This window comes from Coturnix japonica, chromosome 17 (assembly GCF_054131305.1).
Source record: "Coturnix japonica strain WE chromosome 17, WE-NBRP24, whole genome shotgun sequence".
Lineage (NCBI taxonomy): Eukaryota > Metazoa > Chordata > Aves > Galliformes > Phasianidae > Coturnix > Coturnix japonica.
Window position 1 is genome coordinate 4,169,935 of NC_140679.1, and position 72,089 is coordinate 4,242,023.

General features: G+C 50.7%; 2 protein-coding genes and 1 long non-coding RNA gene across 3 annotated transcripts; all 3 read right to left on the bottom strand.

The window, feature by feature from the left end:
• Nucleotides 1-2,983: 2,983 nt before the first annotated feature.
• On the bottom strand, nt 2,984-4,582 carry LOC146758087 (uncharacterized). Its single transcript, XM_085518322.1, has 2 exons — nt 4,441-4,582; nt 2,984-4,151 (listed from the first exon to the last, which is right to left on the bottom strand). The coding sequence occupies exons 1-2, from the start codon at nt 4,497-4,499 to the stop codon at nt 3,797-3,799; spliced, it is 414 nt and encodes a 137-aa protein (XP_085374448.1). The 5' UTR covers nt 4,500-4,582; the 3' UTR covers nt 2,984-3,796.
• A 19,053-nt stretch (nt 4,583-23,635) lies between these two features.
• Nucleotides 23,636-25,967, bottom strand: LOC146758088 (uncharacterized). The gene is made up of 3 exons (XR_014935387.1): nt 25,009-25,967; nt 24,323-24,451; nt 23,636-23,946 (listed from the first exon to the last, which is right to left on the bottom strand). It is a non-coding gene; the product is annotated as an uncharacterized LOC146758088 (long non-coding RNA).
• A 41,135-nt stretch (nt 25,968-67,102) lies between these two features.
• Nucleotides 67,103-70,960, bottom strand: LOC146758089 (uncharacterized). Its single transcript, XM_085518323.1, has 2 exons — nt 68,590-70,960; nt 67,103-67,231 (listed from the first exon to the last, which is right to left on the bottom strand). The coding sequence occupies exons 1-2, from the start codon at nt 70,209-70,211 to the stop codon at nt 67,228-67,230; spliced, it is 1,626 nt and encodes a 541-aa protein (XP_085374449.1). The 5' UTR covers nt 70,212-70,960; the 3' UTR covers nt 67,103-67,227.
• Between the last annotated feature and the right edge of the window lie 1,129 nt (nt 70,961-72,089).

Genomic DNA, 72,089 nt, shown 5'->3' on the forward strand with positions numbered 1-72,089 from the left:
CCAACATAGGCCCCACAGCAGCTCCTGCCCCATAGATGTGACCCAAATCAGCCCCACACCAGCTCCTGCCCCATAGATCTGACACACAGCACCCCCACAGCAGCTCCTGCTTTATAGATCTGACCCACGTCTTCCCCACAGAAGCTCCTGCCCCATAGATCTGAACCACATGAGCCACACAACAGCTCCTGTCCCACAGATCTGACCCACATAGGCCCCACAGCAGCTCCTGCCCCATAGATCTGACACACAGCACCCCCACAGCAGCTCCTGCTCCATAGATCTGACCCACGTCTTCCCCACAGAAGCTCCTGCCCCATAGATCTCAACCACATGAGCCACACAGCAGCTCCTGTCCCACAGATCTGACCCACATAGGCCCCACAGCAGCTCCTGCCCCATAGATCTAACCAACATCAGCTCCACAGCAGCTCCTTCCCTATAGATCTGACCCACATAAGACCACAGCAGCACCTGTTCCGTAGATCTGACACACATCATCCCCACAACTGCTCCTGCCCCAAAGATCTGATATACATGTGCCCCACAGGAGCTCCTGCCCCATAGATCTGACCCACATCAGCCCCACTGGAGCTCCAGCCCAGTAGATCTGACCCACAGCAGCTCCTGCCCCATAGATCTGACCAACATGTGCCCCAGAGCAGGTCCTGCCCCATAGACCTTACCCACATCAGCCGCACAGCAGCTCCTGGTCTATAGATCTGACCCACATGTGCACCACAGCACCTCCTGTCCCATAGATCTGCCCCACAGCAGCTCCTGCCCCATAGATCTGACCCACATCTGCACTACAGCAGCTCCTGCCCCATAGATCTCACTCACATGTGCCCCAGAGCAGATCCTGCCCCATAGATCTGACCCACAACTACCCCACAGCAGCTCCTGCCCCATAGATCTGACCCACACCAGCCCCACAGCAGCTCCTGCCCCATAGATATGACACACACCTGCCCCACAGCAGCTCCTTCCCTATAGATCTGACCCACATAAGCCCCACAGCAGCACCTGTTACGTAGATGTGACACACATAAGCCCCACAGCAGCTCCTGCCCCATAGATATGACCCACCTCAGCCCCTGCCTCATAGATCTGACCCACATGTGCCCCTTTGCAGGGGGGCTCCTCTGCCTGGTGGTCATGGCGGGCCCCCTCCTCCTTCTCACTCCTAGGGCCCCCAGCTCCATCCTCCCGCCTGAAACAGGGAAAACTTCTACCCTAGCCCTCTTAGCTGCCGACATGGCTGCTAACTGCCACAGCTGTCAGAGGCGAGTGCGTTGCGCGCGGCAGCGGTGACCAAGGTGACGTGGAGAGGGTTCTAAAATGGCGGCCGCACTGCTGGCACTGGTGTTCCACATAGGATGAGGAGGGGGCTGGTAATAGCAGGACAAGGGGAAACTGATTTAAGTTGAAAGAGGGAAGATTTAGGTTGGATGTTAGGGGGAAAGTTGTTTACTAGGAGAGTGGTTAGGCCCTGGAACGGGCTGCCCAGGGAGGTTGTGGATGCCCCGTCCTTGGGGGTGTTCAGGGCCAGGTTGGACAGGGCCCTGGGCAACCTGATCTAGTAAAGGTGTATGTTTGGTGGCCCTGCCAGGCAGGGGGGTTTGTTCTTCATGATCCATGAGGTCCCTTCCAATCTGGGTCATTCTGTGACTCTGTGATACTGGTGTGTGGCTGTTTGTCCCAGCGCGCTGACCTTTTGTCTTCAGGTTCACCAACAAGACTGTAACTGATTGATGGAGGAGGCAAGTGATGGGTGCTACTGTGTGACAATCAACATCACTTTGTGGACATTTGAAAGCACCTTCCTCCAGAGCTGTTCACCTCCAGAAGAGGGTGCTCAGAAGTGTTTACTGGCAGAAGATCTGGCTCCAGCTTGGTATGGGAAAACTGGGGAATGATACCATCGTGTCCGGTGAAGAACAAGAAGCAGGTGGGCGTCCCTGCTCCCTCTTTTCTGCTGGCAAGGTCCAGATGAGATCCCAGAGCCAGAAGCTGAAATTCCAAGGAGAGCTGACTCAACCATTTTGGATTTGAGCTGTCACACCAAGGAGAGCTGACTGAACCACGTTGGACTTATTTGTAAGTTTATACTATCATTGGAAACTGTTGCCGTGGTCACAGTCATCGTCAGCGGAACAACAACTCCTGATGACCCACCACTACTGAAGATCAATGACTGAACTACTAAACACGTCAGATCCATGGTGGTGACTCTCTCTCCCTCTTGCTTCCTATAAAGACTCCTTGATTCTTTTTCCTGTCTTTTCTATTGCCCGCCTTCCCTTCCTAATCACCCTAAATCGTAATAGCGTCCGTCCTCCAACATTTGAACCATGCTCAGGCATACACGTATGGACCTCCTCTCCTTCCTATAAATTGGAGCAGGACAGAGAACCACAAGGATTGTCAGCTCCCAAGTCATACAAGTATTGCACACAACACAGATAACTTCATCTGTTGGCCCCGCTGTCTCTGCATACCACCAAGCGAGGACCTGCAGTGCCCAGGCGAGACGATGTGCCTGGCAGTGCAAAGCCAGCCCACGTGTGTGCAGATGGCAAGGAGCGTGTGGCACTGTGCACCGACAGCCCTTGCCTGCCCAGGACTGCATGTGGAAGGCGTTCTCCACTGCAGCCCTGCCCAACAGTCAGTAGGGGTGTGCGGCCATGATGGCAGTAATGAACAAACTGCTGCTTCACAAAGATCTTGGCCCGATTAGAAATCTTTGAGTAGTGCTGTTACAGCAGACAGAATGTGATAAGCGCAAGTAGTCTCCTGCACTTCACATCCTTGCTACTTCATTCTGGGTGTTGTCACTGAGCAGCATCTAACACAAGTTCTGCCCTGGTCAGCTGGCTGCCTTAGCTTGAGCCCTGATGGCAACGCTGGGACGTGATGTTAGTATTGCTGTTTTCTCCTCGTCAGAATACTCTGCCTTTTGAAGGAAGCAGCTTCTTGGTTATTTTGTTTTGTTGTTGAACTTTATTGAATTAATTTACAATATCTATATTCCATATAGTTATAGATGTTTTGAATATGATCATCTGTGGTGCTGAGAATTTTTGTAGAAAAGGTATACTCAGTTCAGAAGGTGTAATAAGGATGTTAAAGGAAGAAGCCCCTGTTGTGTTGACCAGTGATGATGCTCCCACCACCTGACCAATGGTGGAGAGGAGCATGAAGAGAGAGGTGGTGCTGGGGGGATCTTGGGGCTGCTGGGCCTGTCATACTTTTTCCAGGCAGAGGATTTACAGGTGTTGCCCCATGCCGACCCTGTGGGGGGGGGCCACTCCCACATCCTGAAGGATGGAGGAGAGGAGCGGGAGGGCAGAGTTGGTGCTGTGGGGGGCTGGGAGCTGTGGGGCCTGGTATGCTTTCCCCTGGCTGTGGTTTTCTGGGTGTCGGATGATGCCCTCAAACTGCCACCCTGTGGGGGCTGCTCCAACCTCCTGAAGGATGGTGAAGGAAAGTTGGTGACAGTTCCTGGGGGGGACAGGGGGCTGCTGGGCCAGTTGGCTTCCCCCAGGCAATGGTCGTCCGTCTGTTGGATGATGTCCCCAGGTCTATACTCTGCTGGGGTCGCTTCCATCCCCTGATGGATGGTGGAGGGGAGGGTGAGGGCAGAGATGGTGCTGGAGGCTGACAGGCCTCTCAGGCTTCCCTGAGGCAGTGGCTGCCTGCGGGTGACACTTTGAGGGAGCCACTGCCAACCCCTGAAGGATGGTGGTGGGGGACGGGAGGGTGGTGTTGATGCCAGGGTGCTGCTGTTTGGGTGCTAGCCGATGACTGCAAGCTGCCAAACCAGGTGGGTCCCTCCTGTCCCCTGAAAGAGGTGTTGATGCCCAAGGTGGATAGGGGCCACTGGGCATGATGTACTTCCCAGGGGCCACGGAGCCTGGGCTGGTGGGCTACAGGGGCTGCACTGGGGGCAGCTGAGCCCGACAGCCGTCAGGCCTGGCAGGGGCCGCTCTGGTGGTGCTCTGCGGCTGGTGGGCAGATTGTCACTGCACAGGCACCGGTTGTTTGTGCCACGTCTTTTCTGTCCGGCGCACTGAGGCGAGCAAGCTGTTTGTCCAAGCGTGAGGTTGCTGCGGGCAATATGCTGGACTGCAGCATCTTCAGCAAGGCGCCTGCAGGGAGAGAAACGTGCTGAGGGCACAGGAGAACCCCCTGCTCTCCTTCCTCACAGTGCATGATAGAGTCACTCTCAGCTCCGGGCCTGTCTCAGGCCCAGCAGTAAGAACATGCAGCAGGAATGGCGAGGCCAGTTAAATGTCTGACAGTGTCAATCTCAGACAGTGTTAGGCAACAACTAACTGGCTTCTCTATGCTGCTTTAAGTAGAAATGCCTCCTTGCTCACAGGATCCCTATAGTAAAGAGAGGGGGCAGGATGGGGTTGGGGGTGAACAAGAACTCACTGGTTTATCTGCCTCCGTTGTCGGACAAGACGATAGCACGAAAACATTGCCATCAGCATGGTAACGAAGATAGCCACACCAAATCCCAGGCAGTACTTCTTGATAAAATTATTGTCTGCGGCATTTGCGTGTTCCTCACCATCCGCACCTGGAAAAACAATGTGGATCTGTTTCACCAGCTGCTGCTTTGAGTGACGTGGACAAGAACAACCACAGGAAGGATCCTGCTCCGGGCTGCTGTTGTGCCTGGTGGCTCAGGGGAAGCACAGCAAGCTCTGGAATGCAGGGTCTGTGCACAGGAGGTACTATGGAGGGTCCTGTTTCCTCTCCTTATCTGCTGAATGTGGTTCTGGTGGCCTAGTTCCCAAAAGGACAAAGTTCCTAAGTCCCTGGGAACTGGCTGCAGTGGGAGGGGAGCAACCTCTAACCACGGCCACGGAGCTCTATGAGCGGCCCTTACCTGGAGTGACAGTTGTTGTGTGCATGGCCTCTATTACTCTCAGGGGGACAGTCAGTGTGCGAACTCTGCCGTTCCAAAATGCAAGCCAGCGCATAGGTGCTCCACCTGTCTCTTTAGAAAGGAGGTAAGGGAGTGGGACTGTAAGTAACTGCTTCTCATCAGGAAGATGGTGCAGTTTCTCCACATGTATTTCTAGAAATTCAGTTTCACAAGCCTTTCAGGGAACAGACGGAAATACACCTACCACGTGCTTTGTCCTTCATGATTTTCATTAGCAGAGGGGGCAGTGTCTGCAGATATTTTCCTGTTTCCAGGGCCTCTTTCTGTTTCTCAGGACCTAAACAGAAAGCATTAAGATAACTTTCAGACAAACAAGATATTAAACTGAACGGTCTTTTCAGTGAAGTCAGTTATGACAACAGCCACCCCTGGGATGCCTGTGGGGTTCCAGCACAACTAAGGATTTAGCACGGCCTTCCCTGGAGGCACTTCTGCAACCAAAGAATGAGAACTTTTCACCACACACTGCAGCTTACCTAAACGCATAACGGCATCACTGAATGGGACCAGGGCATTGTGCGAGGGCAGGGCACACACACACAGGTGTGCATTCTCACTCACACCTGCAGATGCGCCTGGCTGACATTAGGACTGTGAGCTGGCATCTCTCAAAGGAAGTAAAATCTCATGACATGGTATGCTGTAATTTCTCTCTTCCTTAGGGACCTGCAGTGACTGGAAGGGGCTCAGGTGATGACATGGCACTCAGACCTGGGTCAAAAGTTGCAAAGCTGCAGAGAAGCCAGGTGGGCAGTTGGCTGGCACTCAGCAGCTTTCCAGATACTCTCTCCAGGCCATGTAAAACAATCTTCAGAGAAGGCATAGAAGAACATTTGGCCCCTCAAGGTTTTTTTAGTGGGGAGATCTCTGATGTATGGAGACAAAGTCAACGGGATGCTGGGAGCATGCAGCACCCAAGAAACAGTGACTACCCAAGCTTCTCATGGAGAAGAAATCACCAGGCAGTGAAAAGATGAACCCCTCCTGAACTTCCACAACCAAATATGAGCAAAGATCATGAGATGAAGACTGGTGACTTACGTCTGGCATCCACCCCAGGCTCAGGGACGCGACTTTGCTTTCGAAATGCACCAAAGGGGCCTGCAGGCACAAGAGTGATCAGACACAGGTGAGGAGAGCTTCCGCTGTGCACTGGGGTCTGCCTTGTTTTTTTTCCTGCAGTGACCTGTGAGGACTGGCTGCAGGTCAGGGAATGACATGGCCCAAACAGCAAAGGAATAGGAGCAAAGACTGGCAAGGGCCGCCTTCCCACTGAAATGTGACAATTCTCCAAGTAAAGAAATACTAATGACTGATCTGTGTACGACCTTCAAAGCACAAAGAGACTTGAAAGACCTTTGGAGAGCCTTACGTACCCAAATAAGCTATTATAGCACTAATTTTTTGACTTCCAAGGAAACAGACACTCACAACTTACCTCGGAGTTTCCCCTGAGGCACAAAAGCAGTCTCCTTCCAGTCATCTGAGGAAGGAGTACCAATGTCATCATCTAGAAGAAAGAACAGAAGAGGGATGTTCCCATTGCATGCTGTGATCTTCCTCTCCCTTAGTGACAGGGAAGGGGACAGGTAACAGGATGGGAGACTCAGGCCTTGATCGCCAAAGCTATAGAGGGGCCAGGGTGACCTGGAGCCTAGCACTCGGCAGCTTTACAAATGCTCCCTCCTGGCCACATGCAGCACCCCTCTGGGACCGCGTGGAAGAGCATACAAAGAAAAGGTGCCTGAAACACACTGGGCTACAGCTGGGGGTCTCTGTTGGGAACCAGGATTTTTCTATGGGGAGCATCAGGCAGCTGGAGCAGAAATGCTCATGCTTTTCCCAGCACACACCTTCCACGTTCTCCCCTGGGACACCCCCAGGATGAAGAGCATGCTCCACCCAGCCAGCGGCAGAGCCGTGGGAGCACAGGGCTTCCTCATGCCCTTGCCCAGCTCCTGTGGTGCTGCCTGTCCCCCTTTTCCAATACCCCCCCGCCCCCATCGAAGGCAGCCTTAGGGCTATAAGGCACAGAGCCACTGGAACCAGAACCTGGGCTTCTCACTCTCATTTCCGCTTATTTTTTACCCCATCTCTGCCCACCCACCTGCTCCTGCTGCTCGCCCTGGAGCAGCACAAGTCTCCTGACAACACATGGCTATCAGTAGGAGGACGGCAAGGCAGGTGGGGGCCGTGGCCCCCAGTACTCGTGCCATGCTGCTACCACCACTGCTACAGCCACAACGAGTGCTGCTATTGGGGCACAGAACACCTAGAGCACGCAGCTGGGCATTGTGATCTTGTGGCACAAGGCAGCAATGTGGCAGGGCATAGTGACCTCACATCCCCAGGCTGCTGGCTGGGCCTCCCCACGGGCTGCTCCTCCTGTGCAGCAGGGCTGCATAGAGTGGGTGCTTGTGGCACCCCTTAGTGGGTGAGTGCTAGGCTGCTGGGGAAGAATTACTGGGAGCGTGTCCCACTGGGTAGATCTGTTCCACCGCAAGGACCAGGCTCCCCCTGGGCTTGTTATGGACGCTGAGGATTCCCAGTCATCTAGAGCAGCAGGAGACCATGGCAGATATTTTCACATTTACATTGTGGAAATATATTATTGTGGAATGGTTTGGGTGGGAAGGGACATTAAAGACCCAGAGACTCTGTCAAAGGATAAAGAAAATCGCTCCAGTGTTGTTTTTACTGCTTTGTGCAAATCAAAAGATTGCATTTTGTCTTTTAATGGCCAAAAAAGCCATTTCTTCAGGGACATTGTATTTGTTGTCACAGACTCTAACAAAAATGCAAACTGAGCTTTATCTGTAGCATCAATACTTTAGTATTTCGTATCTTGTATTTGACAGTTCCCTCCCAGCCAGTTGCCCGTGCCTTTCTCTCAGCCCATGAGAGCACCACTTACTGCCTCTGGGAACTTGGAAACTGGCAGCATGATGGCCAGCACACACACAAGGTGCTCGTGACGCAGCTCCAGACGGCTCTCCTGAGGCCCAGCTTCATTTCACGGCCACTCACGCTCTGCTGCTGGACATTCTGCAACGGAAAAGCCACCGGATGCAAATCCCATCCCTCACAGATGGTATCAGACCCCTGCTCTCATGGCAGTCACCACCGCCCGGCATTGGGCAGCGCTTCCACTGTCCTTGCTCCTGCCACAAGACACCAACGTCTGCTTCTAGTTCGGCTCCACCATGGGATCCTGTTTGCAACAGAAAAACACACGGAGGCTGCCAGCCACTGCAACACGCGCTGTGAAACCCCTGGCACTGCTGAGTCCCATGAGCAGAGGAGAGAAGCGTCTGCCTGCCATGGACGGGCTGCGGCGGGATTGAATCCTGCCTTCCAATCGGGAAACCCCCAGGGAGAGCCTCCCTGGGGACCCAAAGACTTACGGCAGCGCCAACACAGCAGGCAGAAACGCGACGTGCTCCTGACTTCCCACACTGTTCCCTTAATCCCTTAATTCTAATACACATTCTTTATCATGCAGACCCCCTCTTGTTATCGCCCATCTTGTCAGGGAGATGCAAATATCAAAAGAGGAGTTGCAACACCTAATCCCCTTCTCGCCAGGTGTCTCAGGGAGTTCTCACTCCTTAATCTTCATCCTTCCTGCTCTTCCAGACCCACTGTCTCCATTCCTTGTTATTCTAACTAAATCATTTTCTGTAAACTACCTTTAACTATCCCCCTTTTAGCCCCCCTTTATTCTGAATTCCAGCAGAGCATCTGTTTTCTGCTTCCCTGTTCATCCCTCCCTCTCCCTCTCCCTCCCTCCGCCCTATGACGGCAGCCCTTCAAAGCAACCAACACAACCACGCCAAACCGCAGCCCGGACTCGTCCCGCTCACTGCAATCCAGACCCACTCCATCCATACAAACCTTCATCCACGCCGTTTCTTAACCGGGCCTCGGCGCCACCCGGATCTTACAGCCAGCGAGCGGCCGGCAAACGAACGGCCGTCTTCCTCTTGGTGCCGCACAGCCCAGCACGGCCGGAGCCGCACCACACGATCCGGGCCGGGGCCGGCTCAGGCTCTGCCTCCAGGCTTTTGGGGCCAGCCGGGTGACTCCGCAGCACAGCGAGACCGTGGAGCCGCCCGGGAGCCGCCTCTGGGTGCCGGCAGCGCCGCGAGCTCCTCCCCCGACAGCCCCTCCGTGCCCCCGCACCGAGGCCCGACCCCGTTCGCAGCACAGAGCCCGCTCCTCCCAGCCTTGCTCATGGCCGCCATGGCCCAGAAGTGCACTCCGCCGCCTGCAGGAAGCACTTCCAGTCACTGTCACGTGGCTCAGGCCGGGCTGGGGCCTGTTGGGGGGGGGGCAGCTGCCAGATCTTCTGCCAGTAAACACTTCTGAGCACCCTCTTCTGGAGGTGAACAGCTCTGGAGGAAGGTGCTTTCAAATGTCCACAAAGTGATGTTGATTGTCACACAGTAGCACCCATCACTTGCCTCCTCCATAAATCAGTTACAGTCTTGTTGGTGAACCTGAAGACAAAAGGTCAGCGCGCTGGGACAAACAGCCACACACCAGTATCACAGAGTCACAGAATGACCCAGGTTGGAAGGGACCTCATGGATCATGAAGAACAAACCCCCCTGCCTGGCAGGGCCACCAAACATACACCTTTACTAGATCAGGTTGCCCAGGGCCCTGTCCAACCTGGCCCTGAACACCCCCAAGGACGGGGCATCCACAACCTCCCTGGGCAGCCCGTTCCAGGGCCTAACCACTCTCCTAGTAAACAACTTTCCCCCTAACATCCAACCTAAATCTTCCCTCTTTCAACTTAAATCAGTTTCCCCTTGTCCTGCTATTACCAGCCCCCTCCTCATCCTATGTGGAACACCAGTGCCAGCAGTGCGGCCGCCATTTTAGAACCCTCTCCACGTCACCTTGGTCACCGCTGCCGCGCGCAACGCACTCGCCTCTGACAGCTGTGGCAGTTAGCAGCCATGTCGGCAGCTAAGAGGGCTAGGGTAGAAGTTTTCCCTGTTTCAGGCGGGAGGATGGAGCTGGGGGCCCTAGGAGTGAGAAGGAGGAGGGGGCCCGCCATGACCACCAGGCAGAGGAGGGGTAAGAGAGCCATATTCCATCATGCCTGGACCAGCCCCGTGACCACCACCCATGTGGAGCCTATGGAGGTGGATCCACCTCCAGATGAGCGAATGGAGGTGGATCCACCTGCAGAGGAGCCCATGGAGGTGGATCCACCTGCAGAGGAGCCCATGGAGGTGGATCCGCCCGCGGCATAGCTGGCCTGGCACCACACCACCGTGCCAGGCCCCGCACTGGCATGGTCACAGCTCCACCGTGGCTGGTCCAGGCGCTGAGCTCCTTACCCGCTGCACGGCCCCCGCCCCCTGCATTAGCTGGGTGGCATTTTTGTAACATCTGTTCCTCCTTTGGGCCTATTCTGCAGCCACATTCTGTGGGCCCCCAGTCCCATCTTTACCCTGTTTGTTCCAGTCCCTGTTTCTATAGTTGCTTTTTGGGTTTAGTTTAGTTTTAGAGTTAGGTGTAGGTTGTTGTTAGTGTTTTTGAGTTAGGCATAGGTTATTGTTTGTGTTTTTGAGTTAGGCATTGCTTATTGTTCATTTTTTAGTGTTAGGAGTAGGTTAGGAGTAGGTTTAGTGTTAGTAGTTGGTGTTTTCCTGTTAGGAGTTTGTTCCTCTTCATTCTTTAGTGTTAGGAGTAGATTGTTGTTCCCATAGTAGAGTTAGGCATAGGTTACTGTTGGTACTGTAGGGTTAGGCGTGGGTTCCTACCAGCAGCTGGCAGCAAACAGCGCTCGCTCGGTAAGCACACGTCTGCTTTCTCCCCCGGAGCCGTGAGTGCGACTGCCATGAGAGCAGAGGTCTGATACCATCTGCGAGGGATGGGATTTGCATCCGGTGGCTTTTCCGTTGCAGAATGTCCAGCAGCAGAGCGTGAGTGGCCGTGAAATGAAGCTGGGCCTCAGGAGAGCCGTCTGGAGCTGCGTCACGAGCTTCCTGCATGGCCAGCGCAAGGTAGGTGTGCCTTACTTTAAGCGTGCACTGAAGCAGTGTTGGTTAAGCACGGCTCACTCCTCTGTCTGCAACAGATGGGCTTTCTGCGCGCTTTATTGCTGTGGCCGGCGTTGAACAGCACAGCAGCAGCGAGGCCTCGAACATGTCCACAACCAGGTACGTGAATGTGAGTAAATTTAGCTGTGTGAATGATGTTATTGTTCATATTAGTAAGGCAGTATTCACATGTGTGTGATGGAGCTCAGGGATAGGTTTATTCTTGCCTGGTAAATTTTCCCTTCTTTGACACCCACCCGTCCTCTTGCTTCTCTTCCCCTCACCTGTAAGTGCAGCAATACTGAAGGCTGAGGGCTCTTCTCCGAGGCAGGCGCTAAAGGGCAATTGAAATGCAAGTTTGTTGTCCCTCTTTGTTCTTGGGTCGGTAGCCCAAGGTGACCAAGCTTCAGAGCACTTCTCTAAGTCAGCCTGGAAATGTTTCTAGCAGGAAGTAACTCCATCACAGTGCCTGAGAGTAATGATGCCTCTTTTTCCCCCCTCACAGCAGGCAGCCTCCATAAGAGAGCAGTAGAGCAGCAGGCTGTCTGTGCTATGGCTGCTGAACTGCATTTCTGGCCACCTGAGATCCCTGAGCCCATGCTAATGAAGAACATGCTGCGCCACAGACTCTTCTACGGAGCCGTTTTGCAGCTTCTCTGTGCTGGCCATCATGCTGCCAGTTTCCAAGTTCCCAAAGGCAGTAAGTGGTGCTCTCATGGGATAGGAGAAAGGCACGGGCAACTGGGTGGGAGGGAACCATCTGTAACTGTTGCCAGCAGCCTGGAGGTGCCAGCTCAGTCTTATCCTGTGGCTACTGCTGCTCCCTATGAGCTGCCAGGCACAGGGTCCTCCCGCCCGTGCAGGGACCGCCTTGCAGGAAAGGGCTTTAGGCTCTGGTTTGTGTGGGATTTGGGGAACGAGACAGGGGTGGAGTTTCTTGTGTGCCCGACTGTCAGGAAGGCGGTTCCCAGTTCTGGCAGCCCAACGTGCCCAGCAGGGTGACTTGAGCTCCCAAAGCGAGCCGCCAACCAGTTGTTAGCTGAGAAGGTTCCCTGAGCGTTTCCGAATTGATTCTTGTAGGACTCGGAGAGTCTGGGGACTGAGACTTGGGAGAGAGTGAAGAAAGCTGAGGCAAGGCAAGCGCTGCTCAGCTGAGGAAGAAAGCCGAGAAGGAAAGCAGAAAGCAACGATGATGGCCTGAGCAAGAAGCTACAAAGGACAGCAGAACCACCTGCAGCGCTTCCTCGGAGGTGGCACCAAAAGCTGCTGACTGAACAGTCCAGTTTACCGGCACAGCCGTGCTTTCCCTGTCATGGACGGTGGAGATGATGGAAGTGAACTGGACAGGAAGGACTTGTGCTGCGTTAGAAGCAAAGAGGGCTTCACCTGTGCAGTACTTGGTGTACGGCAAGAGCTGGAGACGCTGCGTTCCTTCAGGGTGTGTCTCTTGAGGTCCAGGCCTGGTGTAGGGTTAGGTTGAAATAGGGCTGGCTGGGACTGGAGAGGGAGGAGGTGACGTAGCCCTGGGGTTTGGCTTCTCCTTGGGTCTGACTGGAGGCTGAGTGACTGATTGCTAAGCGGAAATCCTGGGCACTGGGGCTTCATTTTGGGGTGTGGGCGGGGTAATAAATAGAAGCCGAGTCCTTTTGTACGCAATAAAATTGAAGCGAACTTTCTAAACCTGGTGCTGCCTCTTTCAGTAGCTGGTCAGAACGTCCCTCGCTCAGGCTGGCAATCACAGGGCGATGAAGCGGTCGGCTTCACGTCTCTCCCTTGACATGGTGCAGGTTTTCCCCCGTTTCCTTGTTGGTCTTCCCAACCTGTGGCCTTTCAGCCAACCCGTAAGTGCTGGTGACAGGCTGTGAGCATCTCCTTGCTCTCTGAGGACTGACAGAAAGAAACCAGAGGAGGGGAAGCAGCCCGGCAGGAAGAAGGGTGTCCCGTGCTCAGCCCCTTGAGTTGGCCTCTCTTCCCTGAGGGTTCTTTCAGCTTCTGATGCACCGTGTGCTGCTGTTTGCCCTGGGAAGCCCAGCTGCACGCTGGCAGCCGTGGCCTGTGCATCAGCCTCCCCTTGAGGCCCAAGGAGTTGTTTGTTTTTATGTATTCAGTATTGGTGTGGCATTTTGTTGTTTTGTTCAGCTTTGAGATCAAGGGGTAATTTAACACCGTTGGAAGTAATTGGGGTTCAGGAGTAGCACATGCAGAATTTTGATCACGCAGCAAGTTGTGATTTCTACTGTGTTGAAGAACTGGCACACACATATACGCCTGCAGCCGGAGCTTGATTGACTCTCGTCAATACGGCCTTCCAAAGCCCGGCCCTGGGGAGTTGTCCAACCTTTTGTACTACCTAAGTTTATTTTAAACAGCCAAGGAGGAGTAATCTCTTAAAGGCTTTTTTAAAGGCATTGGACTAGGTTTTGATTATCACGTCTCAGGAAGCTTCTGCATTCCACCTAGTGCTAATGGGATAAATCAAGAGCAGATTACACAAGAGATTCAGGCCTTGCTGCCAGTCTTTTATGAATCAGAACTTTGTTTCATGTTGCCAGATATTCTGGTTTCCTTTTCAGGAGATTCCTTTGCTGTATATTAAGAAGGCCAAGGGCATCCTGGCCTGCATCAGAAACAGTGTTGCCAGCAGGAGCAGAGAGGTGATTGTCCCCCTTTTCTCAGCACTGATGAGGCCGCAGCTCGAGTGCTGTGTTCAGTTTTGGGCCCCTCAGTGCAAGGAAGACATGGAGGCCCCGGAACGCGTTCAAAGGAGGGCAACAAAGCTGGCGAGGGGTCTGGAGCACAGGCCGTATGAGTTGAGGCTGAGGGAGCTGGGATTGTTCAGCCTGGAGAAGAGGAGGCTCAGGGGAGACCTCATTGCTCTCTCTAACTTCCTGAAGGGAGGCTGTAGTGAGATCCGGATGTAGTGTGTAGGTCAGATCTATGAGGCAGGAGCTGCTGTGGGGCAGATGTGGGTCAGATCTATGGGGCAGGAGCTGTTGTGGGGATGATGAGGGTCAGATCTATGTGTCAGAAGCTGCTGTGGGACAGATCTAAGGGGCAGGAGCTGCTGTGGGGCACATGTGGGTCAGATCTATAAGGCAGGAGCTGCTGTGGGGCACATGTGGGTCAGATCTATGAGGCAGGAGTTGCTGTGGGGCAGATGTGGGTCTGATCTATGGGGCAGGAGCTGCTGAGGGTCAGAGCTACGGGGCAGGAGTTGCTGTGGAGCACATATGGGTCAGATCTATGGGACATAAGCTGCTGTGGGGCTGCTGTGGGTCATATCTATGGGGCAGGAGCTGCTGTGGGGTAGATGTTGGTCAGATCTATGGGGCAGGAGTAGCTGTGGGGCATATGTGAGTCAGATGTATGGGGCAGGAGCTGCTGTAGTTCAGATGTGGATCAGATCTATAGGGCAGGAGCTTCTGTGGGGCAGATGTGGGTCAGATCTATGAAGCAGCAGCTGCTGTGGGGCACATGTATGTCAGATCTATGGGGCAGGAGCTGCTGTGGAGATGATTTGGGTGAGATCTCTGGGGCAGGAGCTGCAGAGGGGCTTATGTGGGTCAGATCTATGGGGCAGGAGCTGCTGTGAGGCTGATGAGGGTCACATCTATGGGCCAGGAATTGCTGTGGGGTAGATATGGCTCATATCAATGGAGCAGGAGATGCTGTGGGGCAGATCTATGGGGCAGAAGCTGCTGTCGGGTATATTTGAGTCAGATGTATGGGGCAGGAGCTGCTATGGGGAGATGTGTATCTGATCTATGGGGCAGGAGCTGCTGTGGGACAGATCTATGGGACAGGAGCTGATGTGGGGCTGATGAGGGTCAGATCTATGGGGAAGGAGCTGCTGTGGGGCAGATGTGGGTCAGATCTATGGGGCAGGAGCTGCTGTGGGGCTGAAGTGGGTCAGATCTATGGGGCAGGAGCTACTGTGGGGTAGACGTGGGTCTGATCTATGGGGCAGGAGCTGCTGTGTGGCTGATGTGGGTCAGATCTATGGGGCAGGAGCTGCTGTGGCGCTGATGTGTGTCAGATCTATGGGTCAGGAGCTGCTGTGGGGCAGATGAGGGTCAGATCTATGGGTCAGGAGCTGCTGTGGGGCAGATGTGGTTCAGATCTATGGGGCAGGAGCTGCTGTGGAGATGATTTGGTTCAGAACTATGGGTCAGGAACTGCTATGTGACAGATGTGGGTGAGAGATTTTGAGCAGGAGCTGCTGTGGGGCTTCAGTGGGTCAGATCTATAGGGCAGGAGCTCATGTGGGGCAGATGTGGGTCAGATCTATGGAAAGGAGCTACTGTGGGTCTGATGAGGGTCAGATCTATGGGGCAGGAGCTGCTGTGGTGCTGATGTGGTTAAGATCTATGAGAGAGGAGCTGCTGTGGGGCAGATGTGGGTCAGATCTATGGGGCAGGAGCTGCTGTGGGTCATATGTGGGTCAGATCTATGAGTTAGGAGCTGCTGTGGGTCAGATCTATGGGGCAGGAGCTGCTAAGGGGCACATGTGGGTCAGATCTCTGAGGCAGGGGCTGAGGTGGGTCATATCTATGGGGCAGGAGCTGCTGTGGAGCTGATGTTGGTCAGATCTATGGGGCAGGAGCTGCTGTGGGTCAGATCAATGGGGCAGGATCTGCTGTGGGTCATATGTGGGTCAGATCTATGAGTTAGGAGCTGCTGTGGGTCAGATCTATGGGGCAGGAGCTGCTAAGGGGCACATGTGGGTCAGATCTCTGAGGCAGGGGCTGAGGTGGGTCATATCTATGGGGCAGGAGCTGCTGTGGGGCTGATGTGGGTCAGATCTACGGAACAGGTGCTGCTGTGGGGCTTATGTGGGTCAGATCTATAGGGAAGGAGCTGCTGTGGGTCAGGTGTGTGTCATATCTATGGGGCAGGAGCTGCTGTGGGGCTGGTGTGGGTCAGATCAATGGGGCAGGTGCTGGTGTGGGGCTGATGTGGGTCAGATCTATGGGGCAGGAGCTGGTGTGGGGCTGATTTGGGTCATATCTATGGGGCAGGAGCTGCTGTGGGGTAGTTGTGGGTCAGATCTATGGGGCAGGATCTGCTCTGGGGCACATGTGAGTGAGATCTATGGGGCAGGAGCTGCTGTGGGGTAGATGTTGGTCAGATCTATGGGGCCGGAGTAGCTGTGGGGCATATGTGAGTCAGATGTATGGGGCAGGAGCTGCTGTAGTTCAGATGTGGGTCAGATCTATAGGGCAGGAGCTCCTGTGGGGCAGATGTGGGTCAGATCTATGAAGCAGCAGCTGCTGTGGGGCACATGTATTTCAGATCTATGGGGCAGGAGCTGCTGTGGAGATGATTTGGGTGAGATCTCTGGGGCAGGAGCTGCAGAGGGGCTTATGTGGGTCAGATCTATGGGGCAGGAGCTGCTGTGAGGCTGATGAGGGTCACATCTATGGGCCAGGAATTGCTGTGGGGTAGATATGGCTCATATCAATGGAGCAGGAGATGCTGTGGGGCAGATCTATGGGGCAGAAGCTGCTGTCGGGTATATTTGAGTCAGATGTATGGGGCAGGAGCTGCTATGGGGATATGTGTATCTGATCTATGGGGCAGGAGCTGCGGTGGGACAGATCTATGGGACAGGAGCTGATGTGGGGCTGATGAAGGTCAGATCTATGGGGAAGGAGCTGCTGTGGGGCAGATGTGGGTCAGATCTATGGGGCAGGAGCTGCTGTGGGGCTGAAGTGGGTCAGATCTATGGGGCAGGAGCTACTGTGGGGTAGACGTGGGTCTGATCTATGGGGCAGGAGCTGCTGTGTGGCTGATGTGGGTCAGATCTATGGGGCAGGAGCTGCTGTGGCGCTGATGTGTGTCAGATCTATGGGTCAGGAGCTGCTGTGGGGCAGATGAGGGTCAGATCTATGGGTCAGGAGCTGCTGTGGGGCAGATGTGGTTCAGATCTATGGGGCAGGAGCTGCTGTGGAGATGATTTGGTTCAGAACTGCTATGTGACAGATGTGGGTGAGAGATTTTGAGCAGGAGCTGCTGTGGGGCTTCAGTGGGTCAGATCTATAGGGCAGGAGCTCATGTGGGGCAGATGTGGGTCAGATCTATGGAAAGGAGCTACTGTGGTGCTGATGAGGGTCAGATCTATGGGGCAGGAGCTGCTGTGGTGCTGATGTGGTTAAGATCTATGAGACAGGAGATGCTGTGGGGCAGATGTGGGTCAGATCTATTGGGTAGGTGCTGCTGTGGAGCTGATGTTGGTCAGATCTATGGGGCAGGAGCTGCTGTGGGTCAGATCAATGGGGCAGGATCTGCTGTGGGTCATATGTGGGTCAGATCTATGAGTTAGGAGCTGCTGTGGGTCAGATCTATGGGGCAGGAGCTGCTAAGGGGCACATGTGGGTCAGATCTCTGAGGCAGGGGCTGAGGTGGGTCATATCTATGGGGCAGGAGCTGCTGTGGGGCTGATGTGGGTCAGATCTACGGAACAGGTGCTGCTGTGGGGCTTATGTGGGTCAGATCTATAGGGAAGGAGCTGCTGTGGGTCAGGTGTGTGTCATATCTATGGGGCAGGAGCTGCTGTGGGGCTGGTGTGGGTCAGATCAATGGGGCAGGTGCTGGTGTGGGGCTGATGTGGGTCAGATCTATGGGGCAGGAGCTGGTGTGGGGCTGATTTGGGTCATATCTATGGGGCAGGAGCTGCTGTGGGGTAGTTGTGGGTCAGATCTATGGGGCAGGATCTGCTCTGGGGCACATGTGAGTGAGATCTATGGGGCAGGAGCTGCTGTGGGGTAGATGTTGGTCAGATCTATGGGGCAGGAGTAGCTGTGGGGCATATGTGAGTCAGATGTATGCGGCAGGAGCTGCTGTAGTCCAGATGTGGGTCAGATCTATGGGGCAGGAGCTGCTGTGGGGTAGTTGTGGGTCAGATCTATGGGGCAGGATCTGCTCTGGGGCACATGTGAGTGAGATCTATGGGGCAGGAGCTGCTGTAGTGCAGATGTGGGTTAGATCTATGGGGCAGGAGCTGCTGTGGGGCAGATCTATGGGACAGGAGGTTCTGTGGTGCACATGTGGGTCAGATCTATAGACCAGGAGCTGCTGTGCGGCTTATGTGGGTAAGGTCTATGGGGCAGGAGCTGCTATGGGGCACATGTTGGTCAGATCTATGGGGCAGGAGCTGCTGTGGGTCAGATCTACTGGGCAGGAGCTGCTGTGGGGCAGATGTGGGTCAGATCTATGGGGCAGGAGCTCCTGTGGGGCACATGTATATCAGATCTTTGGGGCAGGAGCAGTTGTGGGGATGATGTGTGTCAGATCTACGGAACAGGTGCTGCTGTGGGTTTATGTGGGTCAGATCTATAGGGAAGGAGCTGCTGTGGAGCTGATGTTGGTCAGATCTGTGGGACAGGAGCTGCTGTGTGGCTCATGTGGTTGAGATCTATGGGGCAGGAGCTGCTGTGGGGGTGATGTGTGTCAGATCTATGGGGCAGGAGCTGCTGTGGGGTAGATGTGGGTCAGATCTATGGGACTGGAGCTGCTGTGGGTCTGATGGGGGCTAGATCTATGGGGCAGGAGCTGCTGTGGGGGTGATGTGTGTCAGATCTATGGGGCAGGAGATGCTATGGCGCTGATGTTGGTAAGATATATGGGGCAGGAGCTGCTGTGGGGTAGATGTGGGTCTGATCTATGGGGCAGGAGCTGTTGTGGGTCTGATGTGGGTCAGATCTATGGGGCAGGAGCTGTTCTGGGGCAGATGTGGGTCAGATCTATGTGGCAGGAGCAGCTGTCGGTCAGATCTATGGGGTTGGAGCTCCTAAGGGGCAGATGTGGGTCGGATCTATGGGGCAGGAGATGCTGTGGGGCTGATGTGGGTCATATCTATGGGGCAGGAGCTGTTGTGTGGCTGATGAGGGTCAGATCTATTGGGCAGGAGCTGCTGTGGTGCTGATGTGGTTAAGATCTATGAGACAGGAGCTGCTGTGGGGCAGATGTGGGTCTGATCTATGGGGCAGTTGCTGCTGTGGGGCAGTCGTTGGTCAGATCTATGGGAGAGGTGCTGCTGTCGTGCTGATGTGGGTCAGATCAATTTGGCAGGAGCTGCTGTGTGTCAGATGTGGGTCAGATCTATGGGGCAGGAACAGCTGTGGTGCTGATATGGGTCAGATCTATGGGGCTGGAGCTGCTGTGGGGCAGATCTGTGGGACAGGAGCTGCTCTGGGTTAGATGTGGGTCGGATCTATGGGGCTGGAGCTGCTGTGGTGCTGATATGGGTCAGATCTATGGGGCTGGAGCTGCTGTGTGGCTGATGGGGATTAGATCACAGAATCACAGAATCGCAGAATCACAGAATGACCCAGGTTGGTAGGGACCTCATGGATCATGAAGAACAAACCCCCCTGCCTGGCAGGGCCACCAAACATACACCTTTACTAGATCAGGTTGCCCAGGGCCCTGTCCAACCTGGCCCTGAACACCCCCAAGGACGGGGCATCCACAACCTCACTGGGCAGCCCGTTCCAGGGCCTAACCACTCTCCTAGTAAAATAATTTCCCCCTAACATCCAACCTAAATCTTCCCTCTTTCAACTTAAATCAGTTTCCCCTAGTCCTGCTATTATCAGCCCTTTCCAAGAGTTTACTCCCCTCCTGGCAGTAAGTTCCCTTCAGGTACTGAAAGGCTGCAATGAGGTCACCCCGCAACCTTCTCTTCTCCAGGCTGAACAAACCCAACTCCCTCAGCCTGTCCTCATAGGGGAGGTGCTCCAGCCCCCTGATCATCTTCGTGACCCTCCTCTGGGCCCCTTCCAACAGCTCCATGTCTTTTTTGTACTGAGGGCTCCACACCTGGACACGGTACAACAGATGGGGCCTCACAAGAGCAGAGTAGAGAGGGACGATCACCTCCCTATCCCTGCTGACCACCCCTCTCCTGATGGAGCCCAGGATCCCATTTGCTTTCCTGGCTGCCAGAGCGCACTGCTGGCTCATGTTAAGTTTCTCATCCATCAGGACCCCCAGGTCCTTCTCTGCTGAGCTGCTCTCAAGGACCACTCCTCCCAGCCTGTACAGGTGCCTGGGGTTCTTCCGGCCCAAGTGCAAAACCTTGCACTTTGCCGTGTTGAACCTCATTAGGTTCACTCAGGCCCACCTTTCAAGCCTGTCAAGGTCCCTCTGAATGGCATTCCTTCAACTGCACCACTCAGCTTAGTGTCATCATGCACACACACCCATGTGGACAAATTCTGTATAATCATCTCCTCACTCTGGTGATAAAATCTCCCCGAAGAAGGATCCTGCAGCTCCACCATGGCACCTTCTAACTGAGGAAGAGGACCTTTGGTGAAGAAAAGAGCACTTGGGCAGTATGAGTCTCCAAGCACATGTGCTTCGTGTCTCCAGGCTGCTGCTGAGACCCAAAGGTGCTGTAAATCCATATAACTACCTTCACTTTTGCAGTATGACTGAATTAGGCACAGAAATATGGATAAAAGAGGCATTAAAATCAGAGCAGTTGGCCTTCAAGGCACACAGCTTTCAAAATGGCTCGGAGAGCAGAGCAAACTCTTTGCAAGTAACTATTACCACACAGTTCCATTTGGCTAAGTCAAAACATGTGCATTCTATTCGAGTATGATGATCTTTACATGCAGTTTATAACTGTAAAAAGGTATGTTTCAACTTGGGGAGAGGGGAGCTGTGGTGAGAGCCATGGTTTGGAATCCTTCAGGGCCAGCATGCTTATCTGAGGGAGACGCCTCCAGGCCAAAGCAGGTGCTACAGAGAGAAAGGTTTGACACAAATGGTTTTATTTGACTGCTAGAGACAAATGAGTAGGAAGAAGCTATGATTTCTTTGCTGACTGCTGGTAAATCAGAACTGCAGACTGTAGGAGAGCTTAAAGGAGCAGTAGTAGGAGTGTGAATGAATGCTCTCTGTTCTGCACTAGGATGGATGTGTGACCAGCAGGACATACCAATCTTCCACTCCCAAATCATGCTTTCCTGGAGGGCCTTCAAAACACTCTCACTGAGCCAAAAAAGACACTTTCTGGGCAGGGAAGGTCCCCAGAATGCCCATAGCCCCACCTGAGCACCTGACACTGGCACTCTGTACCTGCCTCACTGAGCCTCTTTGTATTTTCACCTCTGCCCAGCATCATGTAGAAGGGCTGCCAAGGGCTGTGTGCCTGCGTGCTCCCCTTGTGACAGCATTGTGTTGTAGGTGCCAACAAAGGGAAAGCACGGACAGTGCAAAGTAGCTGATAATTGCATTAAATGGGACTGTTTAGGCAGCACTTTGATTGTGTGCTGAACATACTTACACGGATCTTCATTAATTTAGGGGCTGAAGAGAGGCTGCAGCTCATTGCACAACATTCAGAGGTTCCCTCCCACATGCAAACGCATCTTTTGAAAAGCCAAGCCTTGATCTCGTTTGAGGTACCTTAGAAAATGTAACTGCAGTGGATCTGCTGAAGCTGAATTATTTGTGGAGAGAACATATTACATGTCTTCCCTTAGATCTAGTCACTAGTTATCTCACATGTGCTGTTGTATTAGACAGAAAAAGCACAAAATGGCGTACTTCCTCTTGTTCCAAAGGAAGTGACAGTCGTTATTCTTTCCAGCAAATGTAATTGCATCAATTGTTTCTCACACAATACTCACAATTAAGGTTTCCAAAAGAACAGCTAAACTATAAAGCAGAGGGGAGCTGTTATTCACAGGTGTTGGATTAGATCTAATTTATGAGTGTAGCAGAAGCTACTTAGATGCGGGTGCTTAAAGCACATTCCTTCCTCCTATATTCTGAAAGAATACTTAGACCACTCAAGGATATTTCAATACCCTGAGCTTTTCCTGGAAATGCTTGAATATGGCGTAGGCAAACGAGAGATAAAGGAGATCTTATAGCACAGGCAGATGACTAATGATGGTGCAAGCCATAAAAAAACACAGGACTACTAACAAGGGAATGGAGATCAGCTGAGTAACCAAAAGAACAGAGTTTCAAATATTCATTTTTACACACATGCTATTGTGATAGAGTAGGTGCATTATTCCGAGGGAAGGCAGAAAGTGAGATAGAGTAAAAGCTCTGCACTGTGCTGGTCACAGCACATTCAGCATTTTGCAAGCAGCTCCCAGCTGCATAGAATTGAGCAACACACCCATGAGCAGCCCACAGCACTGGAGGTGCTGCTGCCCTGCTGTCACCTACAGGTTGTGCTTAACAGTACTACTATATGTGAATACTTATGCTGCAGCTCTCTCCAGCTCCTCCAGATCTGAGCAAGACTGGATCAAAGAAGGGTAAGGTGCCCTGTTTTTTGAGGCAGCAAGGTTTTTTATTCATAGGGGAAAAGAGGTGTAGTCCAACATGAACATGTGCCTCTAAAATCTTTGTCAGTCTTCAAGGGAGGGAGCTGGAATTTCATCTGATTAATTTTTCCCCACTCTCAGTTCTCAGGAGGGTCACCGGCTGAGGAACTGGCAAAACTCTTTTCCCATTTTGTTTTCAACCTTTACCTTTTGTCAGCTCACTCTGCATCTTCTAGATCCCAGCCACCCCCAGTTTCCAAACACACCACCTTCTCACCCATCCTCTGCTCATACATGAGGTACCGCCAGCTGATGTTTATTCAGCTCAGAGAACAGCAGCGTATCTAACGGTCTTTAGTTATTAACACAAAAATCTTACCATGTGCTCACACCAAGACAATCTGGTACCATCACCCTTTCAGGTCATGCAGCAAAGCACTTGTTTGACTGCTTTTGAAAGATTCTTTTTCTTGCACTATCCCCTCAATACTCTTCATGTTATCTAGATGAGAACAAGCCACATCTGCTTACATCTCCTTCCAGATGTAACAGCCCTGGCAATCCTAAGGCATACTTCCTGATTGCACTGCTGCAACCAGCATTACACATACAGTATTGCATAATGTAGCCAAGTGTGGGAACAACCACACAGCCACAGGCAAGCTGTCACCTCAAAAGGAAAGTTCGTTCATGTTTTTCATGGTGCTGGGACTGCAGAGTGCATAAGTGAATTCAACATTCTCTGTATTATTACCAGAATTCAACAGGGATGGAACCTTTACAGCACAAATAATTTTGTTTGAGCACAGGCTTTGAAGACTATAAACTATTTGACCATTGCACGAGTTAGAAAATAAATTCTAAGTCTTGAAATATTCTCTACATACTTAGGAGTAAAATGCCCTACATTTTGAGCAGTTCTGTTGGCAACACTGTGAGGTTGCTACCTCTGGCTTTGCACGTGCTCTTGAACCAGGAGGAGGATCTGTGCTCTTGTCTCCTTAGAGAGCATTTGTGCTTTTTCTCATGAGTTTCCATTCTTTCCATGCTAAAGAGGGAAGGTGATGTGCCTGTAAACATGTTGTAGTTTAAACCTTCTGGTGCTGCACGCAGGTGCTGTGGGAGGGATTACCTTGTTTGTGGCAGTCTGGGCTGGGGGTGTGTTTGTGTGAAGATCTGCAAGGTGATATTTGCTCCTCCCAGACTACTTATGGGACATGCACGCATGCAAGCAAATATGTAAAAGAAAACCCACTTCAGGTGTGTTGCATTGCTCCAAAGGAGTGTAAGAAAGGAAAACACCAGTTACATAATAGAAGTATTCTCAAGAAGGAATTGTTTAATCACAAACACCTTTCAGTCTTAATAAAACTAAATTAGATCTTCTCTAACAGATCAGCATTTTATCCACAGTTGTTATACACACAAAAAAAGAGAAAAAAGTAGATTATCGTTTTAAAATGTAGCATTGCTATTATAAAAGAAAGGCTGGATGTTCTGCTGCTACAGCTTCTCCCTCACAGTTTAGCATTAAACTGTGTCAGCACCTTCTCTAGCTTCAATGCTAGTGCCATGTTACCTTTAATCCTTAATTTTCCTGACATGAAGGCCATGGTTGGCTTTAGTTTACCTAAAAAGAAGACACAGAATCATCAGGAAAAGGAAAGGAACTGGAGATTGCGATATCATATAGTAGTTACTTTGCTACCAAGTTCTACTGTAAAAGCATCAGAAAAGAGGTTCAACAGATTGACTGGATGCTTTCTGAAGCTACGCTCTGAAAAGTTCAATAGCTACTGAACAAAGCAGTAGATATTTTTATTATAAAATCATGGACTCACAGAGTGACTTACGTTGGAAGGGAATTTAAAGGCCATGCACTTCCAGCTACAGCTCATCCAATTCCAAGACCACAAAGAGAGGTGAGCCTGTCAGCTCATCCATCAGCAAGATGTTTCCTGCCACCAGTAGCTGCCTCAGTTCTGCCAAACCCGTTTGTTACTCACCAGTGAACATCTTCACAAAGTCGCCACTCGACATGCTCATCACAACATCAGCTGCTGCAGGAGGCTTCCCAAACCCAGCACTCCCACTGCTGGTTTTCAGGTCAAGGTACCAAGTGCCTCCTTCATCACCTGAGTGGAACAGGGAGAACCTGTGGCAGCACCACAAGGACTGATGTGCCCTGCCCTTTGCTACCCCCGCCTGCTTTTCTCTCCCATCTTCGTGCTAGACGTGCTCGAGGTGCTGTGCCAGAAGCTGCCCCGCGCTCTCTGTGCAGACAAGGTCAGCCCCAGCAGATGCCCCACAGTGCCACAGTGTCAGGGGACAAGGCAGTGGCTGCTGGTGGAGCTGGAGGCAGCAGGGGTTTGGAACAGAACTACCATGCTGACCCTGTGCAGCACGGCCAGCAGGGTGACACAGCAGAAATGAAACACCAGGAAAACACACCACAGTCCCCAAAAGAGCAGCACATGCTGCTGATGCAGAAAGCATCTCCCTGTGACAACAGCAGCAGGGTAAATCCCACATGTGCTGAAGTTGGCTCTGAAAGGCAGCATCTTATAGAGCACACCCAAAGATGTCCCTGTTCCTAGACCAGTTATAAAAGACAAGTATTTACATGTGAAAATACAGACTGACTCTTGCTAGAAAAGTGAGCATTTGAGAATTTTACAAGTGATGGTCTTACCTGACAATTCAAACTGAAAGACGCCCTGCGTGGATTTCGCTATTTCTTTATTGAGTTCTCCCTGAATAACTCTGAATGTTTCTGCAACAGGCCCCGCTGAAGCTGATTCTTTATTAAGCTTGGCTCCACCTGATGCCTGTGAAGCACCTAAAAGAAACAGATGGATTCTCTGTAAAATGCTGGAACGCTCTATCTCACTTATCTTTCTAAGAATATATATGTTTTCAGCAGTTCTTCTGCAAAAGCTTCTAAGGTGTGAATCAATTCACTACTTTAATCAGCAACTTTGTACACTGCAGTGAATGTGCTCATTTAACATTAAGAAAGAGCATTTGCAATTTATAAGGCATGTAATGCTTAGCAGCCCCTAAAAGCCATGCAGAAGGTCAGTGTATCAGGAAATAATTATTCTACTCAGTGAATTGCTACTGTGTTGGAGATCTGGGCAGTTGGCAGTATCAGTTCCTGGCAGAAAAGTCTAAGTGCGCACTCACAAATAGTATTTTCAAGGGAACTGGGCTCTTTTCAAACTTAGCCTCTTTCTTTCCTATATTTGTTTTGGCACTCCTATAAAACATATTCAGTATTCCTATCTGCCCTCCAATAGAAACATCACTATTCTGAAAAAGTGAACCTGATGCTTTTGTAAAAAAACAACTTCTCTATTTCATCTTGTAGACATTCACATCATGTACGACTGTGAGAACTTCATGTAGGAATAGAAGCTTCTCAAGTTCTCACACTGCAAGAAAGATGTAACACTCCTGCAAAATATGCTGATTGCTTGTGATTTTTTTACAGCAATATTTACTCATAATCTTCATACCACTTAACTCTGGTGGTAAAAAGCAAAAAGGTTGTTCAAAACAAGGTGCTGATTATGAACTGTGAAAGTTGCAGACACTAAAGTCACTTCCATAAATCAAACAGCCCAAATACAAGAGATTTTGCCACATAGCTTGAATGTAGTCCAAAAGTAACTTGAAATAGAGGAGGCATTCATTATCATCACAAATAATCGACATGTACATGCAGAGGTTGCCCTTCCACGGCCTTCTGATTATGTGGCTGTCATGTCAGTTTCAGCATCCAAGAAGAAGTCAGGCATCAGGGGGTGACCTAAAGGGGAGTTGAACAATAACAGTAAGCCCAAGTAAGGGTGAACAGCACAAACAGGAATCCATTCTGAAGGCAACAGCACCTCAATTTACCAGTAAATGAACTACAGGTTGAAAGAAGACGAGGTGACATGTTTAGGTTCTGGTACATTTAAAATCAGACCCAGAAGCCTCTTACAAATCCAGTCAGAAACATCTGAAGATGAAGAAACACTATCTCACTATTTGGTAAATAGTAATACATGCGCTTGTGGTGCAGGTCTATTTTCTTTTTGCTAATGGGTTTAAAATGTATATATATTTATATATATTTATATAGGCATTGATTATTAGAGCCTCAGTGGACTATTATGTGCTTTCCCAGAATCCACATTCTCAAACGTGAGGCAAAGCATCTTTTGACTGAGTCAAAGGAATATATCCATATTCCCCATATGGCCTTCCTTCCTTCGCAAACTTCTCATTTTAAAGATCTCTTTTACCTGGTGCAATTGCATAGACATCAAAATCCTTAACGCCTTCTTCTCTCAGTAGAACTTCATCAATAATGAAGTTTCCAGTGAAAGTTTTCGGCTTTGTTAAAATGCAATATGCAGCATCTGCAATTATGTCAGTTTTTCTGCGCTGCTTCTATATTCCGGATCCTCCCAGCATATCCATAGCAGCTGTATGTATGGCTGGAAAATTCAGAGGACAGGAAATTACAAGTTTAACACTAATGACATCACATACTCATCTCTTTGGCAAATGCATAAACTTTATTCTCCTCTCACATGAAAGTAAATCATGAGAAGACTAAACTGTGAAATACCATCAACCAGCGAAGAATGGTCAACCAGCAAACAATCCTCAAAGCGTAAAGATTCCCTTACTTGAAAAGTATTAAAGGAACCAAAAGAGGAATAAAGGGAAGAACTCCTTGTAATATTCATATTATTCAATGCTTCTATCAATACTTTCCACACAAAGACTTCCTCTGGCTTTATTCAGGACATGAAAAACTAACAGGACAACTATCTTTCTCAAAGTGAATGTGCATCAGCAATTAACATTTTCTGCAGCCATTACCATACTGAAAATCTCAATTTTAGCCCCACAATAACTTGTGAGATAACAAAGTGACTCTAAGTTAAAGATGAGAAACCCAATAGCACAAACTCAAACTTTTCCTGGCTTATGCTCCTCTACTTTCACATTACAGCCAATTATTATTGTTCTAAATATAGCAAAACTATGGGCAAAGACTGATATGAAAAACCATCTACTGTCCTGCAATCTGCACATCCTTCCATCTATTTCATACAAAGTGCTGCTGGTTTTCCATTAATTCATACATACAGCATCTTCCACTTTGACCCTGCAGTACCTCTACTACTCATTCACACTCTTACATCCTTTTGGCAGGCTACCTCTTTCACTTTTAGTTAAATCGAGAGCTCATAACATCTCACTATCAGCATATTTTCTTGTTTCAAGGAGCTGGATGAACCAATAGAACCATACTAGCACAGTGTTAATCTCCAGCATTGAAGCTGATCACATATATATGATGTTCTTTAAATTAAAAACTTTGTAATTGTAATGTAGATTCTACAGAAGTCACCTCTCTCACTCTCTAAAGTAGTTAACTTTTGTTTTGGCAGATAAACCTTTCAAAACAACATTTTTCTTCCTAGACTGAACATTACAAACTTTTATACTTCAGAACATGAACAGTTTTCATCAAGGAAACACTGATACATACAAATTTTGAAAGCTCACTTGCTGCTTCTAATGCTTTCAAGACACTGGTCTCTTTGTTCAGCAGCTACCAAACCTTCAACAGCAGCCCTGGTCCTCACTGACCCATGGACAATAAACTGGAGCTAGTATAAGATGGGCACACCAAGTTATTTTTCTGCTATGCGGCCCTTCAGTGTGCTGTGACTTGCAAGAAGTGTTGGATGGTTGTGTGAAGAAGCAATTGATTTCCCACTCAGCCAAAACTTTTTTTTTTTTTTACATCTACAGAGGTACATATCTTGTCAGCTTCATCTATTTCCTGGCAATCTAACTAGCTGGGGATTCTAAATATTGACATAAATGTCCAATACTACTCAGGGATGGTGTGCAAACCAAAGTTTGAGTCATGTTGAAAGGAGGAGTGACAAGACAGGAGAAAAAGCAGAATGTGCTCAGGCTGAAGGCAAGTTTAAGTGAAAACAGGAAGGCAACAGTGAGAACTAGGAAAGAAAGCCAATACCCACACAACATCTTTGATCACAAAAAAATACACAGAAGTGCTCGGTGTTCTGAATCAGTCCTAAATAAGACCACCTGTATAGGACAAAACACAACAATTCAAAATAATCACCTGTTTTAGGCCATAAAGCATTGACAGCAACTTCTCCTTTAAATTCTTCTGCCATTCCCAAGACACACATGGACATGCCATATTTACAAATTGTGTAGGCTACAAAAAGCACACAAAAATCCCATATTTAGTAGGATACATATTTAGTCTACACATAGAATTTTACTTTTGAAGGATGTAAGTCACGGAAAAATCAACTTTCTGGGGTCAAAGCATCATCTTCCTAGAGTACAGAAACTCTCCCAGCTCCTACCACCCCCTTCAGATACAAACTGACCCTTTTACATGAGTATTGAATTGGGGAGGGAAAAAAAAAGGAAAAAAGCACGTTGTAAATCCTTTTTGTATACTCTGAGAAGGGGATGTTGCAGAGAAGGAACATGGACCTGCAAGAGGAGTTTAACCATGTTCCAAGTGTTGAAGTTTAAAAGATAATCCACAGGTTTAAGATGAGCAACATATGTTCTAGCCCAAAGACGCAATTGGGGCCTCCTTCACTCCTCAAAGATAATTTCTATTTAAAAAGACAGCAATGAGCTTTATTGCTATCAAATCAAATGTGGAAGCATAGAGAAAAAAAGATTTTGCCTTCCTATCTCTATTGGGAATAGAAAACATGGTGTAGTATTAAGAAATCCTATGAAAAACTCTTAACTCTTACCTGCAGAACCTTCTTGGAAATATAAGCCTTTCACCACCACTGAAGACTTTTTGTACAATAATCCAAGGCTGCCCACAACAGAACTGCTGCATTCTCCAAAAGCAGAAAAGGAGTGACTTCTAAAAACAACAAAACCAACCAATACTAACGTTTTGATACTCAGTGCAGCTCTCTGTAATTTAATTCTTTTGGCCCTCTGAACACAGAGGACCAGTAGCTCAACACGCTGTAAAGGCAAAGTCCAGGATCACAATCCCAATGCAGGGTGCCAAAGACAAGAGCCAAAAATCAGATTTTCAAAAATGACCATGATTTTCCTTAAGGCTTTCACAGTAAAACTCAGTTTGCAAGTAACTGCATTTAACCCAATAAATCCCCACAAGTCTGTCCAACCAACCAGCAGGCTGACACAGCTGTGCAAACGACTTGTGACTGAGCCCCTGTGTACAAAGGTGTCACGCAGAGTGGAAGCACCAGTGAGATAAAAAGGAACTGGGAATATTGCATGAGCATATAAGTACAGTGTGAGGAGAACCAAAGTTCACCTGCAGCTGAGACTTGCAAGGGAAGCCAGTGGCAACTTGTTTATCTGCTATAATGTGGGTAGGAAGAGCATGAACAAGGGAAAGGCGTTGCTGAGTGGCATGGGTGATTCAGTGATAGCAGACACTGGTAGTGCCTTGCTTAGGAACATGGTTTACCAGGACATGAGAAACTAGCCATAGATGAGAGGTAATCTTAGAACTTGGAAGGTTGGAAAAGACAATATAGTCCAACCTTCAACCCATCCCCACTATGGCCACTAAACCATGTCCTTCAGTGCCACATCTAAACCCTTCCTGAACATCACCAGGGATGGTGACTTCACCACTTCCCTGGGCAGCATGTTCCAATGCATCATCAATCTCAGTAGGTAAAATCAAGCCTGGTGAACCTGATTGACTTCTGTGATAGAATGAAAGGATTTGAGGCCAAAGTGATAACAGCTGACACCATTCACATTAGCAAGGCTTTCATTACCATCTCTCAAAATACTTTTGTATCCAAGTAAATACATAATAGTCTGGATGGTTGAACAGCCTAAGGGGTAAGAGAAATGTTAACTGGACAGGTTCAGGGAGTTAGAATCATGCAGGTGGGCTCCTTTTGCAGCAGGCACGGCCGCAACCAGGGCAGCCCACAGGCTGCACTGTGGGCGCTTTCTGCACTCGTACAGGATCTCATGACTACTGCTTGCAACACACGGGAACGAATAAGGTCAACGTATGTCCCCGTTCATTAGCAGCGCAGAAATAACACCGCAGCAGTCACTCAATTCAGATTCCACAGCACACCCACAGCCGCACTTTGCCCTCCGGACGTGCACACAGCTCGGCCCGTGAGCAAACAGCACCGAGCGGGACTCCAGGTCCGACCCAGCCACTCCGGGGCCACCGTGCCCGGCCGCGGCCTCCACCCCGCGTCCCATCGCCCTCAAGGGGCTGCGGAGCACGCGTCTGTCCCTCCGCCCGGCCCCGGCCCCGGCCCCGGCCCCGGCCCCGGCCCCAGCTCTGCCCCGGCAGCTCCTGTGGCTCGGAGCTCGCGGCCCCGCCGAAGGAAGGAGGAAAGCCCAGGTCGCCTTACCCAGTGTTGGGCAGCATGGCGGCACGACCGTGGGGCGGCTGTCGGCTCGGCACGGGACGCGCTCCCCGCTCACACCGCCCTCCGCGCAGCCGCGGCCCGGGGAGCCGGGCGGAGCCAGGGCCGAGCGGGGAGGGATGAGGGGCGGGTGATGGAAGTATCGGGATGAGTTCCCTGCGGGAGTACACCTCGTTCAACCAAGCCAAAGCCTTGCACGTTTTCACTGACAAAATTAAAATCGCATCTGAGATCTCGCCCTCAAGGAAAGGAGTGAATGACCAAACTGAAGTGACAACTGAAACGATTTATTATTGAAACAACCTGTCCTTATAACTATCGGTCTATCCACTACCACCTCGGGCCACTATGCGGGCGCCGACATGACCCCACTGCAGGGCGCTCACTCGTCATCTTCATCACTGTCATCTTCATCGGTGCGCAGCCAGCAGCCTTCCTCTACCCAGACAGAGCTGGTGAAAGGTGGGCGCTGCGGGTCCTCCCAAGGCTTCCACTCCTCTGGCATCACCGTGACTTCATGCTGTATGTTCACCGTGAGCGATAAGGAGTGGAAAAGCAGGCCGGCCTCAGGAGCACGCTGCTCTTGCTCTCTTGGGCGCCAGGGAAGTTCCTGCAGTGCTGGGTTGCGTGGCAAGCTGTCTCCCATGTAAGATGAAGCGGTGAACGACAAGGAAGTAGAAATGTCTCCAGGGCTCCAGCCGCTGTTTGGTGGCAGCAGGGACGGGTCCAGAGGCTGGTTCATTCCCCAAGCTGCTGCAGCACGCATTAGCCGGCTGTAAGAGGCTCGAGCTCGGCGTCGGCTGCGGTTTCTCCTTCGGCGCTTGGGAGGCCGGGGTCCCCTGGCTGCAGCCGCCTGGGTGCCGGCTGCCGGACCCGCTGCCTGCAGGCAGCCCCTGCGGGAGCAGGAGCAGCAGCAGCAGCAGGAGCAGCAGCAGGGGCCCGTCTCGGCTCTCCTTCTCCGGGCAGATCTCGGCCTGCGCTGCTCGAGGAGCCGAGAGCTCTCTCCTCCGAAGTCTGGGTTCCAGTTGACGAGAGGCTGCAAAAGGCAAAGGAGAAGAGTCAGTTGTTATCACCTTGCGCTTGAAAGACAGCAAGGTACAGGAGATTTTCAATTGCTAAAGACGGACATGGGAGTGAGCAGCATCACGAGCCGATCCTTGACCACCTCTTGCAGGGTGGGAGCGTCTTTGCTCAGTCCAATTGAAGTTTGTCCTTGCAGACATTTCTGCGACAAAGCAGTTTTCGCTGTGCCACTCGGCAAGTGAAATCCTTCTGAACACCCTGGGGGTTCTGATGGGGTGTCATTGTGATGGCACGTGTTTGTGATGGGGGCTTCGGCCACTCCCAACATGGAGTCACAATGATCACCCCAAGGTGATGCCCAGCCCTTTTCACCAGAGCTGTGCTCTGTCCTTTCATCCCCATCTTGTCTCAATGCAGTGCTGCTTATAAATCAGATTATAAATCAGATATAATTCCATGGGCTTTTCTGAACTCTCATGATCTGCAAACAAGAAGAGAGCAAGAGTTTCTACTGCTTTGTCCAGTATTTAATGAAATGTTCATCTCTGATCTGTGGTTTCATCTCAGTTTAAAGCTGGTTCTTTTTTTGCCTGTTTAAATGTACAAAGTATTTGTTGAGCGAGGGTCAAATCGCAGCTTTTACAATGTTGAGTTCTGGCCATGTTTTGGATCTGTGATATCCACATTTACTGCCATTCAAATCATTCCTCAGTTCCCTTCAGCAAAACTTTGGAACAGAGCAATTAAACATGAGGCAAAGTGACAAAAAGCAAAACATAAAACACATACATAAAAATGTTATTCAACAAGTAAAGTAACTGTTATGGGTTAGCCCTCAGCTGTACCTTCAGAAATGGCCTGGAAAAGCACATTCTTTTTCAGTCAGTCAGCCTCCTTGATGATGATTCTCTTTCTTCTTATTTAGAGACTTAAAGCCATCCCTGTCTTTCCTCACATGGCTTCCTAACATTGCATCTGTGTTAGGAAAGCTGGGATTTAAATGTGATGCAGTATTTGAAATGAGGCTGGAAAAGGTGCTGCCTTCAAACCTTGGGAGGAAAGCATTACTAACAGAATATTGGCCTCTCATACCACGCATCTACAAAATGCCCGTCCTCATTTTGACTTGACATGGTGTAAGCATGAATAAGATGTGGATCTCTAAGAGAAGACGTAACTAAATCCTGCTGCAGTGCCCAGCAAGGAGAACATTTTTTCTGTAATGACTGTGTATAATGACTCAAAGAGAAGACATATAACAGTATTTCTTTATGTTTTGTGAATAATACTTCTTTTGGTTTTCACCTTTTCTGCAGATAGCAAACTGCCCTCTGTTACTGTGAGATGTATGCCACCTAACTGAACGTGATTTTGCTGGAGATGCATCCAGAGCAGAACAAAGCTGTCTCTGGCTGCCCCCTGTGTTTTCCCCTCTCCATTAAAGCAGTAGTTCATCCTGTGGGATGAAAGCTTACTGTGCTGCCCTGGGGGATAGTGATTGTGAATGGCAACTGTGTCAGGGCTGTGTCTGGCTGCTTGTGTGGTTGTACACATGTTTAGAGGGGAGAGAGGACAGGACTGTCATATCCATATATAAGCCATTATGGATTCGAGCCCAATGGAACAAGAAATTCAGTAGCAATAGACAAGGAAAAACAGAAAGATGGAATCTTTGTTTTCTGATGATGTGTTTATGCTATACTGCTTATCCAGGGATGAGCATGTGTCCTAGAGGCAGCATCATGGGAACATAGACAGGTATCCCACCACCTTCCACTCAGGTCCTCAGTGCTGTGCTGTGGGATATTGTGGGAGCTGATGGTGCTGACTATGAGGGGTACTTGATCCTTGCATTACAAATTTTCATGTGGTGCCATTCTTCGACTTTATGCTCTAAACAGACAAGGCTGAACAATGTGCCAGTCTGCTCTGCACTGGAAGGACAAACCCCACAGTGGGTGCTAAAATTCTTCTGGACATTTGCATTCCACAGGATTTTTACATGAGTGTAGAAATGCTCTGCTTATAAATCCGTTCCTCAGGTCACAGCTTTTGTAAAAAAGAAGTGACTAAACAAACTTGTTGCCCTGTTATCAGAAACTGAAGAAAAACTTCAGATTCTTTTAGTGGCCGTTCCAGTTAATAAGTGAAAGAAAACCAGCTCTAAGGCCTGTGTAAAATACAGGCGCTATCTGCATGGTGCTGAAGGTAATGAACGACGCTGATCGCTAACTGTACCAAGAAGAAAAGGTAAGCTCAGCCTTCAGGTCCCCACGGGCTCTGTTTCGATGACCTCTTTCATTTCATCAGCTCCACTGGCACGTTTTTTTCCTAGCCTGAGTAGGGAAAAATCCAGCTATGTGTGTGTGCCAGCAGAGGGAGCGCTCAGCACACGAGATTGAATCACGGAATATCCCGATTTGGAAGGGGCTCTCAAGGATCATAGAACCACAGAATAGTTGGGTTGGAAGGGACCTCAGGGCCCACCCAACCCCTGCCATGGGAGCGCTGCTACCCAGCAGGTCAGGTTAGAACAGGGCCATCCAACCTGGCTGACCCCTTTACTTTAACCCTTTGAGGCTGATCTGTCAGCCCATGGTTCACCCATATTTTGCCTGGATTTTATTTATTGTGGTGGTGGCCCAAATGTGGTTTGACTCCCCACCCCCAGTTTCTTTTAAGGCTAGGGCCCCTACTTGTTCTTAGGCTCGTGGCTGGATTCTCTGACACATGCTGAGAGAGCTTGACATGCATTTACTACATATTTCCTACATTTAAAGTCAATGATTGACGGGATTAACAGACTAAAAGCTGTGAAAGCTGAAAGGAATGAGGGTTTATTTAAAGCAATCAGTAGATAAAGCTTATCTTTGTTATATGTAACATTCCTTTTCCATCAGTAACTCAGTGGTGCAAATGTAAGCTGAAAAGTAGAGAAACAAAATCTGTCCCTCTCAAAGAACTAGCATAGATTTCTCACAACTTATAAGCCAATATGATAAACTGAAAAGGCTAGATTTTTTATTTCTCTACTCATTGGTGTTTCTGCACATCTCATTATTTAAAGGGACTCTTCCTTGCTCAAGTATGATGGTCTTCTGAGTTCCCAACCTGAAGTCATGGCTGTGTGGTACCCTCCTGCACCAGCTCTGCTTTGGGGTCTGGCAGTTCCTTCTGTAACTGCCTCCTGCCATTCCCACCTGGAGATTATGCTAAAGAATGGAGAGGGAACTTTGCAAATGTGTGAGGACAGTAGCACAGCACCTCCTGAGAAAGGCTTACTTCCACAGACTTTTATTGGTGGGCTGCACACATCAGCTTGATGTTACCTTAAGGAAATGAGAAAGTGAAGAGAAGGGACAACTGCACAGTAGACAGCCAAGAAACAAAGCCATGTAGTCCCCAGAGGATTTTCTTCTCCAGTGTCAGCAAGTAGTAAGGATGAGGAAGGTGACAATAACTCTTCTTGTCAGACTTTTCCCTCTGTTAGCAAGGGAAAATGAGGAAGAAAAGTGTATGCATTTCCTCCATAGCAGAATAAAGCTTAAGCAAGGCAACCTCTGTGCAGGAAAACAAAAAAAATCTTCTCTTGTATTTCCTTAATGTGAACAGTACCTTCTAGCTTTCCCCCTTACTTTCTCCCACTGATAGGAACCACATGGCATGAGCACTAGTTTGTGGAACACACCTTTTTCATCAATGGATGAAGTTTTATCAGGGTGGAGGATAACTGCCACATCATTATTTCCAGTTGTAATCTTTGTCCTAAGGGTGTGTTAGCATGTGTGGGATGTGGTACTGGGAGACTACAGAGCACAAAGTTCTGGATCTTTTTTCCCTATAAATATGAACTGTACTCCATAAAAACGCTTTGTCCAGAAGGTTGTTGTCAGCTATTTCTTCATAAGCTGAGAGCTTGCTTTTTTATTATTATTAATTTTTGTTTTTATTTATTTATTTATTTATTGGGAGGGGGGAGGGGGAAAGAAAGCATTAATGTGATATGGGGGAATGCAGAGATTCAGACTTTGGAGTAAAAGGAGAATACTGAAGGCCACATCTATTCACCAAAAACCACATCTCTCAGAACTCCAAGTTTACCAGGCCCAAAATGGAGGGAATAAAAGATTAATGCTGTTGCCTCATTCAAAACTGGGAAGAGACAAGCCCAGATGGCTCGTTTTCTTCTTTTCTTTGCCTGAGGAATAAGTGTTACACTGCTGTTGACTGTTAAACACATCCTAACTAAGCAATGTCCTATGTTTGTGTTTATCATTTTGTTTGCTGTCATTTTCCTTTCTTTGTAGAAAGGGAGAGACCCAAACAGAGTGAGGTTTTCTCCATAGGAAATGAACCCTGCTCCAAGACTTCTGCAGCCTGAACAGATGTGACGCACAAGACAAGTTTGTCAGCCTATTACAAATGGGCAGTTGCCTGAAGGACTGCAAATGGCCCTGGGATTTCTGTGACAGAACTGAAAATCAGCCCCTCAGCAGCCCAGCTTTGTCACCACAGACTTTCAGCCCTTCCCTCTGCCTTTCTGTGGGTGCAGCAACTGGCTAAGCCTGAGCTCTCTAAAGCATCTTATAGAACAGTACATCTGCGCTCACAGGTCAGCAGTAGGAGGGCAGAAGTGGAAGGACTGTGGGTCTGCCATAGCATCTGTGCATCACTCATTGATAGCTAATCCAATTCTGAACAGAGGATCTCACACTTAGCAACGCAAGAGGGCTAAGAGAATGATCCAGTTCCACATTCTTAGTGTTGTGAAGCACACTAGGGAATAACTTGGGGAGACAGCCTGGAGACCCAAGTGTCAGGGTTTCTTAAACATAGAAAACAGCCTATTGTACTTATCTGACACATAAAAATTACACATTGCACATTCTTACTGACGTCAGCCAAATATCCATTCTATAATTAGCATATATTCACACTGCCAGATCCCCTGCTTTCTTTCAAGTGGTTTTCTTGTTGAGCTGTTATTACACAGTTTTTAATCATATTCATTGTACAGGCTCTCGTTTAATTTACCCTGCATTACCTGTGTATGTCTGCCTTGTGACAGCTGACACATACCTGCTGTGACCACAGATATTTCATGTCCCACCAAAACCCAGGGGTCTCTCCCATCATTATTTACCTTCCCAGCACAAAGAGGGAGCTGCCATCAAACTAAGAAGGGAATGATGAACCATACTCCTGCCCTTGTTACCCATTCCTGTAGGGTAATAAAGAAGATGGTTACCCTAAGGAAACTCTGCCATACTCTTCATGTGCAGCTCATCAGGAACTTTTCTGACTCCTATTTCATATTTTCCAGATTAGTATTTTTTGCCTGTAAGACATTCATGTTATTCATCTAAAGCAGAAGTCATTTTCAGTCCTGAAAGGGGCTCGTTCTTCACACTTTAGAACATTTTTCTATGAGCTTTGTCTTCCAGACAAATACTGAAGAAATCAGAAATATTTTCTGTATAGCAGCAGTTTATATTCTGACTTATGGTGCACTGTCAATCTCCTTTGTCCTTCCACAAGAGAAAGCAACTGGAACAGGTTACTTTGTGTGGTAAAAGCGTAAGGAGAGCTGAAAATGAGACTTCTTGGACTTTAAGGAGCCACAAGCAGAGCCTAGAAAGTGAATGACACTCATGTCTCTGAACATTTAGGTGGACACCAGGGGAGCAAAATCCTTCCTACTGTAAGAGACGAGCAAGTCCAAGACCTCCTCATAAGACTGGATATGTCCAAGTCCATGGGGCAGGATGACGTGCTTCCCAGAGTCATGAGGGAGCTGGTTGATACGCTCACCCAGCCATTCTCCACCGTATTTGAAAAGTCATGGCTGTCAGAAGAAGGCAGGAGAAGTCCCTGGGGTCTGGAAAAGGGAAACATCACTCCCAGTTTTTAGAAAGGCAGGAAGGAAATCACATGGGAAACTACAGGCCAGTGAGCCTTACCTCTGTGCCTGGGAAGGTCATGGAGCTGTTCCTCATGGAAGAAATGTGGAGAATGATTTGGAGGTTCTGGTGGACAAAAAGATGGACATGAACCAGCAGTGTGTGCTTGCAGTCTGGAAGACCAACTGTATCCACAGAGAAGTGGCAGCATGGAGAAGTAGGCTCTTGCTCCCCTCCACTCTGCCTTCATGAGTCCCCATCTGCAGTACTGTGTCCAGATCTGGAGCCCACAGCACAAGAAAGGTGCAGAGCTTCTGGATTAGCTCCAGAGGAAGGTCAGAATGATAATTAGAGGTCTAGAGCACATCTCCTGTGAATAAAGAGAGGAGAATTAGGCTACATGTTAGGTTAGATACTAGGGGGAAACTTTTTCAGACAGAGGGTGGTGAGGCAATGGCACAGGCTGCCCAGAGAGGCTGTAGATGTGAGTTACCAACAGTGGAGTCTGGGAAGGACAAGAATCTTCCATTAATCGGTGACTGCTGGAAGGCGACAAAAATAGTGCTCTGCATTACAGTAGTTGAATTCCTGTTCCTCAAATTGTCCCACACTGCCTTCTATTTAGGAAACAAGCTCAGGGCACTCCTTGCCTCATTGCTCCTTTTAATTCAGACCTGCTGCTTCCTACAGGACCAGAAAGACGTCTGCTTAAACACTTGCGTAAGCCTGCCCTGCCCCAGTCAGGCAGAGTAGTATTTGCAACGCCAAACCATAGCAACCTTAATGCAGATGGCTGCACCCTCAAGCTTCTCTGCCTGAATCTGGCTTCTTGTGGTCTTGTGTCCTCCATTGCTGTTCCAGCAGGGAAGATGCCTCAGACCCTTGTGGATCCCTTATACTTTCTGTGCCTTGGTTTCTGGCCTGTGTAGGAGGGATGTAGGACAGAGTGTTGAGCAGGAGACAACCAGATGCTGCGGCGATCGACTGGCAGAGAAGGACCAAAGTACTTCAAAGGTGGGTAGATGTGGATCAGATCTATGGGGCAGGAGGTGCTGTGGTGCTGAGGGGGGTCAGATCTATGGGGCAGGAGCTGCTGTGGGGCAGATGTGGGTCAGATCTATGGTGCTGGAGCTGCTGTGGGGCTGATGGGGGATAGATCAATTGGGCAGGATCTGCTGTGGGGCAGATGTCGGTCTGATCTATGGGGCAAGATCTGTTGTGGGTCAGATGTATGGGGCAGGAGATGCAGTGGGGCACATGTGGATCAGATCTTTGGGGCAGGAGCTGCTCTGGTGCACATGTGAGTCAGATCTATGGGGCAGGAGCTTCTGTGGGGCAGATGTGGGTCTGATCTATGGGGCATGAGCAGCTGTGGGGCAGATGTGGGTCAGATCTATGGGGCATGAGCTGCTGTGGGGCACATGTGGATCAGATCTAATGGGCAGGAGTTGCTGTGGAGCTGCTGTGGGTAAGATATATGGGGTAGGAGCTGCTGTGGGGTAGATGTTGGTCAGATCTATTGTGCAGGACCAGCTCTGGGGTATATGTGTGTCAGATCTATGGGGCAGGAGCTGCTGTAGGGCACATGTGGGTCAGATCGATGGGGCCAGAGTTGCTGTGGGGTAGATGTGGGTCAGGTATATGGGGCAGGAGCTGCTGTGGGGCTGATTGCGGTAAGATCTATAGGGCAGGAGCTGCTGTGAGGCAGATGTGGGTCAGATCTATTGGGAAGGATCTGCTGTGGGGTAGAGGTGGGACTGATCTATTGGGCAGGAACTGCTGTGGGGCTGATGAGGGTCAGATCTATGGAGCAGGAGCAGCTGTGGGGCACATGTGGGCCAGGTCTATGGGACAGGTTCTGCTGTGGGGCTAATTGGGGTATTATCTATCGAGGCAGGAGCTGCTGTGGGTCAGATCTACGGGGCAGGAGCTGCTGTGGGGCACATATGTATCAGATCTATGGGGCAGGAGCTGTTGTGGGGCACATGTGGGTCAGATCGATGGGGCAGGAGCTGCTGTGGTGCACGTGTGGGTCAGATCTATGGGGCAGGAGCTGCTGTGGGGCAGATATGGTTCATATCTATGGGGCGGGAGCTGCTGTGGGTCAGATCTATGTGGCAGGAGCTGCTGTGGGGCTGATGTGGATCAGATCTGTGGGGCAGGAGCTGCTGTGGGGCAGATCTATGGGACAGGAGATGCTCTGGGGCACATATGGGTCAGATTAATGGGGAGACGCTGCTGTGGGGATGATGTTGCTCAGATCTATGGGGCAGGAGCTGCTCTGGGTCAGATGTGGGTCAGATATATGGGGCAGGAGCTGCTGTGGGGCTCATGTATGGGACAGGAGCTGCTCTGGGGCACATGTGGGTCAGATCTGTAGGGCAGGAGCTGCTGTGAAGCAGATGTGGGTCTGATCTATAGGGCAGGAGCTGCAGTTGGGCAGATGTGGTTTAGATCTATGGGGCAGGAGCTGCTGTAGGGCTGATTGGGGTCAGATCTATGGGGCAGAAGGTGCTCTGGGGATGATGTGGTTCAGATCTATGGGGCAGGATCTGCTATGGGGCAGATGTTGGTCATATATATGGGGTAGGAGATGCTGTGTGTCTGATGAGGGTCATATCAATGGGGCAGGAGATGCTGTGGGTTAGATCTTTGGGTCAGGATCAGCTGTAAGGCTGTGGGGGGTCAGATCTATGGGGCAGTAGCTTCTCTGGGGCTGATGTGGGTCAGATCTAAGAGGCAAATCAGCTGTGGGGCAGGCGTGAGTCAGATCTATGGGGCAGGATCTTCTTTGAGGCTCTTGTGGGTCAGATCTATGGGGCAGGAGTTGCTGTGGGGCAGATGTGGGTCTGATCTATGGGGCAGGAGCTGCTGTGGGTCAGATCTATGGGGCAGGAGTTGCTGTGGGGCACATGTGGGTCAGATCTATGGGGCATAACCTGCTGAGGGGTATATGTGGGTCATATCTATTGGGCTGGAGCAGCTGTGGGTCTGATGACCCACATCAGCCGGACAGCAGCACCTGCCCCATAGATCTTACCCACGTCTACCCCACAGCAGCTCCTGCCCTACAGATCTGACCCACATCAGCCCCACAGCAGCTCCTGCCACATAGATCTGACACTCATCTGCAACACAACAGCTTCTGCCCCATAGATCTGACCCACATCAGCTCCTGACACATAGATCTGACCCAGATCAGCTCCAGCCTTAGAGGTCTGACCCTCATCAGTCCCACAAGAGCTCCTGCCCCATAGATCTGACCTACATCTGCCCCACAGCAGCTCCTGCCCCATAGATCTGACCCACATCAGCCCCACACCAGCTCCTGCCCCATTGATCTGAACTATATCAGCCACACAGCAGCTCCTGCCCCATAGATCTGACCCACATGAGCCCCACAGCAGCACCTACCCATAAATCTGAACCACATGTGTCCCCCAGCAGCTCCTGCCCCATAGATCTGACCCACAACATCTCCTGCCCCATAGATCAGACCCACATCTGCCCCACAGCAGCTCCTGCCCTATATATCTGACCCACATCTACCCCACAGCAGCTCCTGCCCCATATATCTGACCCACATCTACCTCACAGCAGATCCTTCTCAATAGATCTGACCCACTACTGCCCCACTGCATCTCCTGCCCCATATATCTGACCCACAGCAGCTCCTACCGAAATGATCTAACCCCCATAAGCCCCAAAGCGGCTCCTGCCCCATAGATCTGACCCACATCTACCCCACAGCAGCTCCTGCCCCATAGATGTGACCCACATCAGCCCCAGAGACTCTCCTGTCCCATAGATCTGTCCGACAGCAGCTCCTTCCCCATAGATCTGACAGACAGCAGCATCTGCCCCATAGATCTTACCCACATAATCACCACAGTAGCTACTGCCGCATTGTTAGGACCCACATCTGCCCCACATCAGCTACTGTCCCATATATCTGACCCACGTCAGCCCCACAGCAGCTCCTGCCCCATAGATCTGACCCACATCAGCCCCACAGCAGCTCCTGCCACATAGATCTGAATGACATTTACCCCACAGCAGCTCCTGCCCCATAGATCTGAACCACAGCATCTCCTGCCCCAAATATCTGACCCACATCTGCCCCACAGCAGCTCCTGCCACATAGATCTGACCCACATCATCTCCACAGCATCTCGTGCCCCATAGTTCTGACCCACATCTGACCCACAGCAGCTCCTGCCCCATAGATCTCACCCACATCATCTCCACAGCATCTCGTGCCCCATAGTTCTGACCCACATCTGACCCACAGCAGCTCCTGCCCCATAGATCTCACCCACATCATCTCCACAGCATCTCGTGCCCCATAGTTCTGACCCACATCTGACCCACGGCAGCTCCTGCCCCATAGATCTGACCCACAGCATCACCTGCCCCATAGATCTGACCCACAGCATCTCCAGCCCCATAGATCTGACCCACATCTGCCCCACAGCAGGTACTGCCCCATAGATCTGACCCACATCTGCACCACAGCAGCTCCTGGCCCATCAAGATGACCCATATCTGCCCCACAGCAGCTCCTGCCCCATAGATCTGACCAACATCAGCCCCACAGCAGCTACTGCCCCATAGATCTGACCCAAATCATCAGCCACACAGCAGCTCCTGCCCCATTGATCTGACCCTCATCAGCCACACAGCAGCTCCTGCCCATAGATCTGACCCACATTGTCTCACACAATCTCCTACAACATAGTTATGACCCACATCATATCCACAGTAGCTCCTGCCCCATAGATCTGACCCATATCAGACACACAGCAGCGCCTGCCCCATAGATCTGATCCACATCTACCCCACTGCATATCCTGCCCCATAGATCTGACCCACAGCAGCTCCTGCCCTAAAGATACGACCCACATCAGCCCCACAGCAGCTCCTGCCGCATAGATGAGACCCCCATCAGCCCGAAACCATCTTCTCCCACATAGATGTGACGAAAATCTGCCCCACAGCAAATCCTGCCCCATTGTTCTGACCCACATCAGCCGCACAGCAGCTCCTGCCCCATAGATCTGACCCACAGCATCACCTGCCCCATAGATCTGACCCACAGCATCTCCAGCCCCATAGATCTGACCCACATCTGCCCCACAGCAGCTCCTGCACCATAGATCTGACCCACATCTGCCCCACAGCAGCTCCTGCCCCATAGAACTGACCCACATCAGTTCCACAGCAGCTCCTGCCCTATATATCTGACCCACATGTGCCCCAGAGCAGCTCCTGAGCAATAGATCTGACCCACATATGCCCCACAGAAGTTCCTGCCCCATAGATCTGTCCCTCATCAGCACCACAGCAACTCCTGCCCCATAGATCTGACCAACATCAGCCCCACAGCAGCTCCTGCCCATAGATCTGACCCACATCAGCCCCACAGCAGCTCCTGCCCCATAGATCTGACAAACATCATCTCCACAGTAGCTAATGCCCCATAGATGTGACCCACATGAGCCCCACAGCAGCTCCTGCCCAATTGATCTAACCCCCATCAGCCCCACTGCAGATTCTACCCAGTAGATCTGACCCACATCTGCGCACAGCATCTCCTGCCCCATAGATCTGACCCACATATGCCCCACAGCAGCTCCTGCCACATAGATCTGACCCACATCAGCTTCACAGCAGCTCCTGTCCCATAGATCTGACCCACATCAGCCCCACAGCAGCTCCTGCCCTATACATCGTACCCACATGTGCCCCACAGCAGCTCCTGCCCCATAGATCTGACCCACAGCATCACCTGCCCCATAGATCTGACCCACAGCATCTCCAGCCCCATAGATCTGACCCACATCTGCCCCACAGCAGCTCCATCCCCATAGATCTGACGCACATGTGACCCACAGCATCTCCTGCCCCATAGAAATGTCCCACATCAGCCGCATAGAAGCTCCTGCCCCATAGATCTGACCCACATGTGCCCCACAGCAGCTCCTGCCTCATAGATCTGACCCACATCAGCCCCACAGCAGCTCCTGCCCAATAGATCAGATCCACATCTCCCCCACAGCAGATCCTGCCCCATAGATCTGGCCCACATCAGCCCCATAGAAGCTCCTGCCCCATTGATCTGATCCACATGTGCCCCACAGCAGATCCTGCCCCATAGATCTGACCCACAGCATCTCCAGCCCCATAGATCTGACCAACATCAGCCCCACAGCAGTTACTACCCCATAGATCTGACCCAAATCATCAGCCACACAGCAGCTCCTGCCCCATAGATCTGACCCACATCTGCCCCACAGCAGCTCCTGCACCATAGATCTGACCCACATCTGCCCCACAGCAGCTCCTGCCCCATAGATCTGACGCACATGTGACCCACAGCATCTCCTGCCCCATAGAAATGTCCCACATCAGCCCCATAGAAGCTCCTGCCCCATAGATCTGACCCACATCAGCCCCACAGAAGCTCCTGCCACATAGGTCTGATCCACATCTCCCCCACAGCAGCTCCTGCCCCATAGATCTGACCAACATCAGCCCCACAGTAGCTCCTGCCCCATAGATCTGCCCCACAGCAGCTCCTGCCACATAGATCTGACGCCAATCAACCTCACAGCAGCTCCAGCCCAATTGATCTGAACCACATCAGCCCCACAGCAGCTCCTGCCCCATAGATCTGACCCACATGTGCCCCAGAGCAGCTCCTGCCCCATAGATCTAACCCACATGTGCCCCACACAGCTCCTGCCACATAGCTCTGACGCCAATCAGCCTCACAGCAGCTCCTGCCCCATACATCTGAACCACATCTTCATCAGAGCATCTCCTGCCCCATAGATCTGACCCTTTTGTGCCCCACAACAGCTCCTACCCCATATATCTGATACACATGTGCCCCATAGCAGCTCCTGCCTCATATATCTGAACCTCAGCAGGCAAACATCAGCTCTTGCCCCATATACCTGAGCCAAATCTGCCCCACAGCAACTCCTGTCCCAAAGATATGACCCACATCTACCCCACAGAAGCTCCTACCCCATAGATCTGACCCACATATGCCCCAGAGCAGCTCCTGCCCAATAGAAGTTACCCCCATCAGCCCCACAGCATCTTCTGCCCCATAGATCTGACCACCATCTTCACCACAGCAGCCTTCTGCCCCATAGATCTGACCCACATGTGCCCCACAGCAGCTCCTGCCCCATTGACCTGACACACATGTGCCCCATAGCAGCACCTGCACCGTAGATCTGACCCACCCCTACCCCACAGCAGCTCCTGCCCCATGGATCTGACCCACAGCAGATCCTGTCCCAGAGATCTGCCCCACAGAATTTCCTGCCCCTAAGATCTGACCCACATCTGACCCACAGAATTTCCTGCCCCTAAGATTTGACCCACAAGTGCCCCACAGCAGTTCCACCCAAATAGATCTGACACACATATGCACCACAGGAGCTCCTGCCCAACAGATCAGAAGCACATCAGCCCCACAGCACCTCCTGCCCCATAGATCTGACCCCCATCAGCCCCACAGCACCTCGTGCCTCATAGATCTGACCCACATCTGCCCCACAGCAGCTACTCCCCATAGATCTGACCCACATCACCCCAACAGCTACTCCTGCCCGTTAAATCTGACCCACTTCTGCCCCACAGCAGCACCTGCCCCATAGATCTGACCCACATCTACCCCACAGCAGCTTCTGCCCCATAGATCTGACCCACCTCTACCCCACAGCAGATCCTTCCCAATAGATCTGACCCACATCTGCCTCACAGCAGCTCCTGCCCTATAGATCTTACCGCAATCAGCCCCACAGCAGCTCCTGCCCCATATACCTGACCCAAATCTGCCCCATAGCAGCTCCTGCCCAATAGATCTGAGCCACATCATCCCCACAGCAGCTCCTGCCCCGTAGATCTGACCCACATATACCCCACAGCAGCGCCTCCCCCTTGGATCTGACCCACATGTGCCCCACAGCAACTCCTGCCCCATAGATCTGACACAAATGTGCCCCACATCATCTCCTGCCCCATAGATCTGACCCCAATCAGCCCTACAGCAGCTCCTGCCCGATAGATCTGACCCACATCAGCTCCACAGCAGCTCCTGCCCCATAGATCTGAACCACATGTGCCCCACAGCAGCTCCTGCCCCATAGATGTGACCCTTAGCAGCCACACAGCAGTTCCTGCCCCATAGATCTGACCCACATTGTCCCACATCATCTCCTACCACATAGTTCTGACCCACATCATCTCCACAGCAGCTCCTGCCCCATAGATCTGACCCACAGCAGCTCCTGCCCCATAGATCTGACCCAAATCATCCCCACAGCAGCTCCTGCCCCATAGATCTGATCCACATCCGCCCCACTACATCTCCTGCCCCATAGATATGAACCATACCTGCCCCACAGCAGCTCCTACCCCATAGATCTGACCCACATATACCACAGAGCAGCTCCTGCCCAATAAATCTGACCCACATGTGCACCACAGCAGCTCCTGTCCCATAGATCTGATGCCAATCAGCCCCACAGCAGGTCCTGCCCCATAGATCTGACCCACATCAGCTCTACAGCAGCTCCTGACCCATATATCTGACCCACATCAGCTCCTGCCCCATAGATCTTACCCCAATTAGCCCCACAGCAGCACCTGCCTTATAGACCTGACCCACATGTTCCCCACAGCAGCTCCTGCCCAATAGATAAGAACCCCCTCTGCCCCACATAGGTCCTGCCCCATTGATCTGACCCACCTCTACCCCACAGCAGCTCCTGCCCTATAGATCTTACCCACATGTGCCCCACAACAGCTACTGCCCCATAGATCTGATACACACGTGCCCCATAGCAGCTTCTAGCCCATAGATCTGACCCACATCAGCCCAGCAGCAGCTCCTGCCCCATATATCTGACCCACATCAGCTCCTGCCCCATAGATCTTACCCCAATTAGCCCCACAGCAGCACCTGCCTTATAGACCTGACCCACATGTTCCCCACAGCAGCTCCTGCCCAATAGATAAGAACCCCCTCTGCCCCACATAGGTCCTGCCCCATTGATCTGACCCACCTCTACCCCACAGCAGCTCCTGCCCTATAGATCTTACCGCAATCATTCCCAGATCAGATCCTGCCCCATATATCTCACCCACATCTGCCCCATAGCAGCTCCTGCCCCATATATCTTAGCCACATCATCCCCAAAGCTGCTTCTGTACCATAGATCTGACCCACATCTACCCCACAGCAGCTCCTGACCCATAGATCCGACCCACATGTGCCCCACAGCAACTCCTGCCCCATAGATCTGACCCACAGCACCTTCTGCCCCATAGATCAGACCCACATCTGCCCACAGCAGCTCGTTCCTCATTGATGTGACCCACCTCTACCCCACAGCAGATCCTTCCCAATAGATCTGACCCACATCTGCCTCACAGCAGCTCCTGCCCTTTAGATCTTACCGCAATCATCCCCACTGCAGCTCCTGCCCCATAGATCTGACCCACATCTGCCCCATAGCAGCTCCTGCCCCATAGATCTGAGCCACATCATCCACACAGCAATTCCTGCCCCATAGATCTGACCCATATATACCCCACAGCAGCGCATGCCACAAAGATCTGACCCATATCAGCCACACAGCAGCTCCTGCCCCATAGATCTGACCCACATGTGCACCAAAGCAGCTCCTGTCCATAGATCTGACGCCAAGCAGCACCACAGCAGCTCCTGCCCCATAGATCTGACCCACAGCAGCTTCTGCCCCATAGATCAGACCCACATCTGCCCCACAGCAACTTCTGCCCCATTGATCTGACCCATCTCTACCCCACAGCAGATCCTTCCCAATAAATCTGACCCACATCTGCCTCACAGCAGCTCCTGCCCTATTGATCTTAGCGCAATCATCCCCGTAGCAGCTCCTGCCCCATATATCTCACACATATATGCCCCACAGCAGCTCCTGCCCCATAGATCTGAGCCACAACATCCCCACAGGAGCACCTGCCCCATAGATCTGACCCACATCTACCCCACAGCAACTCCTGCCCCGTATATCTGACCCACATGTGCCCCACAGCAGCTCCTGCCCCATAGATCTGACACACATATGCCCCAGAGCACCTCCTGCCCAATAGATCTGACCACAGTCAGCCCTACAGCAGCTGATGCCCCATAGATCGGACCCGCATCAGCTCCACAGCAGCTCCTGCCACATAGATCTGACCCACATTGTCTCACATCATCTCCTACCACATAGTTCTGACCCACATCATCTCCACAGTTGCTCCTGCCCCATAGATCTGACCCACAGCAGCTACTGCCTCATAGATCTGACTCTCATCTGCACCAAAGCTGCTCCTGCTCCGTAGATCTGACCCATATCAGCCCCACATGAGCTCCTGCCCCACAGATCTGAACCACATCAGCCACACAGCAGCTCCTGCCCCATAGATCTGATGCACATCTGCCCCACTGCATCTTCTGCCCCATAGATCTGTGCCACAGCAGCTCCTTGCCCATAGATATGAACCATATCTGCCCCACAGCAGCTCCTGCCCCATAGATCTGACCCACATATGCCGCAGAGCAGCTCCTGCCCCATAGATCTGACGCCAATCAGCCCCACAGCAGCTCCTGCCCCATAGATCTGACCTACATCTGTCCCACTGCAGCTCCTGCCCCATAGATCTGACCCACATGTGCACCACAACAGCTCCTGCCCCATAAATCTGATACACATGTGCCCCACAGCAGCTCCTGCCCCATAGATCTGACCAACATCAGCCCCAAAGCAGCTCCTCCTCCGTAGATCTGACCCACAAGAGCTCCTGCCCCATAGATCTTACCCCAATTAGCCCCACAGATGCAACTGCCCCATAGATCTGACCCACATTGTCCCACATCATCTCCTACCACATAGTTCTGACCCTCATCATCTCCACAGCTGCTCCTGCTCCATAGATCTGACCCATATCATCCCCACAGCATCTCCTGCCCCATAGATCTGATGCACATCTGCCCCACAGTAGCTCCTGCCCCATAGATCTGACAGGTCTCCCTGGCCATTACACACATGCAAAACACGTATGGCGTGTAGTATTCAATAAAAGTTCATGTTTGTCTCTGATAGATGGACGTGATGATCTTAGTGGTGATTTAACACGCCATGGACTTTGAGTGTCCTCTGTTTTCACGCACGTCAAGTTCTTTTGTGATTAGTAATTTCTGTCTTTTGTCGCATCCATTTCATTTGTCAAAAGAGTTATTAATCCCATCGGTTCTTCCAGTGGTTATCTTTGATGTCTATGGCGCTCCTTGTGTCATTAGCCCCGTTCTCTCATGAAATTCTTTCATTCCTACGAGCCAACTTCTAATGTTTTGCATGCCATCTGACACTCCAGTTCTTCAGGCATTGTTGCCTGTAGGTAATATGAGAAGTAGTGGTTGTTGGTTGTTGAATTGTTTCATTTTTGAATGAATTCTGATGGCAAACAAGCAGCGTTCCCTTTGATGAGACTGTACACCAGGCTGTGACAGCTTGTGTTGTGATGTGAGGTGGAATTAGATGGAAGAACATTAGCAGGGGGAAGATTGAGTGAGGGACTGAGTGAGTGTTGGAGCTCAGTATGCTTCATAGGGAGCATGGGAATGACGGTGGAGTTCTTTATTCCGTAGTGAGGCTGGAGAACTTTCTGTTCACCAGATGTGCAGTAAACCAAGGGTACGTACTACCGTGTTTAAGAACCAGCTGTGTTGTCTTAGGAACGTGGTGTGGATAGGCACGGAAAGATTTTTGTCTGGTTTTGTCTTCTGTAGAGACATTTCAAATGCCTGCAAAGAAGGAAGTGTATAGGTCCCTACTTAAGAGCGGTTGTACAGGGATGGGCTGCGGATCTGGAGTGGAAGAAGCGAATGGTCCACTCGTAATGGGAAGAAGTGTGTTGTTATCCCCTGTGCTGGGTAGCCCAGCTGCGGTCCCAGCGCTCCAGCTGTGACCTCCTCAGGGCTGAGCAGAGGGCGGGATAACCGCCCTTCACCCACGGGTGGCACCTGGCCTCACGCAGCCCAGGACAGCGTTCGGCAAGGCAGCCCGGGTGGGTTCCTTGCAGGTTCAGCCTGGTGTCCAGCAGGACTGGTGGTTCTGCTCCAGCTGGCTGACCCCAGCTGTAGCACGGCCTGTGGATGTTGGTCCCCAGGAGCAGAGATTTGCCATTGCCCTCTCTGAAGCCCGTGGGGTTCGTGTCTGGAATGCAACAGTGGCAGCAGTTGCACGGCAGTAGGAAAAGGGGAGAGAGAGTCAAGGATGGGGAAGCGTCAACAGCTGTGCTGTTATCAATACCAACACTCAATACCAACACTTTGTTTTTCAGTTTTTTTCAATGTTAATTTATTGTTTGCAGTCTTTCTGTTTTCTATTTGAGGTTGAATTGGACGGTGATGACAAGGGTCCGTTTGGGCCAGTGTGTGTCCCAGGTGCTGCCTGGCCCCAGCCTCCTCAGCTGCCCCATGGGCTCTTCTATTGCTGCCGGCGGGGTGGCCTCTTCTTTGATGGTGCTGAGGCCTGTGAGTCGCCGGCCTTCCTCTTCGGGGCTCGCCGGGTCCCCTCAGGTGGGCTGGTGCCGGAGGGCCCTGCCACAGGCTCTCCTGGCTCCTCCTGAGGCGCTGCCTGCTCTGTGGTGACAGTTGCAGGGTTGCCGTGTGGGCGGCTGGGATGCCCACGAACCTCTTGTGTTGCCCTGCCCAGCATTTCGTCCCTGTTGGAGCTGGCAGGGCTGCTGGAGGGTGCTGAGCCAGGGACAGGTGGCTCCTCTGGTGTGGCAGCTCTGGGCTCTGCTGCTGTGGCCTCCTGTGCCCCAGGAGCAGGGGGGATGTTGAGGCCCAGGAAGCGGCCTGCCACCCGGCTGCACCTCCGCACCGCAAAGGCGATGAAGTGCCTCACAAAGGTCACCGTGTGGCCGTGCAGGTCAGGATCCAGCATTTCTATCAGGATCCCCTCTGCCAAGCCTACGAGGAGCAGGGCCCAGATGACACTGTCAACCAGGATATTTGCCTGTGGCCCCTCGGTGCCCAGGATGCGGTGCAGGTTCTGGCGCAGCCAGGACCGCAGGGGCCGCAGCAGGGCCGGCTGCCCAGGTGGCAGGGGAGAGGCCGCCCAGAGGATGCGTGGGCACTGCAGGCCATGGCCGGGCTGCGTGGTGGAGTGCGGGTCTCCGTGTAGCAACGGATGCCTGTGCAGCTGGTCTGACCTCCACCTCCTTGTAGTTGTCGTCCGCTTGCACGGAGTGAATGATGGTCTTCACGTCCCGTTTGCACAGCGGACACTGGGGCCTGGTGCTTGTCCACCGCTGGATGCAGCGGAAGCAGAACTGGTGGCAGCAAGGCATGGCGTATGCTGCGCTGTCCCAGTTCTCCAGGCACACGGGGCAGCGGGTCTCAAACTCTGCCTCCATCCTTCCACCAGTTGCGGTGGGCCAGTGGGAGCGGGAGATGGTAACGTGCTCCCCAGCACTAACGCTGCAGCAGCAGCAGCAGGTGACACGCTGGAAGAGGACAAGAGACATTAGTCAGACTCCGGCCTGGGAAGGGTCCCTCAAGTTGTGCCCCCCCGCTGCCAGTCTCTGTGCCGCCTACCTGTGCTGCTGCACACGCTTTTTTCTCTAGGATGTCCTGTCTGCCTGCTCCCGGCAGGCTCGGGGAAAGAACAAATGGCTCTGAGAAGGCCGCTGGGAGCTGTGCTAACAGCACCCAGAGCACTTTCCAGCACCAAAGCTCGCCCTGTCCACACTCCAGTCCTCGCACACACGCTCGGTCGGAGGCCAGGCACGAACTGCTGGGCTGAGCTGCTGCGCCCGCGTCAAAGCCGGCGTGGCCTATGGGGTCACAATCCGTTGTTGCCTGGTGATGTCTCCAACCATGGCTTGGCCAAGCTGCTGGGCGTCACCTTCGCTTGACCTTCACTTGGGTACATCACTGCCCGTCTCACAGCGATGCCGCAGTCCACTGCTGGCTCATCACAGTGAGCCGTCCTCACCCGCAGCACGTGCTCCAGCCCCAGCTCAAGTTTCTGGGCTTTTCCCAGTGCCGCTGCCCTCTCCCTTCCCCACATCTCATGTGCTTGGCATGGGTGTTTCCTACAAGAGTGGGGCCTCAGCCATGTGATCCCATGATCCCCCTCAGGTCTCCCTGGCCATTACACACATGCAAAACACGTATGGCGTGTAGTATTCAATAAAAGTTCATGTTTGTCTCTGATAGATGGATGTGATGATCTTAGTGGTGATTTAACACGTCATGGACTTTGAGTGTCCTCTGTTTTCACGCACGTAATGTTCTTGTGTGATCAGTACTTTCTGTCTTTTGTCGCATCCATTTCATTTGTCAAAAGAATTATTAATCCCTCTGAGCAATCTAAGTGTTGCATGGATATGCTATTTGAATTTTTTGGGTGCAATCATTATATTCCTTGTAGAAGGACCATGTATTGAAAAATTTAACTTGAAAGCCGTTTTTGCAATTACTGTTAATATACACTGTACCAAGTTCTGATTAGATTGAAATGGAACCAATAGTATATGTGGATATTATTTATGAATACTTTAGATATCACATCAATTGACGCTGTGAAGTAGAGCTCATGTATTTGTTGCCCAAAGCATGCATTTGCTGGGTAGTGTTAATATCCATCTTGTACTTTTGAAGAGCTCACTGTTTACAAATGGCACCTGTTCTACTGCTCTTCTGATGGTCTAGAAATGGAATTCAGCTAACTGTAAAGACTGCAAGTACTGCAGTGTTGCAAGGATCGAGTTGCAATGCTTTAATGTAGTAGGTGCCTTCTCTCTGACAGCCTTAAAGTATTTTCTTGTATGTATGTGTCATCTTCTTTCCTGAGAGTTTAAGCTCTACGGTACAATGTTTTGGAGGTCTTGATGCTCTTTGATACAGATTTGAGAGGGTTTTTGACATTTATTGTTTCTGAAATGGTTTGATCTTGTCTTAGAGAGTCGAATGCCACAAATATGTAAATACTATCTCCTGTTGCAGTGCAACATTTATGGCATCCTGCTGGTTTTTTATTTGTTTTTTAATTTCCTGATTGATCTATACATTATTGCTGCATATGAGCTCGCAGATGAGTTAACAGGTGATGAGAACTCTAATGCCGGGCAGGGCATGACTGCTCTTCATCTTGTGTAACAAAACAGGGGCTGCTACTGTGACCTGATTTTTAAAGGATATGTTGAGTGAATAAAAAGATGCCTGAAGTTGAACCCAATAATTGTGAGGAAATAGAATGTATTTTTTTTGTTAATCATCTCTTCCTCTTTTTATGAAGGGTATTGGTTTGCCAGATATTTTCAGATTCATTTCAGATAAATGATTTTGTGCTTCTGTCATTTGGTAGGTTGATCGCACAGTTTGTTTTGGGGCAGTGCCTTTGCTGAGGGATGGTGAGAGAAAGCACCTCTGGTACTATGTGTTCGTGCCACCTGGTGGCTTTGCTGGGCAGCCTGGGCTTCAGATACACAGTTAAAAACACAGGTGTAAAGTGTCTGTAAAATCCTCTACATTCCAGTACTGTAGTTTTTTTCTACTAACCCAGTGAGAGTTAAACTTTTAGTATATGCAGATCGACTTAAGCTGGTTCTTATCTTTGTTAGCAGTTTTTAGCTTGTGGTTCTTTTGATCTGATATCAATGACATAAGTCAGAGCATTTGTAAATACAGATTCTGAGTGGAATGCACAGATGGTTTGTCTCCAGAACAAAACAAGCCTTCAGTAAAAGGATTTTGTAGGTATTTATAGATAACTATTATCCTGTTGCTAATTACATACTGTGAATTTAAAGTGGAAAATATTCTTTCTTGTCTCACTTAGAATACAAAGAGGTGCCTAATGTTGTGCTGTTTCCCAGCTTCATTAATTGACTTTTTTTTTTTTTTTTTTTCCCCAGGCGTCAGTATAGGGGTAGGTCCTGTTTAATATCTTTATTGATGATCTGGATGGGGGGATTGAGTGTATCCTCAGTGAGTTTGCAGATGACTCCTCACTGGAAGGAAGTGTTGATTTGCCTGAGAGTAGGAAGGCCTTACAGAGGGATCTGAATTGGCTGGATCAATGAGCTGAAGGCAATTGTATAAGCTTCAACAAAGTCAAGTGCCAGCTACTGCACTTTGATCACAATATCATGCCACTCCATTTTGCAGGCTTGTGGCTAGAATCTAGATTCTGGTGGTGTTCGTTGACAGCCAGATGAATGTGAGCCAGCAGTGTGCCTGGTAGCCTAGAAGGCCTGGCTTGTATCAGAAATAGTGTTGCCAGCAGGACCAGGGAGGTGATAATCTCTCAGTACTTGGCACTGGTGAAGCTGTGACTTGAGCACTGTGTTCATTTTTGGGCCCCCTCACTACAAGAAAGACCCTGGCACATGTTCATAGAATGGTAATGAGGCTGGTGTGGGGTCTGGAGCATAAGTCTTGTGAGGAGCAGCTGAGGAAGCTGGGGGTATTTAGTCCGGCGAAGAGGAGGCTTGGGGGGAGACCTCATTGCTCTCTACAACTTCCTGAAGGGGGGTTGTGGTGAGGTGAGGTTCAACCTCTTTTTGTGTGTAACTAGTGACAGGACAAGAGGGAGTGGCTTAGAGTTGTGCCAGGAGAGGTTCTACTGGATGTTCGGAGAAAAAACTTCTCAAAAATAGTCATTAGGTATTGGAAAGGTTTGCCCAGGGTGATGGTGGAATCACCATCCCTGCAGACGTCCAAGAAACGTGTAGATGTGGCTCTGAGGGACATAGTGGGCATGCTGGGAGTGGGTTGATGGTTGAACTAGATGACCTTCAGTGGTCTTTTCCAACCTTAAGTCACAGAATCATAGAACCATAGAGTCATTCGTTCTTCTAAGAACCAGCTACACTCTGAAATGCTATACAGCTTGGTTGGTCCTTCTGATCCTTCTCATTTATGGCTCTGTATTATCTTATCCTCAGTGATCCTGCCGTCCTTCAAGAAAGGTGCTTTAGATATACTTCTGTTATACTTCAGCTTGATTGCTTTAAGTGTATCTCTCAATACCACAGTCCAAGGAAATGTGTGTGTACATTCTTCCGGCTAGATAAATAAATAAAAACACAAAGCATCTGTGAAGCTCGGACTCACTGTGTTTATTAAATGTTTTATTAACTTCATAATGACTCACAAAGAAACATTTTAATTTTGATTGTGTGTTTCTGTCTATGCTCTGATTTCTGTTAAAATCAGCTTTTGGATATGTAGAGGGAGAATTTTTTCGGTGAATAACTGTGTGTTTAGGGCAGGAATGGATGATCCTTGATTTCACATGGTAGATGTTCTTTACCTGCTCTGTACTCATTTTACGAATCATTTCATGCTGTAACAGTAAACAAATGGTGAATTCTTCATCAGATACGTCTGCTACTGTAAGGTCTTTGTCTGATTTCAAAGTTAAAGTCAGGAGTCAAACTAAAAGAAGAAAAAACTAGTTTGATAAGGACATATAGAAATTCTGCCTTTCTGTAACACAGCTTTGTTGGAAGTAACCGCGGGAGACAAGTCTCATGCTATCATGGTCAACAAGTCTCGTTTATTAGGTGTTACAGCATCTCATTTATACAATCAGTAATAAGTTCATGCATATTGCAAAAGTAAAGCTCAGGATTGGTGGGTTACACATTACTTTATCTGAGCTTTGTGGTTAGTCTTATGGATACTTTTTCTTTGCAGCTCTGTCTACACCTTGCTACACATCTTGCTTTTCCCTCAGGCCGTCCTTGCCTCTAGATACATATTTCGTCTTTAGCTACACACCCTGTCTTTTCACATCCTGATTTCTCCATAGCTGCTTAGCCCGTGATCGACCCTAGGATAGACCGTCTTTGTCTTTAATCACGTTCATTCTTTTACAATTTAACTAGTGGAATCTCTTCATGTCCTTTCTCATGAAGCCATTCTGCATAAACATTCTCCACATAGATCTGACCCACATCAGACGCACAGCAGCTCCCGCCCCATAGATCTGACCCACATCAGCCCCAAAGAAGCTCCTGCCCCATAGATCAGACCCACATCAGCCAAACAGCAGCTCCTGTCCCATAGATCGGACCCACATCACCCCCACAGCAGCTCCAGCCCCATAGATCTAGCCCCATCAGACCCACAGCAGCTCCAGTCCCATAGATCTGACCCACATCTACACCACAGCAGCTCCTGCCCCATAGATCTGACCAAAATGTGCCCCAGAGCAGCTCCTGTCCAAGAGATCTGCCCCACAGCAGCTCCTGCCACATAGATCTGACCCACATCTGCCCCACAGCAGCTCCTACACCATAGATCTGACCCACATTAGCCCCACAGCATCTTCTGCCCCATAGATCTGACGCCCATTAGCCCCACAGCATCTTCTGCCCCATCGATCTGACCCACATCTGCCCCACAGAGCCTTCTGCCCTAAAAATCTGACCCACATCTGCCCCACACCAGCTCCTCTCTCATAGATCAGAACAACATCAGCACCACAGCAGCTCCTGCCCCATAGATCTGACCCACATCAGCCACACAGCAGCTCCTACCCCATACATCTGACCCACATGTGCCCCACAGCAGCTCCTGCCCCATACATCTGACCCAAATGCGCCCCACAAAAGCTCCTGCCTTATAGATCAGACCATCATCAGCCTCACAACAGCTCCTGCCCCAGAGATCTGACCCTCATCATCCCCACAGCAGCTACTGCCCCATAGATCTGACGCCCATCATCCCCACAGCATCTTCTGCCCCATCGATCTGACCCACATCTGCCCCACAGAGCCTTCTGCCCTAAAAATCTGACCCACATCAGCCACAGAACAGCTCGTGCCCCATAGATCTGATCCCAATCAGCACCACAGCAGCTCCTGCCCCATAGATCTGACCCTCATCAGCCCCACAGCAGCTCCTGCCCCATAGATCAGACCCACATCTGCCCCACAGCAGCTCCTGCCCCAATAGATCTGACCCACTTCAGCCCCACAGCAGCTCCTGCCCCATAGATCTTACCCACATCTGCCCCACAGCAGCTCCTGCCCCATAGATCTGACCCACATGCACCCTACAGCAGCTCCTGCCCCATAGATCTTACCAACATCAGCTCCACAGCAGCACCTACCTGATAGATCTGACCCACATCTGCCCCAAAGCAGCTCCTGCACATAGATCTGACCCACATCTGCCCCACAGCAGCTCCTGCCCCATAGATCTGACCCACATCAGCCACACAGCAGCTCCTGCCCCATACATCTGACCCACTTGCGCCCCACAGCAGCTTCTGCCTTATAGATCAGACCATCATCAACCTCACAGCAGCTCCTGCCCCATAGATCTACTCCACAGCAGCTCCTGCCCCAGAGATCTGACCCTCATCACCCCCACAGCAGCTCCTGCCCCATAGATCTAGCCCCCATCAGACCCACAGCAGCTCCAGTCCCATAGATCTGACCCACATCTACCCCAAAGCAGATCCTGCCCCATAGATCTGACACACAGCCCCTCCACAGCAGCTCCTGCCCCATAGATCTGACCCACATAGGCCCCACAGCAGCTCCTGCCCCACAGATCTAACCAACATCAGCTCCACAGCAGCTCCTTCCCTATAGATCTGACCCACATAAGAACACAGCAGCACCTGTTCCGTAGATCTGACACACATCATCCCCACAACTGCTCCTGCCCCAAAGATCTGATATACATGTGCCCCACAGGAGCTCCTGCCCCATAGATCTGACCCACATCTGCCCCACAGCAGCTCCTGCCCAGTAGATCTGAACCACAGCAGCTCCTGCCCCATAGATCTGACCAACATGTGCCCCAGTGCAGATACTGCCCGATAGATCTGACCCACAACTACCCCACAGCAGCTCCTGCCCCATAGATCTGACCCACATCTGCACTACAGCAGCTCCTGCCCCATAGATCCCACTCACATGTGCCCCAGAGCAGATACTGCCCGATAGATCTGACCAACATCTACCCCACAGCAGCTCCTGCCCCATAGATCTCACTCACATGTGCCCCAGAGCAGATCCTGCCACATAGATCTGACACACAACTACCCCACAGCAGCTCCTGCCCCATAGATCTGACCCTCATCAGCCCCACAGCAGCCCCTGCCCCATAGATCAGACCCACATTTGCCCCACAGCAGCTCCTGCCCCAATAGATCTGACCCACTTCAGCCCCACAGCAGCTCCTGCCCCATAGATCTTACCCACATCTGCCCCACAGCAGCTCCTGCCCCATAGATCTGACCCACATGCGCCCTACAGCAGCTCCTGCCCAATAAATCTGACACACATATGCCCCACTGCAGCTCCTGCCTTACAGATCAGACCCTCATCAGCCTCACAACAGCTCCTGCCCCATAGATCTGACCAACATGTACCCGACAGCAGCTCCTGTCTCATAGATCTTACCCACATCAGCAACCGCAGCTCCTGCCCAATAGATCTGACCCTCATCAGCCACAGAACAGCTCCTGCCCCATAGATCTGACCCACATCAGCCCCACAGCATCTCCTGTCCCATAGATCCGACCCACATCTGCCCCTTAGGAGCACCAACCCCATAGATCTGACCAACAGCTTCTCCTGCCACATAGATCTGACCCACATCTGCCCCAGAACAGCTCCCGACCCATAGATCTGACCCACATCAGCCACACAGCAGCTCCTTACCCATAGATCTGATCCCAATCAGCCCCACAGCAGCTCCTGCCCCATAGATCTGACCCTCATCAGCCCCACAGCAGCTCCTGCCCCATAGATCTGACCCACATCTGCCCCATAGCAGCTCCTGCCCAATTGATCTAACCCACATTATCCCCACAGCAGCTCCTGCCCCATAGATCTGACCCACATCAGCCCCAAAGAAGCTCCTGCCCCATAGATCAGACCCACGTCAGCCACACAGCAGCTCCCGCCCATAGATCTGACACACATCGGACCAACAACAGCTCCTGCCCCATAGATCAGACCCACATCTACCCCACTGCAGCTCCTGCCCCATAGATCTGACCCAAGTCTTCCCCACAGCAGCTCCTGCCCCATAGATCTCAACCACATGAGCCACACAGCAGCTCCTGTCCCACAGATCTGACCCACATAGGCCCCACAGCAGCTCCTGCCCCATAGATCTAACCAACATCAGCTCCACAGCAGCTCCTTCCCTATAGATCTGACCCACATAAGACCCACAGCAGCACCTGTTCCGTAGATCTGACATACATCATCCCCACAACTGCTCCTGCCCCAAAGATCTGATATACATGTGCCCCACAGGAGCTCCTGCCCCATAGATCTGACCCACATCAGCCCCACAGCAGCTCCAGCCCAGTAGATCTGACCCACAGCGGCTCCTGCCCCATAGATCTGACCCACATGCACCCCACTGCAGCTCCTGCCTTAAAGATCAGTCCCTCATCAACCTCACAACAGCTCCTGCCCCATAGATCTACCCCACAGCATCTTCTGCCCCATAGATCTGACCCTCAGCAGCAACACAGCAGCACCTGCCCCACAGATATGACCCACATATACCCCACAGCAGCTCCTGCCCCATAGATCTTACCAACATCAGCTCCACAGCAGTACCTACCCCATAGATCTGACCCACATCTGCCCCACAGCAGCTCCTGCCCCATATATCTGACCCATATCAGCACCACAGCAACGCCTGCCCCAAAGATCTCAACCACATGAGCCCCACAGCAGCTCCTGTCCCACAGATCTGACCCACATAGGCCCCACAGCAGCTCCTGCCCCATAGATCTGACCCTCAGCAGCTCCTGCCCCATTGATCTGACTCACATCTGCCCCACTGCAGCTCCTGCCCCATAGATCTGACCCACATCTGCCCCGTAGCAGCTCCTGCCCCATATATCTGACCCATATCAGCACCACAGCAACGCCTGCCCCATTGATCTCAACCACATGAGCCCCTCAGCAGCTCCTGTCCCACAGATCTGACCCACATAGGCCCCACAGCAGCTCCTGCCCCATAGATCTGACCCTCAGCAGCAACACAGCAGCTCCTGCCCCATAGATCTGACCAACACCAGCACCACAGCAGCTCCTGCCCCATAGATCTGACCAACATCAGCTCCACAGCAGCTCCTGCCACATAGATCTACCGACATGTGCCCCACAACAGCTCCTGCCCCAAAGATCTGATACCCATGTGCCCCACAACAGCTCCTGCCCCATAGATCTGACCAACATGTACCCCACAGCAGCTCCTGTCTCATGGATCTTACCCACATCAGCACCACAGCAGCTCCTGCCCAATAGATCTGACCCTCATCAGCCACAGAACAGCTCCTGCCCCATAGATCTGACCCACATCAGCCCCACAGCATCTCCTGCCCCATAGATCCGACCCACATCTGCCCCTTAGGAGCACCAACCCCATAGATCTGACCAACAGCTTCTCCTGCCACATAGATCTGACCCACATCTGCCCCAGAACAGCTCCCGACCCATAGATCTGACCCACATCAGCCACACAGCAGCTCCTACACCATAGATCTGACCCACATTAGCCCCACAGCATCTTCTGCCCCATAGATCTGACGCCCATTAGCCCCACAGCATCTTCTGCCCCATCGATCTGACCCACATCTGCCCCACAGAGCCTTCTGCCCTAAAAATCTGACCCACATCTGCCCCACACCAGCTCCTCTCTCATAGATCAGAACAACATCAGCACCACAGCAGCTCCTGCCCCATAGATCTGACCCACATCAGCCACACAGCAGCTCCTACCCCATACATCTGACCCACATGTGCCCCACAGCAGCTCCTGCCCCATACATCTGACCCAAATGCGCCCCACAAAAGCTCCTGCCTTATAGATCAGACCATCATCAGCCTCACAACAGCTCCTGCCCCAGAGATCTGACCCTCATCATCCCCACAGCAGCTCCTGCCCCATAGATCTGACGCCCATCATCCCCACAGCATCTTCTGCCCCATCGATCTGACCCACATCTGCCCCACAGAGCCTTCTGCCCTAAAAATCTGACCCACATCAGCCACAGAACAGCTCGTGCCCCATAGATCTGATCCCAATCAGCACCACAGCAGCTCCTGCCCCATAGATCTGACCCTCATCAGCCCCACAGCAGCTCCTGCCCCATAGATCAGACCCACATCTGCCCCACAGCAGCTCCTGCCCCAATAGATCTGACCCACTTCAGCCCCACAGCAGCTCCTGCCCCATAGATCTTACCCACATCTGCCCCACAGCAGCTCCTGCCCCATAGATCTGACCCACATGCACCCTACAGCAGCTCCTGCCCCATAGATCTTACCAACATCAGCTCCACAGCAGCACCTACCTGATAGATCTGACCCACATTTGCCCCAAAGCAGCTCCTGCACATAGATCTGACCCACATCTGCCCCACAGCAGCTCCTGCCCCATAGATCTGACCCACATCTACACCACAGCAGCTCCTGCCCCATAGATCTGACCAAAATGTGCCCCAGAGCAGCTCCTGTCCAAGAGATCTGCCCCACAGCAGCTCCTGCCACATAGATCTGACCCACATCTGCCCCACAGCAGCTCCTACACCATAGATCTGACCCACATTAGCCCCACAGCATCTTCTGCCCCATAGATCTGACGCCCATTAGCCCCACAGCATCTTCTGCCCCATCGATCTGACCCACATCTGCCCCACAGAGCCTTCTGCCCTAAAAATCTGACCCACATCTGCCCCACACCAGCTCCTCTCTCATAGATCAGAACAACATCAGCACCACAGCAGCTCCTGCCCCATAGATCTGACCCACATCAGCCACACAGCAGCTCCTACCCCATACATCTGACCCACATGTGCCCCACAGCAGCTCCTGCCCCATACATCTGACCCAAATGCGCCCCACAAAAGCTCCTGCCTTATAGATCAGACCATCATCAGCCTCACAACAGCTCCTGCCCCAGAGATCTGACCCTCATCATCCCCACAGCAGCTCCTGCCCCATAGATCTGACGCCCATCATCCCCACAGCATCTTCTGCCCCATCGATCTGACCCACATCTGCCCCACAGAGCCTTCTGCCCTAAAAATCTGACCCACATCAGCCACAGAACAGCTCGTGCCCCATAGATCTGATCCCAATCAGCACCACAGCAGCTCCTGCCCCATAGATCTGACCCTCATCAGCCCCACAGCAGCTCCTGCCCCATAGATCAGACCCACATCTGCCCCACAGCAGCTCCTGCCCCAATAGATCTGACCCACTTCAGCCCCACAGCAGCTCCTGCCCCATAGATCTTACCCACATCTGCCCCACAGCAGCTCCTGCCCCATAGATCTGACCCACATGCACCCTACAGCAGCTCCTGCCCCATAGATCTTACCAACATCAGCTCCACAGCAGCACCTACCTGATAGATCTGACCCACATCTGCCCCAAAGCAGCTCCTGCACATAGATCTGACCCACATCTGCCCCACAGCAGCTCCTGCCCCATAGATCTGACCCACATCAGCCACACAGCAGCTCCTGCACATATATCTGACCCACATCTGCCCCACAGCAGCTCCTGCCCCATAGATCTGACCCACATCAGCCACACAGCAGCTCCTGCCCCATACATCTGACCCACTTGCGCCCCACAGCAGCTTCTGCCTTATAGATCAGACCATCATCAACCTCACAGCAGCTCCTGCCCCATAGATCTACTCCACAGCAGCTCCTGCCCCATAGATCTGACCCTCATCATCCCCACAGCAGCTCCTGCCCCATTGATCTGACCCACATCTGCCCCGAAGCAGCTCCTGCCCCATATATCTGACCCATATCAGATCCACAGCAACGCCTGCCCCATAGATCTCAACCACATGAGCCCCACAGCAGCTCCTGTCCCACAGATCTGACCCACTGTCACGGTTTGAACTAAAAATCCTGCGTCCGTGACAGGGGGCCGTAGGCCCCGGAGGGGCCCTAGGCCGAAAGGAAAAAAATTAATTAGGAAAAGAAAACAGCGGCAACGATCTAAGGAGGCACACTTATTTACTAAATACTATATCGAAATACAGGATAACACAATATAATACAATATAATTGAAATTGAGCTAACGAATCAAGCAAAATAGGAGAGAGAATGAGTCCCGTAACCGAGAGGCCTACTGTGAATCTAGGCGAACGGCTGAAGGCTCCCACACACTCCCCTGAACGCCAGAACTCGAAAGACGTCAGTCTGTTCTGCGACAGAGTTAATATAGAGTCCAGGTCCCGTGACCTATCGTGTTGTTCCCTGGGAGATGTAGTCTTCTTCTGATAAGTTGCAGATTCAGTAAAATTATTCATGCTTTATATGATGTTATGATGTGGAATACTGATAGCAAAAATTACAAAATTATTAAACCATGACATTCCACCCCTTATTCTACATCATTACATTATATTTATACATACATACACACTCATATGTATAATTGTGAATAATCAGCAACCTTATTTTTTCTCAACAATCTATATTTATTCCATACAAATCCCTAAGTTGAGAACAAAACTCTATAACCTAATTTACTATTTATTAATTTTGAGAAAATGGCAAAACTGCCAGAAAAAGGAAAACATGTCAGCGGTAGAGGGGAAAGGCAGCGCTGGTAGGGCGTCCCCCACATCAAGGTGCACTCATCCTTTCCCAGCCACCACAGCAGATTTCCTTTTGACTTATACTTCTTTCCATGTGTGCTCTACACATGCATGGCCAGTGCAGGATATAGAGTCCAGATGGAAAACTTGCTTACAGAATGCCTAATTAAGGTATATAGAGAAAAGTGTTTCCTTAACATTGATCCACTCTATCTTAAGTCCTATACCTAATTGAACTATTCTGTACCTAATTGAAATATTTTCTGAGACTCTACCTATATATCTACAGGAAAATCATTGGCTGCACTCCCCCAACATCAAATTCCCTTGTGGTACACATTGAACATTCCCATTTTTGTCCATCACCCACCATGTGCACCCAGGTCCCTGGGCAAAGACAGTACCCCGGAGAGGTTTGCCCTTTCCAGACGCTGGAAGGACCCAAACTGTTTTTCCCAACACACTCTTTATGTGTACTACAGGAACCTTATCTCCCTCCACGGTACGTAGGGAGCTGGATTGGTTAGGACCATTACGATTACTAGATCCTCGAGTGTTGACCAACCAGGTGGCTTCTGCTAAATGGTTCTCCCAATTTTTATACGTTCCGCCACCCATTGCTTTCAACATAGTTTTCAATAACCCATTGAATCGTTCAATCTTACCAGAAGCTGGTGCATGATAGGGAATATGGTAAATCCACTCAATGCCATGATTTTTGGCCCAAGTGGTTACAAGGGAATTTTTAAAATGGGTCCCATTATCTGATTCAATTCTTTCTGGAGTGCCATGCCGCCACAGGATTTGCTTTTCCAACCCTAATATGGTGTTTCGGGCGGTAGCATGGGGTACTGCGTATGTTTCGAGCCACCCAGTGGTTGCCTCCACCATGGTGAGTACATACCGCTTACCATTGCGAGATCGTGGCAAGGTGATATAATCAACCTGCCATGCCTCTCCATATTTATACTTTTGCCATCGCCCTTCCCCCCAAAGAGGTTTCATCCTCTTGGCTTGTTTAATTATGGCGCATGTTTCACAATCATGAATAACCTGAGCAATAGCGTCCATAGTTAAGTCCACCCCTCGGTCTCTGGCCCACTTATATGTTGCATCCCTTCCTTGATGACCTGAAGTCTCATGGGCCCACCGAGCTAGGAATAATTCACCCTTGTTCTGCCAGTCCAAGTCTATTTGAGCCACCTCAATTTTGGCAGCTCGATCAACCTGATGGTTATTTTTATGTTCTTCAGTAGCCTTACTTTTAGGCACATGAGCATCTACATGGCGCACCTTTACAACAATGTTCCTTATTCGGGCAGCAATGTCTTTCCACAGTTCAGCAGCCCAAACAGGTTTACCCTTTCGTTGCCAATTATCGTCTTCCCACTGTTGCAACCACCCCCATAAGGCATTTGCCACCATCCATGAATCAGTATAAAGATGAAGCATTGGCCACCTCTCCCGTTCAGCCACATCTAAAGCCAGCTGAACAGCCTTTACCTCTGCGAATTGACTTGATTCTCCTTTACCTTCAGTGGCCTCTGCAACTTGTCGTGTGGGGCTCCATACAGCAGCTTTCCATCTGCGATGCTTCCCTACAATACGACATGATCCATCTGTGAATAGGGCAAATTTCTTTTCGTTTTCTGGTAGCTCATTGTATGGTGGTGCCTCTTTAGCACGTGATACCTCTTCTGTAGGTGGTATTTCAATTTTTTTACTCTCAGGCCAGTCCATGATCACTTCTAGAATTCCAGGACGGCTGAGTTTTCCCATTCGAGCTCGTTGAGTAATTAATGAAATCCACTTACTCCAAGTGGCATCAGTAGCATGATGGGTGGAGGGAACCTGTCCTTTAAACATCCAGTTTATTACTGGCAAGCGAGGTGCTAGAAGAAGCTGAACCTCTGTCCCAACTACTTCAGAAGCAGCCCGAACCCCCTCATACACGGCTAAGATCTCCTTCTCAGTTGGAGTGTAGCGCTCCTCAGACCCTTTATATGCTCGACTCCAAAATCCTAGGGGTCGGCCTCGGGTCTCTCCTGAGGCTCTTTGCCACAAACTCCAGGTGGGACCTTTCTCTCCAGCAGCAGTGTAGAGGATGTTCTTCACATCCTGTCCCGTCCGTACTGGCCCCAAGGCCACGGCACGGGCTATTTCTTGTTTTATCTGCTCAAAAGCCTGCTGCTGCTCAGGACCCCATGAGAAATTATTCTTCTTCCGTGTTACCTGATAGAGAGGGCTCACTATGTGGCTGTAGTTTGGGACATGCATTCTCCAAAAGCCCACTACTCCCAGAAAAGATTGGGTCTCTGTTTTATTTGTGGGCGGAGACATAGCAGTGATTTTGTCAATCACATCTGCTGGGATGTGACGACGTCCATCTTGCCATTTTATGCCTAAGAACTGGATTTCCTGGGCAGGCCCCTTCACCTTGCTGCGCTTAATGGCAAAACCAGCTTTCAAAAGAATTTGGATTATCTGTTTCCCTTTCTTGGAAACCTCTGCTGCTGTATGGCCCCACACCACAATGTCATCAATATACTGCAAGTGCTCAGGAGCATTACCCTGTTCCAAAACAGCTTGGATCAATCCATGGCAAATTGTTGGGCTGTGCTTCCACCCCTGGGGTAAACGGTTCCAGGTATACTGAATACCTCTCCAGGTAAAAGCAAACTGTGGCCTACATTTTGCAGCCAATGGGATGGAAAAGAAGGCATTAGCAATATCAATGGTGGCATACCACCTAGCTTCTTTTGACTCCAGTTCATACTGGAGTTCTAGCATGTCTGGTACAGCAGCACTTAATGGAGGTGTAACTTCATTCAGGCCACGGTAATCTACCGTCAGCCTCCATTCCCCACTGGTTTTACGCACTGGCCATATGGGGCTGTTAAAAGGCGAGTGCGTTTTGCTAATCACTCCCTGATTTTCTAATTGGCGAATTAGCTTGTGAATGGGGAGCAATGAGTCCCTATTGGTGCAGTACTGCCGTCTGTGAACCACTTTGGTGGCAATTGGTACCTCTTGGTCTTTTACCTGGAGCAACCCCACAACAGAAGGATCATCTGACAGACCAGGTAAAGTTGACAGCTGCTTAACACCATTTGTGTTTACAGCAGCTATCCCAAAGGCCCATCAATACCCCTTGGGATCCTTGAAATATCCCATCCTAAGGTAATCGATTCCCAGTATACATGGAGCCTCTGGACCAGTCACAATAGGGTGTCTCTGCCAGTTTTTACCAGTGAGGCTTATTTCGGCCTCCAACATAGTCAATTCTTGGGAACCCCCAGTCACTCCATGGATATATATTGGTTGTGTCCCTTGGTGACTTGAGGGCATTAGGGTGCATTGTGCACCAGTGTCCACCAAGGCTTTATATTTCTGTGGTCGAGATGTGCCAGGCCACTTAATCCACACAGTCCAGTATACTCTATTGTCCCTTTCCCCCCCCTGGCTGGGGGCAGGGCCCCTCTATTGTTTACCTCGGCGGCTTGCAGCAACTGGAACTTTCCCCCGTTTGGAAGAGTTCACCTTGGTGGTTGTTTTGGATTGTAATTCTTTCACTCGTGCCTGAAGTGCAGAAGTGGATGAGTTATACCACTTCTTTATATCCTCCCCATGATTACTCAAGAAATACAACAAAGCAAAACGTATGGTCTTATCATTGTCGTTTGCTTGAATACGAGGTGTCTTATCGTTGTCATTTGCTTGAATACGAGGACGTCTCTTTTTTATGGTTGAGATTTTCGATGATACAGGTCGAGAGGAACTCATGTTGTTTAGCTCTCTCAATAGGCGATCGTGGAAATCCTGGTTTCCATCATCTGGTACCACCGTGGATTCATCTACATCAGGCACATTAGCCAATTTGTCAATAATATCACTTTGTGTTTCCTCCACTTTGTCTAACCTTTCCACTATTTTTTTTCCCATTTGGACAATGGCTGAAGTATAAAGCTTAACTTCTGTAGCGCTTATAAATAATTCAAGCTCCTGAAGTCTGCTAATTAGCTCATTTACAGGGGGCTTTCTTTCCCCTTTGCCATATACCAATGCAAGTGCACTGGCATGCTTTTCTGGAGCTGCCTTTGTAAAGTCACGCCACATTTGTCGTGGAACGTGGACTGCTTCAGGATCATGTAATTGGTTTGGATTGTTACGATTGAACTGGGGGCTGTAGAGCATTTCCACCAGAGCCCTTTCTCTCAAAAATTGGATACCTTTCTCCATATCAGTCCATTTCTTTTTCTCAGGCTCCAAGTCCCGTTTAAAGGGGAATCTATCTCTTACCGCTATCAACATCCGCTTCCAGAGGGTGTAGGACCGATTTTGGCATGTGCCTATACCTCTGTCCACACGTGAGTCCCTGGAAATGCTACCCAGTTGGCGAGCTTCACTGCCATCGAGCCACGCACTGTTGGCACCATTGTCCCAGCAGCGAAGTAACCAAGTGACCATATTTTCTTTTGGCTGACGTGTGAAATCCTTTCTCAGATCTCGAATTTCACTCAGTTTAAAAGATCGATCAATAATGGTCGTAATACTTTGCTCACCTTTTGCTCTATCAAGAGTCCCAGGTGTTAATGTTGGCAGCTGTGTTGATGAGGCTGCCCCATCTATAAGTTTGGACTCGAGAAATTCTCGTAAAGAAAATCTAGCTTTTGGCTCCTCGTCTGACTCTGACCCTGACTCTGACGCTTGTGTTATTTCCTCCAGGCGACCTTCCTCCTTTTTCCTCTCTCCTAACTTTCTCTCTCCTAACTTTCTCTGCTCCTCTGACTTCTTCTCCTCCTCTAACATCTTCTTATACTGCTCTAACAACCTCTGCTCCGCCGACTTCCTCTGGTCTTCTGACTCCTCCTGCTCTCCTGAGTCCCCCTGACCTCCCGAGTCCCCCTGCTCTCCTGAGTCCCCCTGCTCTCCTGAGTCCTGCTCTCCTAACTCCCTCCGCTCTTCTAACTCCTTCTGCATTTTCTCTATCTGAGTTGAAACTCGTTTTGTTTTTCGCCCTCTTACAGGGGCAACCAACATTGTATCTGGTGCCCCCGGTGGTTGGTTAAGTTGGAGTACATACGGTTCAGACTTGAGGGTGTCGCATTCTGCCCTGAGGACGTTATAACTAGACTGGAGGGCGTCGTGCTCAGACTGGAGAGCGTTGTGCTTACACAGGAGGGCGCTGCGCGCTGCCCGGAGATTGTCGTACCTGGACTGGAGGTCTTTGTGTTCAGACTGGAGAGTGTCGTGCTCGGACCGGAGGGCATCGCGCTCAGTCTGGAGAGTGTCATGCTCGGACCGGAGGGCATCGCGCTCAGTCTGGAGAGTGTTGAGCTTGGTCTGGAGGGCATTGTGCTCGGTCTGAAGAGTGTTATGCTCGGACTGAAGAGTGTTGTGCTCGGTCCGAAGGGCATTGTGCTCAGTCTGAAGAGCGTTATGCTCGGACCGGAGGGCATTATGCACAGACTGAAGAGTGTTGTGCTCGGACTGGAGGGCATCACAGTTGGATTGGAAGGCATCATGCTTGGCCTGAAGGGTGCCGCACTCAGACTGGACGGCGTCATACTTGGACTGGAGAGTGTTGTGCTCGGTCTGGAGGGCATTGTGCTCGGTCCGGAGGGCATCGCGCTCAGTCTGGAGAGTGTTGTACTCGGACCGGAGGGCACCGTGCTCGGACTGGAGAGTGTCGTGCTCGGACCGGAGGGCGCTGTGCTCGGACTGGAGAGTGTCGTGCTCGGACCGGAGGGCGCTGTGCTCGGACTGGAGAGTGTCGTGCTCGGACCGGAGGGCATCGCGCTCAGTCTGGAGAGTGTCATGCTCGGACTGGAGGGCGCCGTGCTCGGACTGGAGAGTGTCGTGCTCGGACCGGAGGGCGCTGTGCTCGGACTGGAGAGTGTTGAGTTGGGATTGCAGGGACCTTTTCTCATCCCAAAGTTTTCCTGCGTCAGCTCTAAGATTCTCTTTCTCGTACCAGATTGAGTCTCGTTGGTACAGGAGATCTTTTCTCTCAGCTTCAAAAACTTTTTCTCTCTCTACCTTCTCATCCCAAAGTTTTTCTGCGTCAGCTCTAAGACTCTCTTTCTCGTACCAGATTGAGTCTCGTTGGTACAGGAGATCTTTTCTCTCAGCTTCAAAAGCTTTTTCTCTCTCTACCTTCTCAGCCCAAAGTTTTTCTGCCTCAGCTCTAAGACTCTCCTTCTCGGCCCTGAGACTCTCTCTCTCAGCTTCAAAAACTTCCCTCTCAGGAATGGTATTGACTAAGGCCCAATAAGCATTAGCTAGGCCCAAAATCATTTGTGCCTCCTGAGATCTGCCTGAGCCACAACATTCCTGCCTCAAATATGCAATCAAACTCTCAGGATTCTTCAATTGTTCAGGAGTGAAGCTCCATAACACTGAAGATGTCTGTCCTTTGAGAATCTCTTCAATTCCCTGCCACTCAGTATTCTCTGGTTCTAGGGAAGACTTCCTCCGGATGTTATAAACCCAGATACTGAGTGAGATTATTACAATAATCAACAGTAAGATCAGGGAGATTAAGAGTGTGGCCCACTGATCATTCAAAAACTGCATAAAGGATTCATAGAAAGAAAGAGGAGCACGCTTAAAAATCACCATTTCTGTATAATTAGTTGCATTAGTTGCTCCCTCTGGAGCTGTATACAGATACGAAGTGAGCATTGCTAACCATGCTTTCAATCCATTATACAATTGTATAGCTCCATAAGAAAAAGTGGCTAGCTTAAACATGGCCCAATATGTTCGGAGCGTCTCAAAAAAGGAACCAATGGCACACAGTCCCTGGTAAAACAAATTTAGTAGAGAAAACATTTTTTTTTTTTTTTTTCCCTCCAATAGAGAGAAAAAAGTAAAAGAAAACAAAGCTCAGCAGTGTTTATAAAATATACTGGAGTATTGGCAGTCCGCCTGGACTTTCAAGGTCAAGCTCGCAGGTGCAGAATCGCAAACACGAGATAGCTCCTTAACAGGGAAAAAACTCGTAGCTCTGTTAAAAGCTAAAAGAGCAACAGAAGAAAACACAGAAAAACAGCAACTCAATTTGCCCGCATTCTCCACCAAAATCTGTCACGGTTTGAACTAAAAATCCACCTGCGTCCGTGACAGGGGGCCGTAGGCCCCGGAGGGGCCCTAGGCCGAAAGGAAAAAAATTAATTAGGAAAAGAAAACAGCGGCAACGATCTAAGGAGGCACACTTATTTACTAAATACTATATCGAAATACAGGATAACACAATATAATACAATATAATTGAAATTGAGCTAACGAATCAAGCAAAATAGGAGAGAGAATGAGTCCCGTAACCGAGAGGCCTACTGTGAATCTAGGCGAACGGCTGAAGGCTCCCACACACTCCCCTGAACGCCAGAACTCGAAAGACGTCAGTCTGTTCTGCGACAGAGTTAATATAGAGTCCAGGTCCCGTGACCTATCGTGTTGTTCCCTGGGAGATGTAGTCTTCTTCTGATAAGTTGCAGATTCAGTAAAATTATTCATGCTTTATATGATGTTATGATGTGGAATACTGATAGCAAAAATTACAAAATTATTAAACCATGACACCCACATAGGCCACACAGCAGCTCCTGCCCCATAGATCTGACCTTCAGCAGCAACACAGCAGCTCCTGCCCCACAGATCTGACCAACACCAGCACCACAGCAGCTCCTGCCCCATAGATCTGACCCACATCTGCCCCACAGCAGCTCCTGCCCCATAGATCTGTGCCACATCTGCCCCATAGCAGCTCCTGCCCAATTGATCTGACCCACATTATCCCCACAGCAGCTCCTGCCCCATTGATCTGACCCACATCAGCCCCAAAGAAGCTCCTGCCCCATAGATCAGACCCACGTCAGCCACACAGCAGCTCCCGCCCCATAGATCTGACCCACATCGGACCCACAACAGCTCCTGCCCCATAGATCAGACCTACATCTACCCCACTGCAGCTCCTGCCCCATATATCTTACCAACATCAGCGCCATAGCATCTCCTGCCCCATAGATCTGACACACATCACCCCCACAGCAGCTCCTGCCCCATAGATCTGACCCAGGTCTTCCCCATAGCAGCTCCTGCCCCATAGATCTCTACCACATGAGCCACACAGCAGCTCCTTCCCTATAGATCTGACCCACATAAGACCCACAGCAGCACCTGTTCCGTAGATCTGACACACATCATCCCCACAACTGCTCCTGCCCCAAAGATCTTATATACATGTGCCCCACAGGAGCTCCTGCCCCATAGATCTGACCCACATCAGACCCACAGCAGCTCTAGCCCAGTAGATCTGACCCACAGCAGCTCCTGCCCCATAGATCTGACCCACATGCACCCCACGGCAGCTCCTGCCTTAAAGATCAGTCCCTCATCAGCCTCACAACAGCTCCTGCCCCATAGATCTACCCCACAGCATCTTCTGCCCCATAGATCTGACCCTCAGCAGAAACACAGCAGCACCTGCCCCACAGATATGACCAACATATACCCCACAGCAGCTCCTGCCCCATAGATCTTACCAACATCAGCTCCACAGCAGTACCCACCCCATAGATCTGACCCACATCTGCCCCAAAGCAGCTCCTGCCCCATAGATCTGACCCACATGTGCCCCACAGCAGCTCCTGCCCCATAGATCTGACCCACATCAGCCACACAGCAGCTCCTGCCCCATACATCTGACCC

Coding starts and splice junctions, on each gene's coding strand:
- LOC146758087 (XM_085518322.1), bottom strand. CDS start 4,499: ATGCTGATGGCAATGTTTTCGTGCTATCGTCTTGTCCGACAACGGAGG. Junction 4,152..4,440: donor CAACGGAGGCAGATAAACCA/GTGAGTTCTTGT, acceptor CTCTCCCTGCAG/GCGCCTTGCTGAAGATGCTG.
- LOC146758089 (XM_085518323.1), bottom strand. CDS start 70,211: ATGTTTTCTCTACTAAATTTGTTTTACCAGGGACTGTGTGCCATTGGT.